Source organism: Pelodiscus sinensis, chromosome 4 (genome assembly GCF_049634645.1).
Source record: "Pelodiscus sinensis isolate JC-2024 chromosome 4, ASM4963464v1, whole genome shotgun sequence".
In the NCBI taxonomy this organism is placed as follows: Eukaryota; Metazoa; Chordata; order Testudines; family Trionychidae; genus Pelodiscus; species Pelodiscus sinensis.
The window spans coordinates 89,164,866-89,236,954 of NC_134714.1; positions in this window are offsets into that span (position 1 = coordinate 89,164,866).

Sequence of the window (72,089 nt, forward strand, 5' to 3'; positions counted from 1 at the left end):
GTTATTTGTTTGTTGTCATGGTCATGAGGGATGGCCAGCAGCCTGGGGACTAAGGGTATGTCTACACTACAGCACTAATTCAAACTAACTTAATTTGAATTAGCTAATTCGAATTAGTGCATCTAGACCTAAAAACTAATTCAAATTAGTGTTTTCCTTATTTGAAATAGCATGTCCACATTGAGTGGACCCTGAACCGAAGTTAAGGCTGGTCGGAACAGGGCATCAGGTTAGGACTTAGAGCAGTGGTCCCCAACCTTTCGAGGTTGTCGGGCGCCAGGGGGCGTGGCCGTTCGCCCGCCGGGCGCCAGGGGGAGTGGCCGTTCGCCCACCGGGTGCCAGGGGGCGGGGACATTTGCGCCCCGGGGGCGGCCCCCCCATAGCTGCATGCCCGGGGTGGCCCCCCCCATAGCTGCATGCCCGGGGCTGGCGCTCTCCCCACCATGCGCCGCGCGCCCGGGGCCGGCGCTCCCCCCGCCCAGCGCCACGCGCCCGGGGCCGGCGCTCCCCCCACGGACTTAGAGTGTGGAGCTGCTGCCTCAGGCTAGCCGAGGGCTGTGCTTAAAGGGACCTGACCCCCACCCCGGAAAGACGGTTCTCAGGGTTCCCCGCTTGCTTGTCTAACTCGATGAGGGACAGCAAAGCAGTCCTGTCTTGGAGTGCCCTGAGTGCCCACACTCGGCCATCAGCTTGGCTGCACTTGCCGCAGGCTGCTAACCGAGGGGGTCAATCGAGGGGCTGTCAGGATCCAGGAGGCCCTGCAGGAGAACTTCCACCCCGAGGAGTCCACAGAGCCACCCCAGTCCTCCCCATCGGGGGCTCGTGCCCCATTCCTCCCTCACCTCCTTCCACTTACCCCTCACTAGCCCCCCTTCCTGATGTACAAAATAAAGGACATGTGTGTTAAAAAATGGAAACTCTCTTTATTTAACAAAACTGGGGGGGTGGAATAACCTCTGGGGAGACTGGGAAAAGGAGATGGGAGAGGGGAAGAGAGAGGGTGGGAAAACCTGGGAGGAAGGAGCTGGAAGGGGGAAGCCAGGGGAAGAAGGAGGAAGGGAAGTATAAAACTATGGTATGCCCTATCTTCAGTACTGTGTACAGATGTGGTCGCCTCACCTCAAAAAAGATATTTTGGTCTTGGAGAGGGTTCAGAAAAGGGTAACTAAAATGATTAGGGGTTTGGAACAGGTCCCATATGAAGAGAGGCTAAAGAGACTGGGACTTTTCAGCTTAGAAAAGAGGAGACTGAGGGGGGATATGATATAGGTATATAAAATCATGAGTAGTGTGGAGAGGGTGAATAAAGAAAAGTTCTTCATTTGTTCCCATAATAGAAGGACTAGAGGACACCAAATGAAATTAATGGGTAGCAGGCTTAAGACTAATAAAAGAAAGTTCTTCTTCACACAGCTCATAATCAACCTGAAGTTCTTCTTCACACAGCTCATAATCAAAGGTTAGAACTATAACAGAATTTAAAGAGAAGTTAGATAAATTCATGGAAGTTGGGTCCATGGAGTGCTATTAGTCGGGGGTAGAAATGGTGTCTCTGGCCTCTGTTTGTGGAAGGCTGGAGATGGATGTCACAAGACAAATCACTTGGTCATTGTCTTTGGTCCATCCCCTCCGGGGTACCTGGTGTTGGCCGCTGTTGGCAGACAGGCTACTGAGCTAGATGGACCTTTCGTCTGACCCAGTACGGCCATTCTTATGTTCTTATGTTCTAAGCTCAGGGTCGGGGGTCTCACTGGACCAACTTGATTTTCATGCAGACCTGCTCCTGGGTTTGCATGTGGCCTTTGGTGGCCAGGCTGGCAGCTATCCTGCCCTGGACAGCCACGTTCCTGTGCCTAGTGCGGAGATCGTGGACATTGGAGGCATCCCCCCAAACCTCAATGAGGTCCACGATCTCCGCACTAGACCAGGCGGGCGCCCGCCTCTTGCGGCCCCTGGCAGCTGTCAGCCTGGTCCTGGAAAGAGGTGGAGGGCTGGGTGGCAGTGGGTGGCTGGCTCATGCCATGGCAGGTGCAGGGTCTGCTGGCTGGGCGCTGGCAGGCTTGCAACTGGCACAAGTACTATAACCAGACCATGCCCCATTAAGGGCTCCAGGGCTGGGAGGGGGGCAGAAGAGTTTCCCTGGTTTGGCCCAGAGTGGCCACCAGGGCAACCTGGGAAGGGCTAGCCTCAAACTAGTTCAAATTAAGTGGCTACACAGCCCTTAATTCGAACTCCTTAATTCAAACTAGGCGTTGCTCCTTGTAGAATAAGGTTTACCTTGTTCAAATTAAGCGCTCTGCTAGTTCGATTTAAATTCCAACTAGCAGTTTATATGTGTAGCCCCTATTAAAGTTAATTCGAACTAATGACTGTTAGTTCGAATTAACTTTGTAGTGTAGACATACCCTAAGGGAGTAACTGTACCTATGCCAGGTAGCAGTCAGTCAATAGAAATGCAGATAGGGATTTCAAACTGGGACAAAGAAATTTTTGGTTTTTCCCTCCTTTGTCCCTCAGCAGTTTCTCTCCAGATACTGAGGGAGAAAGACATGTCTTTCACGCCAAGGAAAGACTCTTCACTATCTGTAAGTAGGGTAAAGTTTAGATAAATCTGTTAGGTTTTACGGTTTGGGAATGGGAATCTGATGTCTGTATTTAAAAATGGGTTTTCTTCACCTTTGTAACTAAGCTTTTGGCCCATCTAGTCATTATGCTTGTAACAGAAGTATTGTGGTTATAATAAAAGTTATTTCTCTCTTTATTAACCTAGTATTGGTTAATTTTTGTGTGTCCTAGGTTTACTTTAGGGCTAAGATTTCCCAAGTGATCTCTTCCCTGGTTTTCTTACCATTACTTGGGTGGTGTCAGCAGATTTTTATCGCCAAAATCTAGGATTCTAAAGTTTTGGGGGGAAGCTTTATACCAAAGCCTGGAAAGATAAGGTTTTAGGGTACTTTTGTGGGCCCCCACTTCTGCATTCATTGTGCCACAGTGGGGATTTAGTCTTGACATTTGTATTTATCCTTTGGAACTTGGACCTATTTTCCACTTTTTGTAGGACTCGTTTTTGATTTTCAGATCATTCAAGATCTCTTGGTTAAGCCAACGTGGTCTTTTGCCATACTGCCTATGCTGTGGACTATTTCGTTGTGTCCCTAATAATGTGTCTCTGAAAAACTGTCCATTGCCTGGGATTTTTTTCCCTCTTAGACTTGATTCCCAGAGGGCCTACCAACTCCCTGAGTCTGCTAAAATCTGCCTGCTTAAACTTCATTGTCTTTATTTTGCTGCTCTCCCTCCTATCCCCTTAGAATCACGAGCCTTACCACTTCATGATCACTTTCACCTAAGCTGACTTCCACTTTCAAATTCTCAACCAGTTCCTCTCTATTTGTTAAGATCAAATCTACAAACAGCCTCTTCCTAGTAGGTTTCTCAACCTTCTGAAAATTAAAAAAAATGTATCCAATATACTCCAAGAACTTGGATAATCTGTGCCTTTCTGTGTTACTTTTCCAACAGATGTCTGGATTGTGGAAGTCCCCCATCACCACCCAAGTCCAGTACTTTGGATGATTTTGTTAGGTGTTGAAAAAATGCTTCATCCATCTCTTCTTCTTGGTTATGTGGTCTCTAGTAGATCCCTACCTTGGTTTTTTACCCATTTTATCATTATCCAAAGACTCTCATCAAGTCTGTCTTCTATGTCCATCTCAATCTCACTCCAAGTGTATTCATTTTTTACATACAAGGAAACACCTTTTCGTTTTTTTCCCTGCCTGTCCTTTGAGCAAGCTGTACCCTTCTATGCCAATATTCCAGTTTTGCATTATTATCCCACCAAGTCTCTGTGATGCCAGCTATGTCATAGTTGTGTTTGTTTACTAGCATTTCAAGTTCTTCCTACTTATTCACCCTACATCTCACATTAATAAACAGACAACTAAAATATTGCTTTGATTTAGCTCCCCATTTCTGCCTTCTCTCTCCTTTATCCCTGCTATTATAGCCCATGCCCTCCTCCTCCTCCACCCCCCTCCTCCCCGCAACAATTTATGATCCGTCTCCAAGGTCTCCGTGTTTATTACTTAACTTTGGGATATGGTCAGTTGCCCTTGTCAAACCTAGTTTAAAGCCTTTCCCCTTATTAAATTAGCCAGTCTATATATAGCCACGTTGGTCAACATGTGGCTTGCTAGCCCCTTGCAGTTCTTTAACTGCTAAAATGTGGCTCATGGAGCCTCTCTCCATCCTATACCTGTCAGACTGGAGGAGGGGAGCTTGGGACCTCTGCCTTGCAGTGCAGTGATACGGTAGTGGCTTCTGCCCCACACCTCTGCTGAGGGTTGAGGCTTCAGCAAGAGCAAGGATGAACCCCCATACCTCAGCTTGGAATGTAAGTAAATTTGGCCACCCCTGATATAGAGGCATAGACTTGCCATATGAACTAAACATTTACTATTAACTAGGTTATGTAATACAAACATCATAGGCTGTGTCCAGACTCAGGGGTTTTTTCGGGAAAAGTAGCCTTTTTCCGAAAAAACTTCCCCTGCGTCCAGACTCAAGCCGCGTTCTTTCGAAATTAAATCGAAAGAACGCGGCTTTTCTTTCGATGGCGGTAAACCTCATTTCACGAGGAAGAACGCCTTCTTTCAAAAGTTCCTCTTTCGAAAGAAGGTGTTCTTCAATGTAAATAGAGCTTCTTCGAAAGAGAGCATCCAGACTCACTGGATGCTTTCTTTCGAAAAAGCAAGCCGCTTTTTCGAAAGTTCAATGTGCAGTCTAGACGCTCTCTTTTGAAAGAGGCTTGCAGTCTAGACATAGCCATAGAGACAGAAGTCCCATAGGAAAAAACAAGTGCAAAAATTATCTTGACAAAGACAAGAACATTTCCTTAGTTCTTAATTCTGATATGGCCAAGAAGTTTCTTTATGAACCAGATAAAACTCACAATCAAATATCCTGTGCGCCAGTAGAGTTCACATTAAATATTTGTGCATGACTGGATTTTATTCTGCTATATCAAGCTACATGAACATGAATCATCCATTCATAAGATTTTATTCTTTGAAAAGGCAAGAGTGTGATTGGTAGATAATTTCCAGGAACAGAATGTTAATTCTACTTTTATGAATTAAGTGTCACATTGTTTGATATTGCTACCCAAGTGTTCAGGGTGTTAACCACAACAAACTTATTGTAGTCATTCCAAAGCTATAAAAGAAAGCAAACATGTACAGTTTTAGTGGAGGAATGTAGCAAAGAGTTATTGCTGGGTGACCTGAACCAAAACTAAAAATATGGATAACTCAAAGCACTTGCCAAACAACTTTTAAAACTGATTTTTAAAGTCAAACAAAACACATCAGAAGCTTTGAACTAGAGGAAGCAGATGCCTTTACTGCTGCGACATGCATTTCCACCCAGTAGGTAGAGAGGCTGAAATCCGGCCTGATCAGGTCACTAATGAGGATTCAGTGCTAACAGCAGATTGGAAGAAGCCAGTAATAACAACATTTTTACATATAATTTCCTGATACATAGAATTTAGATATTTCCACTATTTCATCTTTTATTTTTCTTAAAATGAACTGCTGAAAGTTAAATTGCTAATAGAATGCATGCAAATGCACTATCAATTCTGATATGCATCCGTTGAATAAACTGTCCTATGAGGGAAAAACTCTGCCCTCAGATTTGTACATGTTATTGCCACTGAGTTAAATGGGAATTGTACGTAAGTATGGAAGGACAGAATTTGACCTCATTTGTCATTTTGTCTCCTTGGTTTTATTACAAAGTCTCTTCGTTGTCCATTGAAAACTATTGTTGCACGTAACTTAGTTTGCACATGCTTGATTTAATATTGCTATCCTATATATTTTAAGAGGGCCAAACCTTTAAAGTCTTTCCCAGTACAACTTCTTCCCAAGTTACAAATGAGTTACGGACCAAACACTTGGCCATAACTCGATCTATTTATAACTCGGAGCCCATTGAGTTAAATAGCAACTGCGCTGTTCATAAGCGCGGGTCACGTTCGTAACTCGGGGACTGCCTTTACGACCGCTCCATGGGAGCTTTGGTCGTAAATGTGAATGGTTGTAACTCGACCGTTTGCAATTCGGGGACCGGCTGTATTTACTTAGTGTGACCCAAGTAACCCTCTGAAAAGACTTGAATATTTAGCCCATATAAATTAAACTGAAAATATCTTTCTAGACCAGGGCTACTGAAGCCCTGGGAGCCACAATGATACTCACTGCACACAGGAGCGGCCCGAGGCTGGCTGCAGCAGCTGGCACCCTAGGCGGGGTGGCGCAATCAGCGCCCCTGCCTGCACAGCCATCAATGGCCATGACGTCATCACGGGGCACCCCGTGACGTCATCATCAGGCGCCCGGGCCAGCAGTGCCCTAGGCAGCTGCCTAGCTTGCCTAGGCTCAAGGGCCACCCCTGACTGAACATACTGAGGGCCGCAACTTAAATGTGGTTGCATATACATGCAAATATATATGCAAATAGCTTCTTTCACACAATGCCCTGGCACTTCCTCCTGGGGGTTTAGAAATGCCAACACTCTGTACCCATCTGTTCCAGCCAGCCCATTCACTTGCATCTTTCAATGCTCACCTCACCTGGGAGATGCCTTGCCATTGTGGAGCATGTTTCCAGTGGAGGCAATGTTCAAAGAATCCCACCTGTGGGCCGCATGTTAAGCCCTGTGTAAATCCAAACCACACCACGGGCCACAAACAAACATACTGAGGACAGCATGTGCGTGTTGAGTAGCCCTGTTCTAGATCATCTATGATAAAGGCATTTGGCTTCTTGAAAGGAATTACCTTTACTGGGAAAACTCTGCTGGAGGGTGGGGAATCATATTTTCTGTTTGTTTTTCCAAGAAACTGTTGATGCCTCTCTCCATTTTCATTTCTCCCCCCCAAGGTCCCTGATGTGAACAGTAAGCTGATCCTAGTCAGTTTCCTGAGGGAAAAGGTTGTGTGACATTCATAGCTAGAAAGGCATAGATTGGAAACAGGAGGAAAATACACTGAATACAGAGGTGTATTACTTATGGTAATGAGATAGCCTATAGTAATTTTCCCTGTTAGCTATTCTCACCTTCTTATCACTGTTGGAAGTGGGCCACATCCACCCTGACTAAATTAGCCTCATTAGCCTTGATGTAATACTCCCATCTCTGTGTTTATGTATAAATCCCTGCCATCTGAATCTTTCATTTCACGCATCTGACAAAGTGAGCTGAAGCCCATGAAAATGTATGCCTTAATAAAGGTTTTAGTCTTTAAGGTGCCTTGTTATTTTTGCTGAAGCACACATCTGGACTGGGTATAAATACATTTTTGGGCACAATTTCCTTTGGAGACATTCGGATCTGGGACAGAATTTTGTGGCTAACACTCATTTCTAAAACCAACTGACACTTGAGCGGTTAATGGCTGATCATTTTTGCTTTTACTCTTCTATTTGCCTCTTAGCTGCACATGGATCTCTTTCACTAGAGGCTCAACTAATCATTAGAACATATTGTTTCATCTCAGATCTATGATTCTTCTTGGGTCACCTTTCCTGCTCATGGATAAAGCCTGGTTCTTATAGATTATGAACACTGGGGACTGGACTTGATGACCTCTCAAGGTCCCTTCCAGTCCTAGTATTCTATGATTCTAATACCCAGATGAAGTCTGAAGGACAGCTACTTATTACTTCTAAATAAAATTCAGAGCCTTATTGTTCTTCATAGAAATATTTTAGAAGTTAGACAAATCCTCTTCTTGCTTCCAGATTTCAACAGTGAAATAAACGCCTCTACTTTTGATGTCTTTATTTACCTAATATATATAAAAGGTCCATTATTTTAAGTCTAAAGCTAAGTTTTGGAGAATCTTTTGTAAAACTCAGCAAACTGTGGTCCTGCATTAAAGAAGTATTAAAAAGGAAATTAAAAGTATATTCAGTCAAGTTTCATTAAAGCACATGTTATTTAATTTGCACATGAACACTGAACTCATGAACAAAAACCACAGCAGGCAAGTTCACCACAGATCATTTCTATTTTTCTTCAAAATTAGATGGATAAAGATAGCAGACAAGGTGTAATTGATAACTGCTCAAAGGTCTTAAATTCGAAGCAATAATAAACTGACCTGCTGGATATAATCTCCCTAAAATTAATCTGCCTAAATCCAAACATCTTCAGCACTGGTCTTTTTAAAAGAACTTTTCAGTCTTTATTTGCCTTTTATCAGTATTGCTCATTCACGTAAGACTTAATGAATAAGAAACCAAGTGTATTCCATGCTTTTGCTATAGCTCAATTGCACAGGCAGGATGAAAGTGACTTGATTCAAAAGTTACAAGACAGCTAAGTCATGGGTCAGGGTTTAGGCCACTACAATGATGTCCACAAAAATTCAAATAATATGTTCTCATTGCAATTCATGGGAAGTTATATTTATTGCATTGCCACACAACATTCCTTACAGTTCCCAAAGGTGTCATTAAAGAAGTAATATGAATAGCAAGCTATGTGGGTACCAAGAATTTCTTACCCCCAGCAAAGATTGCTGAGACTTGTTAACCAAAGAAATAGCAGTTGCACCACAATGTTGAGCACAGGACTGTCCACACTCAAATTGCATAGTAGAACGACTTTTCTAATCTGATGTTTTAGAAGCACTTTGGGGGTGTATATGTACTTGCACAATATATCTGTGTGAGGTGTGGCAGTCTTCAGTTGATATCTACTCATGATGCCTTCAACAGTAAAAGCAGCTATCTGCAGGTGTTGGTGGGGAAAATATTTTGTATGTAATTCACATAATGCTTTCTATCCTCTAGAAAACTTCAGTGGGTATTAAAAGCATCAGTGCTCCAAAGCATAAAAAATTGAAAGTGTTTGATCGTACATAGCATTTGCTACAAAATTCTTGATAGCCAAATGAAATTCATCAGTGCAAAAAGCAGTAGAGAAATACCAGAAGATGCCATCATGTCCAGAACCACAAGCATTTCCTTGTGTTCAGTATTCCCATTGCTAGACAGGGAGGTTCCTCCACCCAGCGTGGTTGTAACTTCCCTTCCAGAAATACCAAGCACAAAGTAAAACAGCTGATACTGTCTGTGGTTTGCAATGCTGATGATTCAGTTTAGAAATGACAGAAATAGCTAGGTTCCTTGATTCCTCATTTTGCATTTGCAAATAGCAGCCGGAGATTCTGGGACATCCCTTGCAATTGTTAAATAAATGGAAAGATCCTCATTCATAAACTCCAGTCTTGAGCCATTACTCAGATGTTTGTCTTCTCTCCTGAAGTGAGTCCCACTCTGATTTTGCAGATTCAGTTTGCAGCTGAATATGAGATTGTTTTGGCTACAGTAAAACAGGAACAGTAACGGTAATGACACAGCTATCACTTCCTTTACACGTACCAGCTGCTGCCAGGTTTTTAAGGCAGATTTTGTCTTTCTGCAGAACAATTTACTGAAGAAAATATGATGGTGGTAAAACGTGATCTCAGTGTTCCTGAGGTGGAAGGCTCTCATTGGCCCATGTACAGTCAGTGCATCTATTTACCTAATGTTCAGTACCCTCTTATGTTATTACCTTAAAGTCTTTCTCTTTGCAGGACAGGGGGGTAAATTATACAGATGAGGCTCCATCCCCTTATTTACATGGATTACTACCTTATCCTACAAATAATCCTGTGGAAACTAATGAGACTATTTGAAGAGCAAAGTAATACAAGAGGAATAATTGTGTCAGAATCCTGACTATCCTAGTAATAATAAAATAATAGTGGAGATCATGGCCTAGATTGTGCATCAATACAAAAGAGTGAGGGGTAGCAGTGTAGGAAGGGAAGCACCCATTGCAAGGTTACTATAGTTGCTTTCCCTCGGGGTAAGTGGCAGGTGTGGACAGAGCCTTTGTTCCACACCCTCTCAGATACCAGTTTGCATCACTATGTCAGAATCTAGGGGAATGCATGCTGCACTAGGTATGTCTGGCAGAGGATGCCTCCCCCTGAGGAACAGGGGTAAATCAGGGCTGGCAGTCACAATATGCCTTCAGCTCTGCGGTTGGGCCACACAACACCTTGCCCTTAGCCAGAGGAAAAACCACTAATGAGCTAATAAAAACTGATAATTGCAGTTTATAATGCCTTTAATCCCAGGTACTTGAAAAGAGGTGATGAACCTCTGGAGCCCTTCTTAATTTGATGTGGCCCACAGCAAGTCTGTTCGGCTACCCCTGTTGGCAGGGCCATTCCTAGGGAGGCACGGCGCCAAGGGCAACTCCCATCACATATTAGGTGTATAGGTGATGCCCTATGTGGTCTAATTTAAGGGCCTACAATTATGAGAGTACGTAGAGTCCTAGATAGGGGAGTTGGTACTATGACTGTTGACAATTAACCACCAAAACACCAAAATCATGTCATTTATTATTTCATCTCTGACATGTTCTAAAATAAAAATGTAAATGCTTTTCTATATCACTGAGTGTTCAGTTCATCATTTTATTCCAGAGGAGTCCTATGAACGATCACCTTTCTATAGAATATTTAGACCAACATTTAGAGTTCATCAGCAGAGCCATTGCTTCCATTACATTCCAAAGGATGTTTTAAACGTTCTAGAAATAGAATGGATCATTCCATTCCAGGGATTTACGAGTTATTTCTATTAAATTTTATGGATATTCATCCCTTTTTTTTGCTATAGGTCTTTTCCACTATTGTGTACTTTAAAGTACTTGTCACCAAAATATCATGTGAATATAATGAATTCCCAGAAAAAAAGCCACACCCTGCTCTTTCTTTATTGAGTCAAAGACCATAAAAGATGGAAAATATCCAAATGGTACTGACTAAGTGATTTCATATCTCCATCATAAGGAACATTATAAATGGCAATTGTATGGAAAACTTAATCACAAATAGCAATGGAGACTGAATTACTCTCTCACTCATGAAAGTGGTCAAGGTTCAGGTGAAGATAGATATACAAGAGTGGAGAGGGGCTTTGGTGGAGTAACTTGCACTGCAGCTGGCTAAACTGTACCTACATTGAAAACATCACTCTTCCGTTTCCAGGGCTGTAACCTTTTACAAGCAGTAGCTACGCAGACACACAAAATTAAATTTAATTAAATTAAACATGCTAAAAGAAAACTGATATTCTGTTACATGCTAACATACTAAATATTAACAGTAATTGCTTCCTTTAACTATTTATGCACTAGCATTGTAAATATGGAAGGGTGTAACTCTTGAATAGGCTGTTATCAGTTAAGTGTAAAGAAACAAGAAACATTTGGTGAGATTTTAATATGTACTGACTCAGCAGCTTTTCTATTGGAGAAGCCTTGGCTACATTACGTGAAAGGACAACAAAAAATTATGTGCAGGCAGCTGGCTCACTTAAGCACTTTTATGCCAAATTTAAACATGGCAGTGGAAAAATTTCAATGAATTTGTTCCTCCTCATCCCCACAATAGCTCTCATATACAGTAGCAGCTTTCCTGATATCTAAATAGCAGATTTTTTGGCCAAAAGAATCTCAAACCCTCACTGCTTTATTATAGCACAAAACATAAAACATTCTATGGCTAATAACAGCAAATCAACTGCAATCTTAATTTTGCAAACACACACATGTATTTCCACTGAGTTCAGAGAAACTATTCATATGTTTGCAAGATTGGGCCTTAAGTTTTTCCATGCAAAGGTTAGCTAAGTACCTCAAATATGATTCAAATAGAGATTAATTAGCCTAGAAAATATGCAATATTTGGCCCTCAGATTCAGAGAAGAAGAAAAAAAGTAATAAGGATCCTTTCACTATTAGGAAAGAGATGCCTAACTGACTATTTCAGAAATCAGCAAATGCTCAAAGATATTGAAACTTTTAGAAAAATTACAGCTCTGCTCACTTACAACAACTACTATTTCCACAATGGCTATGTCCTTTCCAGGGTTTCCAGACTCCTGACCATTGAAAACGCACAAGATTACATTTATTATCAGCTAATGTTCCTGTCAGCCTCTAGAATAGATGAGCTGACTATTTTATTTTCTGGAAATCCCTTTGTTGGTATATAGGCATTCTATGTCCTTGGCGCCATCTTTACCTCTCTCCGTAGTGACATGTGATGATTTCTAGCAAATGAGTTTGCACTACACATAGCTACAAGAAATTTGTCATTTTTTTTCCAAAATGCAATTATGGGTTAACTGCCGTAAGAGGTTGCAATTTCTCTGAAGCCAATGAAGTTGCACTACACCACTATTTTGCTCAGACTTTTCCCTTGTATTTCATGCCTTCACCCTCCATCACCTTCTGGCTTTCCTATCTTGTTGTCTATCTTGACCATTTTTATTGATGTAGCCCATAATCTGTTTTAATTTGCACTTGAAAAACCTTCTTCTATACCCTCTCATCTTTCTATTTTCAACTCCCGCATTCACTTCATTTTGTGTAGTTTCCCATGCAAAAATCATGGAGAGGCCAAATTTCATTTGAAACCTGTCCCATGTTCAGCAAAAACTTCCAGAACTTTAATACAGCATTTTGCATGAACATTCAAGTCAAATTTTAAATTCACTTACACCTGAGCAAATACAGAGTAACTCTTTTGACTTATAATTACTATTTTTACTCCAGCACAGGATTGAAACTGAGCCCAAAAGATTTATAAGCATTTAAGTAAATTTGGCCTGAGCTCTGCATTTGCAATGGAACTTGAAATTATAGGCAAGTGTCATGCATTTTCAGGCAATTTTATGAAAGTTTTAAACATTTCCTCTCCATTGCAATAGTTAACAATGCTGAGACAAAGCTACAGGCATGAAAGTAAAAGGTAAAGAGGGAGATGGGAAAGAAGACAAGGAGGACAGGAAATGGAGAAATAAAAGCTTTACAAAGTATGAATGTTTGAAGTCTTGAATGATATTATCTAGGCATATGGAAAGAATCCACTGAGAAACTCTGACACTTGGATTAACAGTAGCACAGTTAGCAGCTACCAGCGTGGAATTATCTTTAAAATTAGTTTTGTAATTTGACTCAATTTTTTTACATCAAATAGATTTCAAACTCTACCTTAGCCAATAGATAAAGTCAGCCGACTACATCATCCCAATGTCCCTAGAGCCTTTGAAGCTGCACGCCTTTGATCTGAGCAAAGCGATAAATGCATTATGTTTTAATTGGGTTATTACATGTCCTGTTCAACTCAGGCAGGTTTGATCCGGTATGGTCTTGGTGTGACCATGATCTCAATGAAACAGCCAGACTAGTCAGTTCAGAGACAAGCATCTAAAAGTCACTAAATTAAAAAAAGTCTATAAAATGTCTATTTGCCAAATGAACCATTTTTAGTAATGGTTGATGTAATGTTTTAAGGAAAAAATTGGTTTAAATGTCACTGTTTTCATTTTTGGAAAAAATATCATTTTCCAATTAAAAAACACTTATCTTTGAAAAATGTTTACCAGATGTAACATTTACAACTACAGGTGCCAGGATAGTTAAACTGTGGCTGACAAATTACTCCAGATAGTAGTAAAAATCCTATGATCATGATTCTTACTACAGACCATTCTTAATGGAGCTAAACCAAAACCAGACCCTCTATTATGAATCCTTTTGAATCTGGGGAAAGGTATTGAATTCAACACTTGGAAACAGAACCCACCGCTATAGCATGGACTGTAGTTTCAATGTAAACCAGCTAGGAGCTTACACATTTTGACTTGAATTTGAATGTGCAAGATTTCTCTGGTCTCATGAGATTTCCACCACCATTATAGAACTCAGATGGCAGCACCACTAATTCTCAACCTGAATCCAAATTTTCACTCTCAGCCTCTCTTGAATCCAAACTCCAGTCTAAGTTTGATCTAGATTCCAATCTGGAACCAAACATAGCCTTACCTGAATTTCTTTCATTTTTAATACTGAAAAGTTTTACAGCTACCCTCAAACCTTGTTTTCCTTTTTATCCAGGTAAACAGGATTTTGCTTTTGTTTCTATTTGCAAAGAAAAGAATGTTATGACCATATCAAGATGAAGTTAAAGCATTCAGTTCTGCGCAATCCCTTTACCTTTTTACTTACTTTACTTACCAAGTTTTTTTAGAAGGTGATCATAACAATTTACTTTCTGTTTTCCTGCTATGGGTTCAGATTTTATGGCATATCCTAGTATCCTATATCCTAGTAAATATGACACTCCTCGTTTATCTCCTACACCTGCCACTATAAACTATTCTGAGCTATTGAGTCTCTCTGACCTGTTTCACAATATCAGAGTCTTGCTATGCCAAGTTCAGCTATAGGTTTCCCCACCTAAAAACTGACAAGCAGGCTGTAAAAGTGTGATAATAAAAGTGCATGAATATGAAATAATTGTCCACAATGACAGCCTAGTGGCATGTGTGTGTTGTTAAGTTACTAATGCTGTACAAACAGCCACTCAAACCGCAAAGCTACCAACGGGAAATAAGCAAACAAAACTCACTGATTACTGATAAGTCAATGAAAGATATCAACAGCAGTGAACTATGGGAATGTGAACCTTTGATAATGCAAGTATTTAGAGTACTTGGGCCACATGGCAATTAGCTTTGTTCAGCTAGTAAAATGGGTTTGGGCAGGAAACCCCTCAAACTTTTTATCCAAATATACAGGGACTCATCAAATCATACTTCTCATTGTTATCATAGTTTAGTTCACTGCAGAAAAGTTCAGCCACTACAAAAGAAAACTCCATAAGGGTCCCTGTGGGCATGTGCCTCCAAACGTTCCCATTGTTAGAGAACAGCAAAGTTCAATCCTTTGAAATTAGCAAAATCCTACATATCTGCCAAGCTGCCAACCTCATTGGTCAAACACACTTCTTCGGAGGGACTCAATTGGCCGGATTTATCTGTTTATTTCATTCATGCCTCTTGAATAGACTCAATGTCAACCAAAACGTGGTAGCTGAATGCAAGTATGGGAACAAATGAACTAACTGGGAAAGAACACAGGTTTATTAATATATTGATTGCAAACCAGTATCAGCTCTTTAAACCTTCCAGCAAAATGGACTTTATAATCAGTGCTATAAGTACAGGTTGTAACTTAATACAATAAATTCCATAAAATCTTTCCTATAGTATATTAAGGCCATTATGTGAAAAACAAAGTATAAACTGATATCTGTATATTGCCAACAATTTGCATCTAATTCTGTGTTTCGTTTGCAAAAGCTTGATGCTCAGCCTTAGGGAACTCATATGGTTCCCTCATAAGTTAATACAATTATTATAGAATGTGTAACATTCAATTTAAATCTTTGTTTCCCAAGGAAAGACATCTGTACAAATTAGGCCCCAGTCCTGCAACTAGCTGCATATGGGCCAGGTCCCAATGTCTCAGGCAGCAGACGAAGGTCAGTTGCAAGGTTGGGTTTATAATATTGATATTCTGAGTGCAATAGTGAAGGCCAGAGTTCTCAGATGGTGTTGTGCCAGTATTGATTTCACAGTAGTCTGTCCTACTCTGGACAGAATAAGCACAAAGAAGTCCAATGATTAAGCATTCCGGAACTCCACTAGGACTGAGTGAAATCTTCACTAACACATCACTAAGGCTGTGTCCAGACTCAGGGTTTTTTTCAAAAAAAGTAGCCTTTTTTCGAAAAAAACTTCACCTGCGTCTAGACTGCAGCCGCGTTCTTTCGAAATTAAATCGAAAGAACACGGCTTTTCTTTCGACGGCGGTAAACCTCATTTCACGAGGAAGAACGCCTTTTTTCGAAAGTGCTCTTTCGAAAAAAGGCGCTCTTGAATGCCAACAGGGCTTTTTAGAAAGAGAGCATCCAGACTCACTCGCTGCTTTCTTTCGAAAAAGCGGCTTGCTTTTTCGAAAGTTCCGCTTGCAGTCTAGACGCTCTTTTTCGAAAGAGGCTTTTTCGAAAGTATCTTTCGAAAAAGCCTCTTTCGAAAGAGGCTTGCAGTCTAGACATAGCCTAAGTGGCTAATGGGTTCAGGAAATAAAACAACTCCCCTTTTAGAATTAAAGGTGCTGATCAGTCAGGTGCAGAGTACCTTCTGAAAACGGCTGAGAACCCTTCACCTCCACTGGGCTGGTTTCATTTTATCTCAGTGACAGCTGAGCAGGCAGAGAGTAATAAGAATTTTTCACTCACAGCCTACAATCAGTGCAAAAAAAAATGAAGACTCAACATAATCAGTCCAATGGAGATTCCTCTGACATGTATATTGGCCCCAGTCGCCCTAATGGGCAGGCTAGGGTCGGGTGTTCAGGTGAGAGTGAGAAGAGCAAAAGCAAACAGGGTTGGGATAAGATCATACTGTACTTATACTAGTGGCCCCTTGTGAACTGTTGCAGTCCAATTAGATCATTCCCTGGGGCTCCTCTTGCTTGCACAGGAGATCAAACCATGTCACAACAGCTTAGATTCAGAGACGTGCAAAGATGGTATACAGGCCGTCCTCGCTATTAGTCCAAGATACATTCCAAAAAACTTGGACTTATAGCAAAACAATTTAAAGTGAGGGATTTTTTCTCGGTAGCTGACTTCCATTTGTGCAAATTAGGGTTTTTCTGTGTGACTTAAGAATGGGAAAAGGAAGGACTTATAACACATCAGTTCCTACATGTTTCAACAACTTTAGTGCGAAACGGGTGTATATCAGGGCAACTTATAGCAGGGATGCCCTGTAAAACTCCATTTACACCTGTCCTTCTCCCAGTTCTCAGAAGATAGTACCTTCTGAGAAGCAGCTTGCAAATAGACCATTTTCAGTTTGTCTGTACTTACAGTCTCATCACTGAGGAAGAGGCTCCTTCATTATTTGCAATGTGTGTATGTGCGCATTTCTACAGAATCCATCCCCTCGGCTAGATGCTATGCGTGTCATCAGCCTTTGGAGAATTACATAATAACAATCTCATCCAGCACCATTGAAAACTATGGCCAAATTCCTACTGACTTTTTGGTGGAAGAATAGCTTCTAAAGTAAGTGCTTCTTTCCCTGTTTGATACTTTACATTTGTACAATTTTATTCCATGCCTTCTGCAAACCTTGCATAGCTCAGCAATGACTAAATTTCCACGACTAGCAATTTGGACACTTATTACAGCCCTGTGATCAGCAATAATGCAACTGAACATTATGTATTAATTAGCTCAGCACAGTCATTATTTAACCTGAAGACAATGTATGGCAGCAAAGTTTAAATTTTCATCCTTGAAACGTTGACTAGCTTTGCTAACCAACCCCACGGAAGGGAGGCAAAGATCCATGAGGCTCTTTGAAGACTGAAACAACAGACTAAGTTAATCTTCTAACAGGAAAAAATTTCAATAAATCTGACCTTATTGTTGAAGCCACAAATAAGGAAAAATTCCAGGCTGTATCTTAAGTTATGGACAAGGACTACTTAGTGTAAGTCGGGAGGGAGGTTTCAAGTTTAAAACTAATTTAAATTCTCCCAGTACTGGTCAGCTGTGTGCCAGGCTGGAATCAGCTGAGATAAAACAGAAGACTGTCAGGACAATTGACTTTCTACTCTCCTAGTGAGCTGGGGTACCAGAGCAGTAAAGCTGCAGCATGTTGCCTTTAGAGAGAAGTCCCGAGAAGGCTCTCTCTGAAGCATGCAGTGGCAGTTTCACTGCTTCATTGTACAAGGTAGCTTCATTAAAGCTATCTTGCATATGTCCACTAGCCTTCTGTTTTCACAGAGCTGTGCAGCCCCTCCTTACTGGACATTCTGAAGTGCACAAATGAAACGAAGGGTCCAACTCACACTGACTTTGCTTTTGAAAATCTCCCCTGCTGACATTTCCATTGTACTCATTGCAGACAGTCACAAACAACTTTATGGGCAGAGATGTCATCATCTGGATGCATTTTATTGGAACATGTCTAAATGATGACACTAAGTTAAACTATGAGTTTGCCACTCTTAGCAGAGAGACTGTAACACATAACTGTATCCATGTGTTTGGATTCTAGTTTCTATATGAGGCCTATTTTAATTTCTAAATTTGTCCTCTTCAGTCTCTGTAAACCACATTCTTCTAAAGCAACAATAGGTTATTAACTTGGCTATTTGTAATTTACATGTTAACTGAAACTGATTCAAGAAAACCATGACCTATACCCATGCCACAAGCCAAAGGGAAGATTAATTGAAACAGTACAATAACTTTTGCATATTACCCATTTCAAGTGTGGTGACTGCCCCAAGTTCTCTGTAATCAGAGTAGATTGGACATTCCTCTTATAAGTGCAGATATAAGAACAGACTAGAGAAGAAAGCATTGCTAATCAAATGTCAATATATGTTTTGCAACAGAAAAGGAAGCAGTTATAATTATCTTCACTCCTAGCTGCAAAAGAATAGGATGCTTAATCAGACTACTAATATACACTTTAACCCACCACTAGATGATCTGACACCTGGCTTTAAATTTTTTTTTAATAATATTAGGCCTTGATCCTGCAGACACTTCTGCAACTGCTTGGCCTTACGCACATAGGTTATCAACCTTGACAAGACTATTAGACAAACAAGAAACACTGACGTGAGGAACTAGATTTATGAAAGAGTGATTCTGAAACTTAAATTTTTCAGGGGCCTCTTGTAATACCAATATAAGGTTTGGGTGGACTAACAATTCCTTTGCTTTCTATTGTCTTACTTTTCTGTAAATTAACTTTTGACTAATCTCTATCATTGAACAGGATATTGGCTATAATATCTAGGAGGAGGAAGTGCTTGTTCTTTGCAAGGAGATCAAACAGTGCCCTCCCGAAAGAGATACACACCTTCATAGTTCTGTACCAGTCAACAGCATGAAGATGGCGATTGCTCCTCCAAAGACTTGCCCCAGCATGGCAGAATTGATAAGTACCATCTGTGAACACAGGATAGCTGCGAGCACAAGACATATTTCACATGAGAGCAAAGACAGTGATTAAAGTTCCCAAATAAAATATGTACTTTAGGGAGGGGAGCAGAAGGTCTGTGTAGGAATGTACTCTATGAGTAAGTGTATGCCATATTTTAAATGTAGCATGGTTTAGTTATTAAAGTTATAGTTTTGTTCCATTCTTGGCTCAGTCAAACCTTTGGAAAATCATTTCAGCTCATTTGTGCCTCCTTTGCACATATGCAAGAAGCTGATATTAATACTTATAGCCTTACAAGGTTGCTATGAGGATTAATTCTGTAATGTTTGAAAAGCATCTTGTCATTCTCAGATTAATATTGTTGCAAATGTGCAAACTGTTGCTATTATTAAAGGACACAGAGATAAAAACTGAATAAAACTGTACTTAAAAATAACCCCAAATCAGGAACACCCATGAATATCCTGGGTTGAATAGACAGAGATTTATTTGTGTTCATATTCCAAAGTAGTTTCCTAATCTGCACTATAGTGGCATAACAAATACATGAACAATACCATTAAAATATAAATAATATAATCCTAAATATAGAATTAGATCATAGGACCACTAAATTCAATCTCCAAGACTGCACTTTGTGACCAGAAACTTTGAGTAGTTTGCAATGCTAGAAAGGGTGTTAATATCAGTTAATTCTCTCCTAAATATATTCTGCGTATTTTGGTTAGTCTGAGGGTACATCTACACAACAGGGCTAAAGTTGAATTAAACTACGCAACTTCAGCTACGTCAATTGTGTAGCTGAAATCGAAGAAACTTAACTCAGCTTCTGGAGCTATCTACACAGTAGGAAGTCAAAGGAAGAATACTCTTCCTCCAACTTCCCTTACTCCTCATGAAATTAAGGAGTCAGAGTAAGAAGTCTTCCAGCTCGACATTATTTCAGAATAAAGGTAGACATGCACTATGTTATTTCAGAATACAGGCAGTCCCCGGGTTACGTACAAGATAGGGACTGTAGGTTTGTTCTTAAGTTGAATCTGTATGTAAGTCGGAACTGGCGTCCAGATTCAGCCGCTGCTGAAACTGACCGCCAGTTCTGACTTACATACAGAATCAACTTAAGAACCCCAAGCGTTCCCAAGTCAGCTGCTGCTGAAACTGATCAGCAGCTGATTCCAGGAAGCCCGGGGCAGAGCAACTCTGCCTCGGGCTTCCTGTAGTCAGCACTGGTCAGTTTCAGCAGCGGCTAAATCAGGACGCCCGGGGCAGAGCAGCTGGGGTGCTGCTGGGTTGCTCCAGTAGCGCCGCTCCTCGGTGCTACTGGACCAACCCAGCAGAACCCCATCTGCTCTGTCCCAGGCGTCCTGATTCAGCCGCTGCTGAAACTGACCAGCAGCAGCTGAATCAGGACCAGAGCAGCTGGGGTGCTGCTGGGTTGGGCCAGTAATGCCCAGAGCGGCGCTGCGGGACCAACCGGCAGCACCCCAGCTGCTCTGCCACAGGCATCCGGAGAAAAGCCTAGTCTGCTGGGGGGGGGGGCGTACTAGCTGCGCCCCCCCACACCACAGCAGACCAGGAAGACGCGGGCGGCGCCGCCTGGGTCCCGCCGCCTGGGTCCTCCGCGGCTTTGCTCCCAGTCTCCCTGGTCTGCTGGAGCAAAGCCACTGAGGATGCCGGCAGCGGGACAGCCGCGGGGCGTCTGGGCTGTCCCGCTGCCGACTTCCCCCGCAGCTTTGCAAAGCCTCGGGGAAGCCGGCAGCAGAGCAGTCCAGGCGCGCCTGGGCTGCCTCGCTGCCTGAGCCCCCCCACAGCTTTGCAAAGCCTCGGGGAAGCCGGCAGCGGAGTAGTCCAGGCGCGCCTGGGCTGCCTCGCTGCCCGAGCCCCCCCGCGGCTTTGCAAAGCCGCGGCGAGGGGGGGGAGAGAGGCTCGGGCAGCCCAGGCGCCCCTGGGCTGCCCGAGCCCCTCCGCGGCTTTGCTCTGCGTCTTCCTGGTCTGCAGACCAGGGAGACGCAGAGAAAGCCCCAGAGTACAGGAGCGGCAGGACCGCGAGGTCCCGCAGTCCGTGTACTCTGGGGCAGCCCCGTTCGTAACTGCGGATCTGACATAAGTCAGATCCGCGTAAGTCGGGGACTGCTTGTAATGTCAGTTATTCCAAAATAACGCTACTTTGTAGACATACCCTGAGGTGCCACAGAATCACTCATTGTTTTTAAAGTTACAGACTAATATAACTATCCCTCTGAGATATACAACACAATATATTCTAGAACCCAAGTTACTTAAAGCATATTCATGTCATTTTGTGGACGGCTAATCTTCATTCCCCTTGAAATTACCTGACAGCTGGTAAAACTCAGACCCTACAGACACTTAGGCTGTGTCTACACTGCACCCCCTTTCTGGAAAAGGGATGCAGATTAGACAAGTCGGAATTGCAAATGCAGCGGGGATTTACATTTCCCCCGCTGCATTTGCATGAACATGGCTGCCGCTTTTTTCCGGCTCGGGGCTTTGCCAGAGAAAAGCGCCAGTCTAGACGGGATCTTTCAGAAAATAAAGCCTTTTCCGAAAGGTCCCTTATTCCTGATTTTAAGAGGAATAAGGGACCTTTCGGAAAAGGCTTTATTTTCCGAAAGATCCCGTCTAGACTGGCACTTTTCTCCAGCAAAGCCCCGAGCCGGAAAAAAGTGGCAGCCATGTTCATGCAAATGCAGCGGGGGAAATGTAAATCCCCGCTGCATTTGCAATTCCGACTTGTCTAATCTGCATCCCTTTTCCGGAAAAGGGGTGCAGTGTAGACACAGCCTTAGAGCACTGTGGATCATCACAGAAGATAATGCACAGAAGATAATGCACATCTTTCTTTGTGAATGGGGTGCCATGTGGATTCCAGACATGAATATAGGATTTTCTTTTAAATTTTCAGACCACTTTCAGCATTTACTGGCTAGTGCTTGCTGGTCACATTCCTTATGTGACTTGTACCCTTAATGTGCACACAGCGGCAGCCCGTGAGCCTAGGCAAACTAGACAGTTGCCTAGGGTGTCACCAGCCCAGGCGCCCAATGACAACGTCACAGGGTGCCGGGGCACCCCGTGATTATCTCACGGTCATTGACGGCCGTGCAGGCAGGGATGCCGATTGCGCCTTCTGCCTGAGGTGCCAGCTGCCACAGCCGGCCTCATGCCACTCCTGTGTGCACAGCGCTCCATTTAAGAGTTTATTTTCACCCCACATTGGCATTCTGTATACATAAAATGCAGAGAATCTCTCTTTGTTAAACAAACTCACTCTGATTACACTTTCAGTTTCCTTGCACAAAGCCGACTACAAAATATAAATAAGTTTAGGGTCTCAGAGCTGGCCTTGGAAGATTGTTCACAAAAACATGATTCATATCAGCTCCTGAACATTAACACTTTCCCTATGACTCATGCAGAAGGCTAAACAATAAAACAGAGTGCTTACTGAGGTTTTGTTTAATGTGCATGAAGAACCTATTAATAATATTTTTTTCATTTTAATTGTTTAACAATGTCACTCCTATTATTAGCTACAAAGAGGTGGTGTTTCCATTTCCATCCTGAAATGAATTCCTGCGCTTGATGACTGATATTAAGATTACTTAATAGCCAAAAAATAAAAAATGCACTATAGTCTGTATAAAGTATGTCTCAGATATGACTGATACGCTCATATGAATTCTCTGATAAAACAAGAGAGGCAGGGCAATTGCCTTCTTTAGAACATCATGTAAGACTCTTCATATAACAATATATCAGTCGACACCAGATCTCTTCTCAGACAGTTATTTTTCCCCCAAAGGGGTTACTAGAAAGATTCAGGCCTTGACCTTCTCCTACCTTATGAGCAGGCACCCCTTGAGAGAAAGCATGGTCTTCTGGAGGGGTTGTGGGATAGCTGAATTTAATTCCTGACTCTTCAACAGCACCAGATAAGGGACCATAGCTGGTACTAAGCAATCACTCCTAAAACGTATTCATTCCTGGAGATGCACACCAACTTAAGAAGACTCCAAAAAGACTAAACAGGAAGAGAAAACATAAGAGGAGCTTAGAATACTGACCAGCTGGAGAAGAGAACAACATAGCAAGCAACAGCAAGTTACAAAATGGCCACTTCAGAACTCAGCTGTTTGTCTCTGCCAAAATTAAAAAGCCAGAGCCCACCTTCAATGGCTCCTGGGGAAAAGTTACTATAAAAAGTCAGCCCGATAGTAGGGAGCCTAGGTACTTGCAAAGAAATATGTTGTTTCTGTACTGTACGGCTCACCACTTTATCACAGTAGGCATTAGTGTGCCTTCTTTTCCAAGAATTTGACAAACCCTGAAGTCCACACTTAGTCTAAAATTTCACTCAGCCCTTTGGGAGTTTGGCTCATCCTAATTAATTTCAAGAAGGAATTTTCCACCAGGTCACATAGGCAGAGACTGTTGAAGGTTTTCACCTTTCTGTGCAGCTCTTGCTCATTTGAACAGGAGTGAATGGTAGAGTCTCTGTAATTTGAAGTCTTTAAATCTTGATTGAGGACTTCAGTACCTCAGCCAGAGGCTAGGAGTCTATTATAGGAATGGCTGAGTGATGTTCTGTGCTCTGCAATGTGCAGAAGATCAGACTAGATGAACAGGATGGTCCCGTTAGACTTTAAAGTTTATGAGTGAGATTTATATGAGACTCCAAACCTTTAGTTTTGTCTCCCTTCCGAGCAGACACCCTCTTGAGAGGAAGCATGGTCTTGTGATTAAAGCAATGCAGGGTTATGTGGGCTAGCTGAGTTCAATTCCTAACTCTGCAATATACTTCCTGGGTGATCCTAGACAACTCATTTAATCTCTCTTTGTCTTAGTTCCTTCTCTGTAAAACATGAATAATACTTTCTTTTCCCCTCAGACTTTTCTCTTTAGGTTCTGATCCTACACCTGACAGCACACAGGCAGCCTATTATCCTCATGCAAAACCCCACTGACTCTAAAGTAGAATATAAAAAGGTATAATTGTGTATTAGTATCCATAAATATTTCAGTGACACCTTGAAGTCCTGAGATCAGACCTCCCCCATGGTGCTAGGAACTGTATCTAGCCTATACTCCGAAAAACTTAACGTTTAAGAACTTGTCTACATAAAGTCAACCTGGTTACTTAATTAAATTGATGCAAGATGCTTGTGTGGACCCTCTTACATCATCTTAAGAAAGCACCTGATAGCAATTCAGATTAAGTGAGGAACTGGTTTAGGATAAATCTATAGAAGGCAGTTACAAACTTATCTCAGCATGACCACAAAATAGAATGGCACCATTGTAACCAATTCTGTTAAATCAGTGCAATTGAATGCATAGACAAGAGCTTAGGTTCTGGTCCTGCCTATTAGGCATTCCGGGGGATAGACCATATATTACTGTGTGTTTGTGCGGTGGCCAGTACAGTGAGAGTATGATCTCACCCCATGGTGCTCCTGTATTAGAAATAATAATCAGGAATGATCAAAAGCAATCTATTTTTCCTCAGTTTTTTAGATTGCCTGAAAAATGTGAACCACCAGAATGTTTAATTCCCCAATTCTTATCTCAGCTACAGATGACAACAAAAAAAGATTGACGGAAAATGTGAGTAGGGGAAGCATTTCTTCATCTGCTGCTTGTTGCAAGGAATATTTCCTTAGCATCTCTATGAGCTCTCCAAGACAGCTTCATTGAAATGCTGCTTTTTGCCAGAGATTATAAACCAAAGCAAATGTCAGAAAAATAAGAGGAAGAAGAAACAATACTTGGAAAAGAAAAAATTTACCCCTATGATGAATATTTGCACTCATATAAATACTTCCCTTTCATAAATATTCATCTGTCAGTGGTTGGACACAAATATACAAAATGGAACAGCTCTCACTTATTTTCAGATCCATCTTTCTAGCATGAATGGCATATTTCTGTTTTGGTTCTTTGTTGGGTTATTTCATTGGTTGGTGGGTTTTTTGAAAAGAGGATGTTGTTACTTGTATTACATTAGCACTTAAAGGCTGTAATAACTTAAATTTGTTCACCTGTTAGGCACTGAACAAATACATAGAAGAAATCATTCCATACCCCAGGAAGCTTGCAATTTAAACAAAAAAACAAAACAAAAAACAGAGAAAGGAGGAGAGGAGAAACAAAGGGACAGAGAAATGAAATGACTTGCCTAGGGTTGTACATCAGGTAGGTAGAAGGGCCCAAGTTTCCTAATTTATACTCCCCTTTTCCTTCCCTTACGTTGTTCAGCTCTGATTGTGAAAGATGCTAGACTGATAACCAGGACAGAGGGCTACCCAAAATTCCGATCTGAAAGCTCAAGCTCCCTAAACTTCAGGGAGGATTGAATCTGAGCCAGGGGCGTCCCGTGCTTGGCAGCCGCCTAGGGTGCCAAGTTAAATGGGGCACCAAATTCCCTGCCACTTCCCCTTCCCATAACACCTGGTGTCGGCCTCGGAGGAGGAGCGCGGAAGCTTCTCTGCACCGCAGGAGGGGTGAGTCGGCCCCAGAGGAGGAGCGTGGGGAGTTAGCCCCGGGGAAGGCATGCGCCAGCTTCCCCTGCACCGCGGGGGGGGGGGGCAGTCGGCCCCGGAGGAGGAGCGTGGGGAGTTGGCCCCGGGGAAGGCATGCGCCAGCTTCCCCTGCACCATGGGAGTGGAGGTCGGCCCCGGGAGAGGTGTGCACCGGCTTCCCTGGAGGGGGGGAATCCTGGGAGGAGGCGGGTGCAGGGGACGCTCTCCCCCCACTGGCACCCTGTTCCCTCTCCCCACTTCCCACTCTCCTCTCCCCAGCCACAGAACTCCATCCCCAGCCCCCCTCTCCTCAGCGATGTGGTTTGTAATGACAGTTACAGCAGGATAGCGTAATGGACTATTTTGGATTTGTAATAGTAAACATTATAATTAATATTTGTAATGCATTTTTATTTGAAATCATATTGAAATATCATCTAGCTGTCATGTACAAATCTATTCTGAACATTTTGTGTCTCTATTTTAATCTGATCTCAGAAACATTGGTTGGATGGACAAACCGAATAATTACGCCTGTTTAAATAAATGTTCTTAAAAAACATTAAATGGAAAATAGGAGCAAAATGTTTCCCAATTTACCAAAAACCTCATCCTATATTTGGCCTTAGTGTTTGGGAGGAGGGAGGCGGAGGGGGCGCCGATTGCATGGTTTGCCTAGGGCGCCAGTTGCTGGCAGCTAGTCTAGGGCTCATGTCAACTGGGTGTTGAAGTTCTTTATTTATCCACAGAACAGGTACCGTGCTTCAGTCCTCCCTTACGAGGCCCTCCAGATAGAAAAAGATTGCTCATTTTCCATGCCCATTCAATCTACAGCCTCCCAGCCAGTAAAGGGGCAAGTGCCTATGGTAGAGAGGGCTGCAGGTGCTTTCTATAAAAATCCTTACCCATTAGAAACTGTTTTGCAATCACCAGACTCGCTTCATACAGGCCACTGAATGGTATCAACCTGGGCTAGCTGCAATCGGGCCTCATTAAAGAGCATCGGCTACTTTCCCTATTACTAACCCTCCAAATCACCCAGTCTTTCCTACCTGCTGGCTGATTCAGGCTCTTACACAGTGCCCTACAAATTTTCAAACAGTGCCTAACAGCATTTCTCATAACAGACAAAGGTTTCTTAAGTGGCTTTCCTCAATTTCTTTGTATTGTTTTACAAGCCATCTGTTTTTAGCCCAGAGCTCTTTTTCTCATGAATAAAAAGAGAGAACAAGGCTTTGTTTGAATGCAAATACTGTGTCCAGCAGCTTGCTGATATTTGCATACAGAGGTTCACTTTGAAGTTTTATATATCAGTTTTTATACTGCAGGGGAAAGTTTGGATTATTTCATCTGAACAGCCTTGAACAACTCTATATCAGAAATAGCCAGAAAAACCAGAAATATTTCTATATGCAGGCACAGGAGATGTCGGGATTTTGTTCTTTTCTTTTTTTAACCAGGGAACTTGAACACTCCGGAAAAGTGTATGACTGATAAGCACTGGGTGAACCCGAGTGTAAAAGTCAACAGGTGCAGTTGTGCAGGCTTCCCCACATACCTGAACCATGCACAGGTATGACCTCTGCTATTCTAGCACTCCGTCTTTCTAGGGCAGAAACTGATCATTCATGCCACACTGAGTGTCACCTTTTCAGGGAGCACTAAGACCCACTAGAAACTATTCCCATTAGCATATCAAGTTGTCACCCAATCAAGCCAGGTTTGCTCCAGAGCCTTCTGACAAAAAAAGAACAGAGCATTAATCCATGACGCCATCTAGCTCCCATGAAAGGAATATGTTGTAAAATTATCTGCTCCCACAGTATTATAACATTACATATGGTATTGTTTGCTTAGAAAACACAGAAAAGGATGATGATTGATGATGATGGATGGAGATGAATGAGACTCACGAATATGTTCTTCTCTGCCCCCAGAAAAACTGATCATTGGAATTATCCCAGCCTGCTCCTAATGCATACATTCAGCTAGTGCTCCAAAGGAAAGGGGGAAAATGCTCAAGACGCCTGCCGGTATGCCTGGGGGGCAATTCTTTCTCTCTCCTGGCCCTTACTGACAATCAGCATCACACTTGAGAGCAAGAAATATTAAAGATAACTAGGCCTCATGTTCCATGAAATTCTTGGTGCAAGGAACCTTATATAATGCAGCTATGGGATAACCTGTCCCTATGGGAAGTTATCTTTCTAATCCTCAAGAGCTGGAGGTTGGCTTACGCCCCAAAGCTGGAGAGTTTCTATAGAAAATGGTCAAAAAATTGTATCCTTATTCCATTGTCACCTTAATTTCCCCACCACTTTCCTCCTTTGCCTGACTACTACTGCTGCTTGAATCTCTCTAGTCTGGCACCCTAGAGACCTGACTGGTGCTAAACCAGAGAATTTGCCAGACCACGGGATGTCAATATTGTCTAGCAGCATTACCAATACTTCCACTGCATACTGGGCATTTAAGGGTAAATTTGAACTAACAGCACAGACCACTGAGAGCCAGGACTGGTGGCTGTAAACAAACTTTATGGGAAAGATGAAACTTATCCACACCCATGAAACGTGGGCATCCAGCTAAGAGACTAGAGAGATTCAACCGGTTGGGCTTCCCTCCTGGTTATCAGCAAGGTTCTGCTTCTGGTCCTGGCCACTGGACTCCTGGGCCAGACTCCCAGACAGCCCCTGCTCCCTGCTGGCCGGTCTCTCTGGTCTAGCAGTTCTCTGGTCCTGCCAAACCAGACAGCTTTACATTGTAATTGGATGGGTAAGTAACTCAAACTATCTCCAACCTTCTCAAGTCCTCAAGAATGTGGTTTTACAACAGATCTAAGAAGTAAAACTGGATCAGAGACAGAAGGTGTGGCTCTTCATCCAGATCCAAACGTCTACAGGAGCTGCAAGGTATCTGGCATTCTGGGTCTACTCGTCTAGCCCAAATCCACTGCAAATACTTGGTTTTATTGAGACACCAGAGCACCAACAGGAAAAGTTTGAAATGTCCTGAAATGAGGTTCCTTTCCCCCTTATTTACTGCAGCTGCATTCTAAACTGGTATTTGTTAACATTCAGATTCAACTGCTTGAAGAAGAACAAACACACACATACATACCACATGAATATTTCTCCTGGTTTCAGGGGGTCAGTCATATATTGACTGAAAAAAGTGACCATTGCTGTGGAATACAGGAAATGTGAATGAGAGGGGAGGTATTTTCACTGCAGCCACTTGAAAGCGGAACTTCTGTGGAAATAAAACATCCCCAAATGCCCTCTTCTTGCTGACTTTGTTGAGCCAATAGAAAAATTGCAAGTCAGCCATTTTTAAGCAGCAACAATACTGTATTCACTGTCAGTAGTTGCTGTAATATGCATTGCAACACCACATTTCCCTGAATGTTGTGCTTAGAAGTTTGATAAGATACAGAAGGACCCTTTAGCTGAAACTTCGGATTTACTACAAATAGCAAAAGTGTAACACATACATATATTGGGATAGATGTTTGAGTTCAGCCAAACTCTTTCAGGAGTAGGAGGGGGTACTAATACCATAGGTAGTTCGAACTAGCGGGGTAATGTAGGCATACCGCACTTGCAAATGAAGCCCGGGATTTGAATTTCCCGGGCTTCATTTGCATAAACTGGGCGCCGCCATTTTTAAATCCCTGCTCGTTCGAACCCCGTGCCGCGCGGCTACACGTGGCACGAACTAGGTAGTTTGGACTAGGCTTGAGGAGTGGAATGAGGAGTAACGGTAGTTCGGACTAGGAAGCCTAGTCCGAACTACCTAGTTTGTGCCGCGTGTAGCTGCGCGGCATGGGGTTCGAACGAGCAGGGATTTAAAAATGGCGGCGCCCAGTTTATGCAAATGAAGCCCGGGAAATTCAAATCCCGGGCTTCATTTGCAAGTGCGGTATGCCTACATTACCCTCCTAGTTCGAACTAGGATGGTAGTGTAGACATACCCATATTGATTATTTATATATTACATTACATTATAACGTAAAAGTTTAATAACAAATGAATAATAGATGTCATACGCCTGTTACCGAAAGAAGTAGCATATTATAGATGGTTATGTGAAACACTCCTGAAAGATGGTAGAGATTATTATACACTCAATTATAAGTAAACTATTGAAGTAAATGACAATTGATTAGCCATTTCTTAAAATATCTACTAAGCATTCATTAACCCTTTAAAATAGTTTATAAAGAGACCTATAACTGTAAAGTGTGACCATGAAAATTCTGCAAAGTATAACAGGAAAGTTTCCAACTTTCCAATTTTCAAGTGTATTTCACCTTTGATAATGAGATCAACATGGTGGGCATGAATAATTTATTGAAAAATCAGAGTTTCATCACAGGGATTTGGATTTCATTATCATGAATCAAAATTCTCTTATCAAACAATGTTACTTTGACTGCAAGCAGAAGTGTGGGATAGTGGACATCTTCAAAATGAGCCTTAAAGGTTCATGGCTTGTTTGGAAAGGACAGGATAGATGATGGAAATAGAAGGACAGAGAAATATACAAGCTATATACACACGTGTAGTGAGAGAATGCAAGAGCGATAAATGAGGAGGGGGACCCAGGCCGTCCGTCTCCACCAGGTTCCAATCCAGGGCCCTCTCAGTGGTGGGCATGTCCCACCATTAGCTCACCAGGGAGTCCACCCAAAAGACACTGAGCTCACGGGGTACTCCAGTTCCTCACCCAGGGCTTCTTCCTACCTTGTTCCAGATCATCAGCATCTTCCCCACCTGCATCCTCTGGGCTTTGTGCTTTCCTAGTCAGTCTTTGCTGGCTGGCCTCTGCTGCAGTATTTGTCAGTTGCTCCTCCTCTGGACAGGAAGTCTCCCCGGCCAGTCTCTGCTGGGCTCTGCTGCACCATCCAACTGCTGCTCCTTCTCCAGAGGGAGCAGCAGCTCCCTCCCCAGCAGTGGTCAGCCCTGACTGAGCTGCTCCACTGGCCTTTATACAGGTCCTCCAACTGGAGCATGCCCAGCAGGGCTCTGGGAGCAGGGTCCTCTCAGCCAGGTAGGCCTGGTTAACCCCTCTAGGCTCAGTGCAGGGTTGGGTTCATGACCACCAAACCCTTCTATTTAATACAGTGTCATTTGTAGGAGCAGCAGTAAAAGCTACCATTTAACTAGAGCATGGGCATTTTTGATACTGTACTTACTAGCCTAACTTGAGGTGTCTGAACTTCGGCTTCCCCACTGCTACCACCACTGGCCTCTTTGGCCATGATTTTCAAAAATGCTTAAACTCTAAGGTACCTCACTTTTTTGATGCCCATCTAAAGACATCTCCCAAGAAAGTGCTGAGTTGCTGCCTTTTGAAAATTGAGCCTCTCTAATGTGTCACAAGATGAACATCCAGAACAGAAAAATCTCAAAATCATATTCCCTTTTAAAATGCTGGCCCTTACTTGATGTTCCGCTTGTTTGTATTTGGTTGACATTTTCCTGATTTTTTACCTGTGCCTTGCAGCCTCAAACCCCATTATTGCCCATCAATTCACTGAGGCTACTTATTGCAATACTTCCTTTGGGTAACTTGTGTCATATGCTAGACACCTTCTGCGTTAACAGTTATGTTTAAAATTGTTTTAAGCTCCCAATTCTCCTAATATTTCAGTCACATCCTTAAATGCTCTTTCCTATAATTCCAAGTTATTGCAAATCTACCAGTATTACCTAGAACAGAGTTTGATCATACAAAGTCTCAAGAAACATACTGAGTCATCTGAGATTGAGTTGGGTGGCTTCTTTGTCTTATTGATAGGCCACATCCATTCTTTTGACAAGAGTAACAAAACCTTGTTCAACACTTTCCAGAATCCAAACAGGATAGTATTAGGCTGGAAGAGTATGTCTCTGCATGTTGCTAATACTCCTTATGAACATGTCCTGAAGTAGTGGGCTACTTTGAACAACCTCAGATCACAAGGAATTATGTCACTAGAACTGGATGAATGCTGAAAAAAGTCTCAGAGTATAATTATTTTTATTGGTTTTACTAGATTAGCACGTCTTGTCTTCATTTATTATGCACATCACTATGAACTAGCAAATGGCAGGAATTTGCACTGAAACCATTAACTTTAAGAAGCCTGACTCTTATTTATACTGAGGCCACTTTGCACCATTCTGGCAGTGTAAAGAGGCCATAAAATGAATGCTATTCTCATTTAAACAGTCACTCTTATTGTAAATGAGAATAAGGCCTAAGTGAATATTGTGGAATACTTATGTAGTCTTCTTCAAATTAGTATTTGTGAACATTCTCACTGGATACTGGACTCTAATAATTATGCTTCTTCCTTAAGGGCTCAAAAACATACCATGTATCAAATCACAACAGACTATGTACACTGAAATGTTGTAATACTCTATTCATGAACAATTGACAGGTTAGTTACACTACCAACCACATGAAAGCACACTGCAATGAGTGCCTCTTCTTTATTTATTAATTATTATTATTATTATTATTTAGGTCTAGGAACAAGCATATTAAAACCTATTGTGGTAAAAACAGCAGAGTACCCCACACTGCTAGATCTTGCACGGGCATGATTTTGTCTCGAAACCCTGAAAGACCTGAAAATAAAGGCTGATACAGATATTTATCCATTTAAGTGACATCCAGACCACTACAATACTTACATCAATCAGAAGAATGTAATTTCATATCCAAGGAGGCAAAATCACGAGTGGCAAATAGCTGTAAGCTATCATAGTGAAAATGAAGAGAAAAACCATCGCAACACATCTTAGATTTCCTCTAATTTCATGTAACAGATTGAGATCACACAACCTTTTCTTTTTAGTATTTCTTTACTGCACAATAGGTACTTTAGTCTGGTGTTCATAGTGTGGCACAATTTTATCCAGGTTTTTGTCCCCTTAAATAGGCCAGATGCAGTTATCTTTTGATAATAATGGGTTATGTGTATTTTACATAGATCACAGCCTTAAGCTTACAAGCTCATTTTCATAGGCAAAATAAGAAACCTGGTCACTTGCATTTTGCTTTGTTTCTTCACAGACTAATTTACTTAGCTGGAGACACTGCAGCCACCCTGATGTGGTACCTACATGAATAGAAAGAATATAATGAATTCATTCCTGTGGTCTGGATTAGTCAATAAGTCCTTCTGGTGATTGTGGTTTACCCACTTAACAATATGCAGTCTGTCCTTCACCATTGTATGCCTTATGCTGCCTAAGTCTTACATAAACTCAATTCTGTTTCTCAAAGGTATATATAAATACTATAGTTAATTTGGAAAGCTATCAAGAAGGTGAGATTCACAGAAAAATTCATTTAATCAAAACATGATGTGCTGTGTCTAGAATATTTAGCCTTAGTATTATAAATGGACCATAATTTTGCAGTTATGAGGCACAATTATTTCTGAAAATGCTTGTGAACAATACTCACCTCTGTAACTTTCTTCAGTTCCTCTGTGAATGAAACTCCCAGAAACACTTGATCAGGTAATGTTTTTCAGGGGTCAGTAATCTCAGAAAACTGCACAAGGATATGGAAATACCCAGAAAAAGGAGTTTATATATTTGCATTTCACATACTAGAAACAACTGTACTTGCATAATGCAGTAGTCAAACATTCCGTGACATTCTTGGGTCCTTTTCTCTGGTTGTTTCATAAGAATGATTGTCCAATTATTTTTGCTGTGGTTATTTCTTTCTGGTTGTTTTGAGTTTTACTCAAAATGATAGCTGAACACATGTGCTTGCTGCTTCACATCTAGTCATGTCAGCCAATGATCAAAGATGAGACCACAAAGCTATAAACAGACGGTCTATGAATCAAAAGAGTTTTAAACAAATTTACATCTTGCATAATGCAGTAAATGATCTTGTCTGGCCATCAAGACTAGCGTTAAAATACTTTCCTCATCTAGACGCAGTTTTGCACAAGAAAGCCCCAATCGCCATTTTTGCCATCGGGGCTTTTTTGCGCAAAACAGTTTTTACCTGTCTACACTGGCCCTCTTGCGCAAAAGCATTTGCGCAAGAGGGCTTATCCCTGAGCGGGAGCATCATAGTATTTGCGCAAGAACACTGACAATCTTACATTAGATCGTCAGTGTTCTTGCGCAAATTCAAGCGGCCAGTGTAGACAGCTGGCATAGTTATTTTTGAAGTTCTTCCCTCTGGTTGCAATGGAGATAGCACCATCACATGCTACTGAGAGTGACTGATTTCTGCTGATTAGCTAGGAAAGCTAATCATAATTTTCTCATATTTAAACCCAAACAAAAAGATTAAAGTTAGATTTTCAGTGTAAATGCCCGACAGAGATCGCAAAGGCCAAGTGAACATAGAATAAAAGCATGAAAGTACCAGGTATGCTGAGATATGCTGAGAAAACAGAGAGGTTGGAGATCATAAACCATCAATCATTTGGCCTTAATGGAAGATCATCAAAGGAAAAGTAGGAGATTCAATGGAAAAGAGTTTGGAAATAAAGGGCAAGAAGGACTGTTTGGAAATAGAGGCAAAAAAACAAATATTGTGATAAGGAAATTGGTGAAATCAGCATTGTAAGGAGATGATACAGCAGCATTCTGGGATGCAGTGGAGAGAGAATTATTGGCAGCATATGAACTCTCTGCCACACAAAGGTTTATAGACTTTCAGAGGTCTGGAGCTTTAGTGCCCATAAAAGACAAGAAGCTGATGCCCTTACTCATGCTGAATCATACTCAATTGCCTAAGTCTCACTGATCTTATTTTATCAGAACATATACACTCAGAATTTTAATTCAGTCCACAACAAGGTTTCATCCCACTCATTACACTCATTACAAATCTCAAACATTCCAAATTCAGGGTCCAGTTTGTCTAAAGCACTCAAAATGTGAATGATGATCCAAACTTCTTGATAACAAATCACGCCAAACACCCCTTTGGCAAATCATCAATTCAATTTTTTTTGTAAACCTCTCTTTCTAAGGTGTAAGAGGACTCATGTTATTGTGGTGAAATGACAGGTGAAAAAGGATCTGTTCTAGCATGAGACAATAGTATGAGTATCCAAATCTCTTTACCATACAATACTTGTCCAGGCCTTGGTCCCTCGAGACGTTGAGTGTTGTTCGGCAGTGGGACAAAGTCAGTTATATTCTAGCTCAGGCACGGTCGGATTAAGACCTTTAGAGGCCCTAATCACTGAAAAGATTATGGTGCTCCCCAATATGTAATTCAAAATAAAAAAAATACTATACCGTAAAATAAAATTTTATTTTTCGAAATGACACAAAACTTACTTTCTAGATTTTCTAATTGCAAAATTCTGGATAAGTTCATCGAAGCTGACTCGACAAAGCATGTCTGTTTCCATACGCAATAGGGAAAGTGAATCAAGTTTGTCCTGATAGATTGTTGTTCTCTGAGGGCTTTTTATTCTTTTCAGCTGAGAAAAAGAGCATTCTGCAGAGCAGTTAGTAATCATCAATGTTAGAAAAATACTTAGTACAATTTCTACATTTGGAAATACACATTGTATTCCATCTTTCAATATTGTGTCATGAAGATCAATGTAACTGAATTTCATTTTTCCTGTTTCATTAAACTTTGCGCGCATATAACAGTGGAACTGCTGTACTTCTCCACAGAGATTCATGTTCAAGTCAACAGGGTATGAGTCATGTTGTTCAATTAAAAGAGTATTACCAGTCACTAAATCCATCTGCAGCAAACCGGGATGTTGAAGGTTTATATGCAAAAAGTTTGCAAACAAAACAGTACACAGACCCTGTTGATGATGAATACAGTAGCCATTCTCGAGTGTATTTCTCACCATTTGCTTTTGCTTTCATGCCGAAAAATATTTTTTGTGGACAATATCTTGTTTCTTTGCCATTGGTAAAAGTCTGACGTGATTTCTCAAATGGCCCAGTGTGGTGTTGACAGTCATTTGGTCCAGGATCTATCCAGTAAGCTACATCATTGGTACTGAAATCAACCCACATACCAGGATCTTTTTTCCTATTATTTACAGCAGGAGCAGGTTCAGTCTCTGACACATCCACACCTTCTAGAACAGTGCCTGTTTTACCACCAGGAGTAGGATGATCAGTTACAGTCTCTGACACATCCACATGTTCTGGAATGGTGTTTGTTTCACCAATAGAAGAAGGGTCAGTCTCTGAAACACCTAGGCTGTGTCTACAATGGCGCAATCTTGCGCCAAAGAGGCCTCTCTTGCACAAAAACTTGCTGCCTGTCTACACTGGCCATGTGTTCTTGCGCAAGTAAACTGAAGTTCTACTGTATAAAATCAGGGCTTCTTGTGCAAGAACTATGATCTCCCGCTCAGGAATAAGCCCTCTTGTGCAACTGTTCTTGCGCAAGAGGCCAGTGTAGACAGGCAACATGAATATCTTGCGCAAGAAAGCCCTATGGTTAAAATGCCCATCAGAGCCTTCTTGCGCAAGAGAGTGTCTACACTCGGGCTATGTCTACACTGGCGGGTTATTGCGCAAGTATGGCCATTCTTGTGCAAGAATCTGCAGAGCATCACACTGCCCGCCTGCTCTTGTGCAAGGAAATTGACAGTACGGCGTGGTAAGAGAGGGCTCCTTGCGCAAAGTTATGCTCTTTCTTATAAGGTGTAAGCCCTCTTGCGCAAGAGGGCAGTGTGGACACTCGGCAGGGATTTCTTATGCAAGAGAGCCCTATGGCTAAAATGGCCATCAGTGCTTTCTTGCACAAGAAAGTGTCCACACTGCCATGGGAGCTCCTGCACAAAAGCACAGCACGCACATGGCAGTGTGGACGTTTTCTTGTGCAAGACTTCTTGCACGAGAACCCTTGCGCAAGATGTTCTTGCGCAAGAAGCTGCCAGTGTAGACATAGCCTGGCATGGATGCTCTTGCGTAAAAGCACATGCCAGTGTAGATGCTCTCTTCTGGAAGAGTTTTTGCACAAGAACTCTTCCGCAAAAGAGTTTTTGCGCAAGATCATGCCAGGGTAGACATAGCACTACAGGTTTTGGAACGATGTCTGTGCTACTAAGAGAAGATGTTGCTTCTGATGGATTTGCTTTGAAAAATGATGTCAGCTTTGGAAGATTTTGGAAAATTTCACTAGTTTTTTGTTTCTTTTCTTCTGTCAGTTTATGTTTCTGTGCTCCACTCAGTTGGTTACATTTCATCCTGCCCCTTATCTCAGTTATCTGAACTTAAAAAAAAACCAATTATACAACGTATACTATTTTTATGTGTGTATATATATATATATATATAAGAAAGACAAAAAACTAATCAAGTACGTATAACTCAGAAGAATATATCAATCATAAAACATAAATTTATTGCAATACATGACAGGATCTGATTTCCTCGCATTATTTCGATCTACATTAGTAGGACGCCCTCCTGGTTTAGGAAGGTTTAAGTAATAAAAAGAGAACAGAAAAACGGGGGAAGAGTGTGTAGTGGAGTGTAAGGAAGTCTAACAAAGTTCTGATTTTTCCCATGATGACTACTTCAATGTTTTTTTTTGAAATATCAAATATCTATTTTTTTCCAAAAAAAAATCTCTTTTTTTTTGGTGCCCCTGCTTTTCTGGTGCTCTAAGCACTTGCTTAGTCTGCCTATTGGGTAATCTAGCCCTGATCTCAGGTACAAGTGGCGGTAATACGCAGGAACAAGATTTAGTACTAGGAACTCCATACTGAGTAGTAATAAATCTCAAGCCCATTGCACATCTCTTCCATATCCTAAAGGGAGCAAAACTGTAAGCTGGGCAGCAGCTCTCTTAGTAAACCAGAATAGGGTTAAGTATCAGAGGGGTAGCCGTGTTAGTCTGAATCTGTAAAAGCGGCGAGGAGTCCTGTGGCACCTTATAGACTAACTGAAGTGTAGGAGCATAAGCTTTCGTGGGCAAAGACCAACTTCGTCAGATGCATGCAGGTCTTTGCCCACGAAAGCTTATTCTCCTACACTTCAGTTAGTCTATAAGGTGCCACAGGACTCCTCGCCGCTTTTGCAGAATAGGGTTGACATGCAATTCCCGTTCTACTCATCTCACTTGCCCTTTTGCTCATATACATAACATTCTGTATGTGTCCTCAAGAGAATTCATGTCCTCAGATGAGTTGCTGTTCCCAGATAGTGTCAAGAGCATAAAAATATTATCAGAACTGACTATAATGCATGCAACCTGGTGGGCAGCCTCAAATAAGAAGTCTACAAAACAAAGAGCATGAAAACTGGACTAGTCTTCAATGAGGAAAGTTTGTTCCTCTCAGCTGGGGTTAAGACACATTTGCTGGGCAGTATGGGGAAGCCACGCTGCCTTTGTTGTACTTATTGTGCAGGCAAAGGATTTCATTCTGTTGATCTCAGAGGCATAGCCATGTTAGTCTGTAACTTTAAAAACGAGAGGTCCTCCGGCACCTTAGAGACTAACACTATATATAGAACCATGAGCTTTTGTGGGCAAAACCCACTTCATCAGATGAATTCCATTAGAGCTACCAATCTAGCCTTTTTCAGAAGTGTAAAACATATAGGAAAAGGGAAATATTTCTGAAACCTGTCCTACATATAAAACTTTTACTAGCTGAGTATCAGTCAGGAGTGTGATTTTTTTTGCTGACATAGATTTGTTGGCTAAAGCACTCAGGGAGATGCAGTTACCAGCAAACAATGCTTTTGCTAATAGGCCTAATGCCTTCCTTCGCTCAACAAAATGGCATAAACCATGCTAGCAAAACCATTTTTACACAGCTGCATCTACACCACAGGCTCTTTTTGTTATAGTTATACTAGCAAAACTATTAAGTGTGGACCTAACCTGAAGTAAAATCCATTTTTTCTGGTAAACAAAACATGACATTCAATTATTCATGGGCCTAACAAAGGGAAAATTAGCTGCTTTTCTCTCTCTCCCTGTCCTGCTCTCCACCCCATCTTAGCTTTCTCTTGCGGTTCTGAGGCCTCATTAGTCAGAAGCAATGGCTCACACAAATTGTTTATTGTGGATCTCCTTTTGAAGCGTTATACAACAATACCATCCTGCATTTCCTTAGGGCGGATTTCTTATCTCCATGATAGAGAACAATCACATAGTTTGTGAGTTCAAACAAGACCGCGCACAATTACAGGAAGTAGAATGTTTGTTAAATGAGGGCAGTTTATAGAAAATCGTTTTTATAACTGCGTATATATATTTCATGACAGCTTTCAAGAGCAAAGTTTCATAATGCTGCAATATCTCTACTGTGGGTGACACATACAGTACTTTTCACTGATAATTAGCCAATGCAGTATGAATCAAGGTGACATGGACTGTGTAAAGCAGTCTGCTATACCTTTTTGGTGGAATGAGGTGAAAATTATCCCTTGCGTCTGCAACTCCAGGAGTAACAGTTTGGGATCCATTAAGGAAGAGTTACTTTAAAGCCTACTGGCAGAAAGCTGGGAGGTCCCTTCTGTGTCTCTCCCAAACAGCTGTTAAGCTCTGGTGGTTGTAACCTCCCTCATAGAACAAGAGTTGTTGTGGGCAGCTCACTGTGTTGTCCAAGCAGACTCTCAACTACAGAGAGCTGGATTGTATGACTGTAGGTATGCAATAGACACTGAAGGCTAAAGGACTCAGGGATCAGATTCAAGCCAGGGAGCAACTCTGTCTTGGAAGAGTTTTACCTATCTGAAAGTTAGTGAAGGGGTCCTTTTTTATATGTTGGAAAAACTTACATAGTGTGTCACGCCAACATTGAATTGAATGTGTATGGCAGAACCCAAGGGATAGATCCAGCCCATGATCTGCTTGTTTCCATTAGATTTTTTTTCTAATTAAAGCACAGAAGTAGGAGACAGGAAATTTGGGCTCTATTCCAAGCACTGTCACAAATTTCCTTTATGACTTTTAACAAGTATTTTAACCACTTTGTCCCTCAGTCCCACCCTTTAGGAAAGACCTACACAGATTAATGAGGTAAAACCAACTACTTCTATAGAAGTATATAGTCTTCTATAGAAATTCCTCTAAAATTACAGAATTTCATACAGAATGTGATCCTTTCTCTATCTCTATGGATGATTTCAAGAAAGTTTTTCTATTAAATTGTATAGGAATTTTCAGTAGGGGATCCCCGTTTTTAAAACTGGAGTATTATCTATTATATATTTCATTGGTGTGTTGTGAGGCTTAATTCATTAATATTTGCAACATACTGCAAGATCCTTGGATTGAAGATGATATAGAAGTGAAAAGCAAGATTACTTATATATTCTTGTTCATTCATCAAAAGATTAATATAAAAGTCAGAATCATGCTATTCTATATAGCCTGCTAAAATCTTCATGGGAAACCATGTTGCTTATAAGATTGATTCTCCATTGCTCGTGCAGTTATATACAACTGTGCAAAGTGCTTGAAAAACACGCACATTTCAGACTGGTATCATTTTATCCACGTTTTGCACTGCTGTAAATGACTAGAGAGGGTGCAAGACAATGGAAAAACAGACCTTATAACAGGAATTGAAAAGTCATGATGTGACCCTTAGGTAAGTCACACGCTCTCTGAGCTTCATTTTATCCACCTGTGATATCAGTTTAATAATATTTAACCACCTCAAAGGAGTGTTATGAGACGTTGTTAATTAATGTTGATAAGTTTGGAGACTGCCAAATGAAAGGCACCACGAATATACAAGTCTTTCTAACCAGAAGTTCAATAAAAATAGATTCTTTGAATCACTTTTCTGCTGAATAGATTATCTCTGATTATGCACAATATAAGTAGTCCCTGTAGTCAATTCATGAATATCATACAGAAAAATCCCACATAGGAGGGTTACCCATAGTAACTCCTCACTTAAGGGACCCACAGGCTAGAGAAGAATTTTCATTAAAACTTAGTCCAAATGAAAACAGACTGCACAAATTCATCGGGCAGAGAATAATGCCATAATTAGAATATATAAAATAAGGGAGGTAGCCCGGCAAGCCTATTCAAGAGGCTGCCTGTGATGCTGCAGCAACTCTAAAACCATTTTCCAGGAATTAGAAGTGATTATAGCTTCATCCATATCTTTCATGTGCTACACTTGTATGGAATACTCCACATTATTGTTATCAAAATTATTCTTGTTTGAGATTTCAAAGGAAGAATCAAATGATTTCTTCATTAGACTAAAAAGGACTTTTCTTGCTGGCTCGCAGCAAGGGCTCATCTACGCAGCAGTGCTAAAGCCAAAACAAGCAACACAGCTTGAGCTATGTCAATTGCGTAGCTTAAGTTGAAATAACTTATTTTGGCTTTTGTCGCTGTCTACACAGCAGGAAATCCAAGTTAGAGCACTCTTCCTCCTACTTCCCTTACTCCTCATAAAATGAGGGTTATAGGTGTCAAAGTCAGAAGTCCTCCAGCTTGCCGTTATTTTGACATTGTGTCAAAATAACTACTTGTAGTGTAGACTCGGACTATGTCATTTCAGAATAACATCGGTTATTCTGAAATAATGCTGCTGTATAGAATCCCTTTTTTCTGCAAGATCGGTATACCCTGTTTTTGCGCTAGGGTTTTTGTGCAAAAACAAGCAGTGTGGACGTTTTCTTTGTGTGCAAAAATCCCTTTTTTCTGCAAGATCCTTATGCCCCCAAAAAGGAGGTATACCGATCTTACAGGAAAAGGGCGTTTTGCGCAAAAAGAAAACGTCCACACTGCTTGTTTTTGCACAAAAACTCTAGCGCAAAAACAGATCTGCAGAAAATACTCAATTAAGACCACAACTCATGTAAATGAGTCCTCATTAGCATATTTTTTGCCAAGAAAACTCATAGTGTAGACATATCTTCTAAGAGCTCAGTAAGCAGTGGAAGTGTTGGTAATGTGCTAAACAATGTTGACCTCTTGTGATCTAGAAATTTCTCTGGTTCAGAACCAGTCAGGTCCTGAAGGTGCCGGACTAAAGAGGTTCAACCTGTACTTGCTTTTAAAAGCATGTCCTTAATTGATGTAGTTACATTGATACAAAAACTATACACAGGCTTGGCCTTAGTTCAGCATGTACCTCTTTCTACAGTATAATGACATTTACCCCCTTAATGTAACAATATTCATTTTTTTTTGCAATTCCCCTTAACTTACATGATATAGGGTGTGTGTTTTATGAAATAAGTATTTGGATCTATTCTGCACCATATTGTTCTTCCAGCAATCCAGATGATTTGGGTATTTATAAGCACTGACCTTTTCATATTTGAAAGCTAAGGAAGGGCAGAGAGTACTTCAGATAAGATGTTCGACAAAGGCTCTGGCCACCTGATCCATGAAAACCTCCTGCTGTGGTACTTTTCCTGGCATGTCCATCTCTCTTGTGTAAGTATCATATTGTATTATATCATGGCAAGTAGTGCATGGACTCCTAATTCCAAAGCCTTTACAGATGTATTTTAAAGTTAAGCATGAGTATAAGTGTCTGCAGGATTGGGGCCATGAAGAACTAGCACACAAATCAGAGCTCCTTAAACTTTTTTTCTCTCAGATGCAGTGCAAAAGTGGCTTGTGTGGAAATATAGCTCTTGGGTTTAATTTTTTCTTACCAAAGTTGATAGTGACACATCCTTTGACTTCTAGGGTGCAAGATCAGAGCCCTTAATTCACAAGAAGAGCTAAAAAACAAAGATTACTGTTATATTTTAATGGAAGAATATTAATCTTTTTAAAGCCGCTCACAAAGTACTATCTGAAACAGAGACCTTTTGTTCTTTGATAATGTAAACAGTGTAGCTCGAAAAATAGTGCATACAAATATAATTTTTCTTCCTCTACACTTGTATTTACATTTCCAATCTGTATGTATGGCTCTAAATCATATTTTCATTACCAACTCTTAAAAGTTAAATATTTACTTTTGGTTTCCTGTAAATATGAAAGTTGCTGTTGCTTTTCGCATAAAGGATAAAGATCTCTCTTTTGTTATGCAACACGAGCCAGGTCCTCCCATCCATCTAATATAGAATCCAGTCAGGAATAATTACACAGAGATGGGAACAGAGTCCAACTCTTCTGTCTCCCAAACCAATACTTTCACTTTGAGATAATATTTGCCCAAGTGTTTCCTTTGTAACTCATCCCTTGCTTACACAAAGCTTCCATCATCAGGAGCTGCTGCACTCAGGAGGCAGAAGGAATTCAGAAACAGTCAGAGTGATCCGGAGAACACTAAGTAAAAGTGAAACCAGAATGGAAAGACATAAAAGAGATTATGATCACATCGTAAAAAGTGCAGAATTATCTGTAAAGGAGCTGCGAGCTAGAGTAATATATACTAATTACCTAGTAGATCACTGAGAGCATAAAAGTAATTGCTTAGAAGATTCTTACATTACTGATATACTATACCTATCAGGATTTCATTTGATTAGTTTCTTAGAAGCAACTGACAGTATCCTTATGCCAGGATACCCCAATGAAAGTAAGTGCAAAGTTATATAGAAATGCTGGGAAACTTCCAAGGGGCTTTAGGCTCAGTTCATGAAAAGAAAACAAAGTTTGTGCCGCTAAAGTAAGTAGAGTTTTACTATAAACTTCAATGGGAGCAGGACCTGGTCAGTATTCCACGTCACTGAAATATTAAAATTTGACTTATGCATAAACTTGAATCAGTGACTGTGCAGGCTTTTGGGAATGTAGGGAAAAGCATCTGCAACCTTCTATCTGGTGGGGCACTGGCACAGAACCAAAAGTGGGCAATCCTGCAGCAGACAGACCATGCCCCACCTATTCAGTGAATATGCTGAATCAACGCTAAGCCTCAACAATGTCCATTGACAGGGCTTAAATGGTGTCCCTACAAGAACAGCAGCTATACCACCCTCCGTCATTTCTCAGACTTTTCTGGAGGAAGGGAAATACAACTTATAACAACTAGCCAGAGTGAATCTGGCCTAGTACAAAATAATTTTAACTGTTATATAATATAATGAATAGGGTAATAGTCAAACATGTGAAAAAATAATACATCTTATCTCTGGCTTTTTTCAAGACCCAGAAAGATCGTGTTCATGAATATCATCCTTCTCCAAATAAAGAATGTAGGTATAATTTGTCATTTGTCGTGGCAGAGATAAATACAGTGCATACTCAATCAGTGAAAATGGAAGCATTGTATTTATCTCTGAAAATGGTTAACAAGGATAACTTGAAATAAAATGAACAATTCGTATTAAGTGAAAAGTTCACCAATCATTGTCCTGTTAAGTTACGAAGCACAAGGCTGGATTTCTAGTGTACCAGGCAATTATCTCTAAGGCTATGTCTACAATACAGACCTTGCAGTGGGAGAGCTCTACCGCTCCAGCTGTAAGATCTCCTGTCACTGTGTAGCCACAGTCTACGCCAGCAGGAGACACTCTTCTGCTAACATAGCACTGTCCACACTGCACTTTTGTCAGTGAAACTTATGTTGGTCTGGGAAGTGGTTTTTCCACACCCCATCTGAGATAAGTGCTTATGAAAACAAAGCTTTGGTTACCACCACTACTGATCAATTACTGCACATATCTTTGAATATTTTGGCACATTCAACTATGACTGTTTTCTTGCACCTTGAGGCTGTGTCTACACTGGGTCACTTATTCCGGAAAATCAGCCGCTTTTCCAAAATAAGCTGCGAGCTGTCTACACTGGCCCTTGAATTTCCGGAAAAGCAACGATGCTCTACTGTACAAAATCAGCCACTATTCCGGAAAAAATATTCTGCTCCCGCTCAGGCATAAGTCCTTATTCCGGAACACTGTTCCGGAAAAGGGCCAGTGTAGACAGCCCAGTAGTCTTTTCCGGAAAAAAGCCCCTTTCGCGAAAATGGCGATCGGGGCTCTTTTCCGGAAAAGCGCGTCTACATTGGCCACAGATGCTTTTCCGGAAAAAGAGCTTTTCTGGAAAAGCAGCCTGCCAATGTAGACACTCCTTTTCCGGAAAAACTGAAAACGGAATAGTATTCCATTTTAAGCATTTCCAGAAATTCATGCCAGTGTAGACACAGCCTGAGTGTTTGATTTCAATCCATATTCGAGTACAGGTGGAACCTCTCTTAACTCGGACTCTCTGGTCGGGCAAAATCTCTGGTCTGGAAGGACCAGGGATGTTCCAGGACCAGAGTCCCATGGAGAGCTGGAGGCTGGGAGCCCTGCAGAGGGGCTAAAGCCCAGTAACAGGGCTGCCCGGTGGCAGTGAAACTGGAAGCCCAGCAGCAGGGCTGCCTCCCAATGGTGACGACACTGGGTAAGCAAGGCAAGAGGGAGGCAACCAGGCTGCCCAGTGAGCTAGAGCCCAGCAGCAGGGGTGAAACTGCCCAGAGAGACTAGGAAGCAGAGGGGTTTTCTGGCAGCACAATCAGGAACCTAGACTAGGAGGCAGCAGAGCTGCCACAGTGGGGCCAGTAGCTCTGTGCTGAGGAGCTGGTGGCAGGGGGAAGTTGGTGGGGAGCAAAGCCATGGTTGGGGGGGCCAGTGGCAGGGGGGACCCAGAAATGACTTTCCCTGGTCCTGCAAAATCCTTCAGCCAGGACGGGTCAGGTCCCAAGGGTGCCGGACCGGGGAGGTCCAACCTGTAGTAAGAATATTCACAAAAACAGCTTATTTTAAAGACTTTCAGAATATTTGAGGAAAGCAAATTAAGAGTATGTAACCATTAGGGGGCAGCACCCACTGCTCGCTACGCTCGCCACCCCTCCTCTCAGCTGGAGAGGGCCCAGGGCTGTGGGTCTTCTCAGCCAGGGAGGGCCCGGCCTTGGCTTTTCCCCACCCCAGCCCCAGTCCCGTTCCTGGTCCCAGCTCTTCCTCTCCTGCATCCCAGCTGCTTGGAAGGGCCTATCCTCAGCTTCAGCCTCTGCCCAGCCCGAGCTCTTCTCTCCTACCCCCTGGCCAATCCCAGCTCTTCTCCCCCCCCAGCTCTCCCCCCACCCCACTACTGACCCTGGCTCTTGCCCTCTCCCGACCAACCCCAGCTCTTGCCCCACCCTGGCATGCCCTGGATCTTCCCCCCGACTGGCTATTTCCCCCCCAGTTGGCCCTAGCTCTTCTTCCCCCACCTGCTAACCCTGGCCTGTGCCCCCCAGCCAGTCCCAGCCCTTGCCCTTTCCCGGCCAGCCCCGGCTCTTCCCCCACCTCCTGGCTAGCCTTGGCTCTCTCGCCCCCCCCACCTCACACCACTGAGCAGGGGGGCTGGGCCAAGGCCACACCAGTCCCAGCTCTCTCCGTGGCCATCAGTTGGGCTCAGATGGTGGAGGGGACCCAGACCCAGCGGTACAGTTGGAGCAGCCACAGAACAACTGGTCCCAGCAAGCAGCTTGGGTGTCCTGCAGGGAAAAAAGTTGTATACATTGAGACATGAGTATTCAAACTCTAAACATTCCTCTCATCTGATCAGGCTACAGAAACAGATTGTGAAACCTACATCTGCAACCAAACTTACCCAATAGAGCTCAAATTGTATATATCAAATACTTCCTATGAACTGCTCACAAACAAGCTAGAGTTTAAAAAAAATCACAACAATTATTCTACATAGAATCTTGTTACAAAAATATTCAAAAAATTGCAAAACAAACAAAAAAAATCCAGACAATTCACCAATGGAAAAAAGAGAAATTTTATTTGATAAATTAGTTTTTCTTAAGTCTTTACCTAGCCCTACTTATTTTTTCTTGTAACCTTGTATTTTTTTTAGTATATATTTACACATGATAATCAAACCATAGACTTTTCATAATATATTAACCATTTGCTACTTAATCTTAGCTATACTTAATTATATATTTTATACACACATACACAAATCGATACATTAAGATAACAAATAAAAGCAAAGTTCAAAGAGGAGGATAGAAATGGGAATGAAAGGAATTAAATGGAGAAGAGGGAGAAGGCTCAGAAAAAATGGTCTGAAGTAAATTGAATGAAATTCAATATGGACAAATGGGAGTCAACAGCCGCCACCTTCTGCAAGTCCCTGGGCAAAATTTCTGGGGGCCCCTTGGTCAGAAAGGACATGGCCTAGGGAAGCTAGCCCTCACCGCAGCACTCCAGTGATGATTTAGTGCCCGCCATGTCCCCTCTCATCCGCCGGCCTGAAGACAATCACAAAGTACTCCACAAGGAACAATCATTTGCATACGTACAAAATGTGAAATGACTGCCTAGGAAGGAATACTCTGGAAAGTTAAATATGAGTCAACAGTGTAACACTGCTACAAAAAAGCAAACACCATTCTGGGATGCATGAATAGGAGTGTTGTAAACAAGACCTAAGAAGTACTGCTTCTACTCTACTCTGCACTGATTAGGCCTCAACTGGAGCACTGTGTCTAGTTGTGGGCACCACATTTCAAGAAAGACATGGACAAAATGGAAAAAAATCCAGAGAAGAGCAGCAAAAAGAAGACTGAGAGAAATGGGTTTGTTTAGACTGGAGAAGAGAAGACAAAGGCTACGTCTAGATGGCAAGCTTCTTTTAGAAGAAGCTTTTCTGGAAGAGATCTTCGGAAAAAACTTCTTCCAAAAGAGAGCGTTGAAATAGCAATCTGCTCTTTTGAAGACACTATCTCACATTTAAGCTGTGATTACTATGCATGGAGTGGCCACTAGGGCACCTGTGCTTTTTCCTCTTTTTTCTTCTTTCAAAAGAACTCCTTCTTCCCAGGCCACACACACCTTTTTCCAAAAGAGCTCTTTTGGAAAAAGGCTTCTTCCTCGTAGAAAGAGGTTTTCCAATGTCAGAAAAACCCCTCTGTTCTTTCGATTTTTTTCAAAAGAATGCAATTGCAGTGTGGACGTAAGTGAAGTTCTTTTCAGAAAAAAAGCCGACATAGCCTAAGAGATGACATGATAATAGCTTTCAAGTTCCTAAAATATTTGTTACAAGGAGAAGGGAGAAAAAATATTCTCCTTAACCTCTGATAATAGGATAAGAAGCAATGGGATTAAATGCAGCAAAGGAGGTTTAGGTTGGACATTAGGAAAAGCTTCCTGTCAGAGTGGTTAAACACTGGAATAAATTGCCTAGTGAGATTGTGGAATCTGCATCATTGGAGATTTTTAAGTACAAGTTAAATAAACACCTGTCAGGAATGGTCTAGATGGTGCTTGGTCCTGCAGGGGACTGGACATGATTACCTCTTGAGATTTCTTCCAGTTTTATGATTCTATGATTTAAAAGGCTCATTCAGGAGAAACTTCTCACAACGCAGAAATTTTTTCCAGGGTGTTTCTATTACTGTATATACTATTCTTTCCATGGTGGCCAAGCTTACAATATGAATGTTTCAGTCTTCAGTTCTCGCTAGTTTTTGTATTACTAGTACTAGTTTTTAGCAACATTTAATGCTCTTCTTAGGCAAGGTTTTCAGATTTACTCAGTTTTAACATCTATTAGGTTTAAAAGTACATCTTGTAACACAATTGTATTTGACAGGAAAAAAATTAATTCTCCAGTTAAGTTTTGCACAAACATATGGATGTAGGGGCATTCTCAGTGCATAAGGGTTAATTTAGCACCTGATCAATCACTGCGCCAATATTTGTCTGATTTAGTGACACGTGTTTTGAACAATCATATTCAATGTGATTTAATGGTGAATTAATCTTAAATGGCGATTCAAGGAACAGTTCAGAGCACTGACCTAGTTCTACTCATAAACAGAAGTATATCACAGGTGGAGATACAGTAAAAGGAGAAATTTCTTAATGCATCTTTATCTCTGTTGGGCTCATAGTTCTATCCCAATTAACTTTGACCAAAAATGTTGAAGTTTTGTTATTTTTCAGTGGTATGTTGAAAAATTCAAACCCCTTTTAATCACAGCATGGCTAGCAGCAATGAGCAACTCTGAGTTCAGCCTGAGACCTTGTAGAACATTTTTTGCTAGAGCGGGCAACAACTGGTACGTAAGTCCCCAATTTCAGGGGGGAAAGCCTCATTTAGCCACAAAAGATCTGTGGCATTCAAAGAAAAGAAAAAGAAAAAGAAAAAGAAAAAGAAAAAGAAAAAGAAAAAGAAAAAGAAAAAGAAAAAGAAAAAGAAAAAGAAAAAGAAAAAGAAAAAGAAAAACTCTGCCACATCGAGTGAAAGTGTCTGCTCTTCCAAAAAAATTTTCTGCAGAGCAGACACGCTTTTTCGGCATCCCCGTAAACCTCGTTTTACAAGGAAGAAGGGGTGTTCTGAAAAAAGGTTTTTTTTTCTGACATTCGGCCCAGTGTAGAAAATGTTGAAAAAAGAAGTGGAAAAAGCTATGCAAATTGTGGTTCGCAATTTGCTTAGATTTTTCTGGAAGACATGGATGGATGGATGGAAGGAAGGAAGGAAGGAAGGAAGGAAATCTTTTTGCAATTGTTCAAACTGAAAAATAACATTTGTTTCAGTAACCGTGGTCTCTTCTTGAGTTTACTTTCTGAGCACATCTAAGTTACCAGGATTCTCTACAAACCAGAGCTTGAGAGTAAAGCAAATGATAAGCTTGAATGCTCAGGGAGCAGAAGACAGGAAACCACTTCATATGACAGTGGACATGACTGGCTAAATTTCTCTCCACATTCCTAGTATTCAGGCAATTAAATGAGACAGAAAAAGATCTCCCAGAATCCATTATACCTCAGGGTACATCTAGACTATGGAAACGATTCCAGCATAACGACATTGCCATAGCTAGCCAGCATAACCCCATGGTGTACACACAGCCTGCATTGACAAAGGGGTTTATCCATTGGTATAGGAGCACCCCCTTCCCGAGCAATTACTCTGTGTGAATGCAAAGAGAGAATATTACACTTAAGCTATGCAAGCTGCTAATAAATCTTCAAGAGATCTAATACTTCTAGCAAAGATGCCTCAGGCAAACCGGGGGAGTAAGAAGAATACTCATCACGAATTCTCGAGAGCTTCATGGGCTAATAGCTTCCTATTGAGACCTATCTGACACCAGTGTAATTCCACTCACTTGGGTTATGTCCCTTCTGGTTTAGTGGACAGGAGTGGAATATTAGTTCCATAGATTAACTATGACCATCAGGTGTAGATGGCAAGCTGTTTAGGGATAATAAAATACCTACTTCACCTCAGCCATAACAAGAATGTATGGTGGTTCTCAGCTAAAATCTCAGCTCGTCCTTAACTATCACCCAAAGAAAACAGAAATATCAGTACTTTACTGTATACCAACAGTTTATTCAGCCCAACTGCATTTGCTAGTTCTTCCGGGACTTGCATTTCTGATCTTTGTAATCATTCTTCTTCATCTACTGAAGGAGAAGACTATATGTTTTACATGCTGTGCTTTTTCTAAGTGATGGGTAATTGTGCAAATCAGTTACTATGGGTACTGCCCTCTCAAAATTCCTCAGAAAAGTATGAGTCATCACATCATCTATCACAAGGCAGAATTGAATGACTGCTTATTACTGCCAACTAATTTTACTTGGAAACTTATGACTCATCACATCACTGATCATAGGCAGTGTTAAATGATTTGTTATTAGTGCCAGTTTTCAGGAAGGTATTTTTTTTCTTTGTTTTTGTTTTTAAAAATGTGCTTGACTCTGATTTTTCCCAAAAGTAAGAAGATATGTAGCTCATTTTAACTTCATATCTTATATATTCCATGATGTGTAATCAGTACATGCATGTGCTATCACAAAGCCTTTTAAAAAGACTAGATACATAACATTAAAAAAAATTGGAGCTATAAACAGTGCTTGCTCTAAGTGCTCTGGGAAAATATCACTGAGCCCTTTTGTTATAATGAGCCAAACAAAATCCCAAATCTGGGCGCCTCATATATTTGGGAAAATTTAGAGTGAGGTCTGAACTTCATAGCTAGGCACCATTTCTTGTAGATATTTCAGGAAATTTTATTTTAAATGGTAAATATGTACATTTTCATTGAAATTGACAAATAATCATTTGGTTTGGTCTGGAAAATTTTCCAATGTGATGTTTGTCCAAAACTGAGCTAGAAATCCTACAAAAAAAAGGCTTCTTGATATACTCCTCATTTTGATAAATGTAAAGAGAACCTTTCTTGCAATGAAAACAACAAATGGTCTGGTAGCACTTTATAGACTAACAAAACATGTAGATGGTATCATGAGCATTTGTGTTTTGATGACCAGAGTTTTGAGTTTAGGTGCAGACCCAAAATAAATAGGAGAGAAGAGGGGGCGGAGGAAAAAAATGCGGGAGGTGAGAGATAGGAAGCTAGAGGGAATCAGTAAGTATCTGAAGATTGGGTAATTAAAACAAAGCAGATAAGAATCAAAGTCAACTGATAGTATCCTTCCTGACATAGGAGTCTACACAGAGTTGTTTGCACCTTCAAGGAGTGTTAAGTTGATAGTGCCCCAACCACCCTTCATCACGATTGAGTCCATTACCATGTAAATTGAATTTGCAGATGAACTCTAAGTCCAATGTTTCTTTATTGCAATAGTTCACCATGACTAGTTCTGGTTTTCAGTTAGGACCAGGGATTGTAGAGTAAGGATAAGAAAGAATATAAACACACAAACCAATTAAGCAATTTAAAAAATACACACAACATTTAATTTGTGATATTTGAAAAAGTATGTTAAAGGTTTTTCTTTCCCTGAGTAAGTTTCATTTTTGTGCCTTTCCCGATTCTGCTGGGAGAGCTGCAGTTTTGAATCAGGTCCCATATTTCACAATATAATATTGTCACAAATATGTTCAAAGACAAAGGCTAAATAAATAGTCCATAACTAGAAATATATTATTCCTTATGTGTATGACAGTAGTACCTAAAGGCCCTAATTGAGACTGAATCCCCATTGTGTGAGGCACATACAAATACACGGTATAGATCCTATCCTCAAGTAGTTTTAAATCTAAACAAGGAGGTCCTGTGAAATCTGATGAGGAAAATAAGCTACATTTCTCCTATATTTAATCATTGTCTCAGTGAACATGGAGGAAACATTTGGTAAATAAAGCATATACTCAGTTAATGGACTTGATCCTGTCCCATACAAATGAAAGGATATTTCACTGCTGATTTTAGGATGCAAGAGCAAGATGAGGCATAAATACATTAAGTCCTCTATTCTGAGGACTGTGGCATCTATAAAAAAGCTACAGCTTCAATTACAACAAGAATTTTGTAAATTTCAGTCAAAAAACCTGAACAATTCACTATCTGGAAGTGTGCATGAGTAGGGTTGCCAGCCTTCCAGGACTGGCCTGGAATCTCCAAGAATTAAAGTTAAATAATTTAATTTAAAATGATGTTATGTGATGAAACCTGCAGGAATATCTCCAATCAAAATTGACAACCCTATTAATGGGGCATAATTCAGAGTTAGGGTTTTTACGGTAAAAATGAGCCACTTCACATTAACACAGGCCACAAGGCCACAGATGGCCTCCAAACTCTCTCTCTCTCTCTCTCTTTTAATTGTTATTGAAAGACAAGATTCCATTTGCACTCAAATGGTAGGCCCCTAGTCATGAAAAACATATTGGGCCCCCCCCACAGGGCTCAGGTTAAGTTCATTCAATCTATTTTATACAGCTACAGTAAGGATCAAACTCAGTTTTTCTTTTTTCCTAACAGGTTTGTTTCTGGTTATAAATTTTCAAACAGTGGGCAAGATAGGTTGCACAATTTAGTAAATGGTGTATTTAAAACATGCTTAAAGTCAAAAGAGAAAAGATCTGACAATGGAACATTGTCCTCTTTTGCAGAATCGAGGAGCACCTTCTTTGATTCAGTAACCTTGCTGCACTTTGGTATGAAATTGCCCCTTTTTTGTCCATAAAACTTGCATTTAAAGTGCTTCATTAGCATCTCTCACCAAATCAATAACGTTTCTGCAATCTTAACACTTGTTTCAGCAAAGCCATTGTGTTTCTTCTCTCTGTTTAACATCTAAAACTCCTTGACAAAGTTCCTTTTAAAATTTACTCCTTTTGTTTTTCCTTGTTTTTTCTGTAAAGATCTTCAAACTTCGATGTACTCCAAGATGACTTCTGAACAAAAATCATGTCTAACCCAGCTAGTAAATCTAACCTCCATTCAATGGGATTAAATAAGTGCTTCACGGCTATTGTAGGAAGCTCTAAAAAGGATCCTGCATCTTTAAGAATTTCCTATAATAAATTAAACACATCTCACCCATTGTAAAAGAAGAAAAGTGACTCAGTCCAGCATAGGAGAACCAGTGTAGACCCACAGTGATGCAACACTCTAATTCCAAAACACACCCACAGATAAGAGAGCCTAAACTAATAGTATTCAGTGGGAGCAGAAGTTTATTTCCTTTGGAATTCAGCCTTGGACTTCATGTCAACAAAACATATCAAGTGAAGAAGAAGACGACGACGACGACGACAATATAGGACCTCAAAAATCTAAGCACATGCTTAGGCTTTTGAAAAAAGTGGTAACATTTTAATTGCATTATATATAGCAGTGAATAAATTTCTCTGTCTTTTCCAAGGTTTCAGACTCTCACATTCTGACTACAATTTCGTAAGTTACTTGAGCACATGCCTAAATTCAAGTTGAAGCCAATGGGATACCTCTGTGCAGAAAGTCAGGCACAATGTTTAGATACCTTGATAAACAATGGCCAGTTGAGAAAGCCCATAGATCTCATGCATTCTTCTGAGTTAGAAAAGAAATAAAGCACTGCAACTGATTTTGATTCTATTTTAATGCAAAAATCAGTAAATACGGAGAAATGTGTGCAGACAGCTACAGGCCATCCTCGCTATAAATTCTAATCCTGCCATGTCCAGCACAGGACTGAAGAGGAGTCAGCAAGTGCAGAAATAGGCTAGCAAAGTACCTCTGATGCTGAAACCAGTCCCTGAGGTGGCTTTGCATGGTGGACCAGGTCCCAAAGCCCCCTACTGGAGCCTTGTGGACTTGACAAATTTTGTCTCAGCAAACCATAGAGGAGTCTTCCAGGAAGCTAGACTAGCTGCAGGAGGAACTAGCTGATCAAGGGCCACCATGGCATATAAGAAGAAGCTGCAGGGCCAGAATCAGCTCGATGCCACTGGAGATCTCAAATAGAGAAGACCACAGTGATTGGCTGGTTGAGGGAGCAGCAGCACCACGGAGAGCTCTATGTGGGGCATAATTGTGGACATTATGATGAACTATGATAGATCCCTGCGGTAAAGGTGAGGACACTGTCACCAGGAGGGCAAGCAGGCACCACTCTCTGAGGGTATGTCTACACTATAGCACTAATTCGAACTAAGCTAATTCAAACTAGTGCATCTAGACCTAAAAACTAGTTCGAATTAGCGTTTTGCTAATTCGAACTAGCATGTCCACATTGAGTGGACCCTGAACCGAGGTTAAGGATGGCCGGAAGCAGTGCCGGCAGGGCATCAGGTTAGGACTTAGAGCGTGGAGCTGCTGCCTCAGGCTAGCCGAGGGCTGTGCTTAAAGGGACCCGACCCCCACCCCGGACAGACAGTTCTCAGGGGTTCCTCGCTTGCAAAGCAGTCCTGGCTTGGAGTGCCCTGAGTGCCCACACTCGGCACATCACAGCACTCGGCCATCAGCCCGGCTACACTTGCCGAAGGCTGCTATCCTGAGGGGGGGTCAATCAAGGGGCTTCAGGAGAGTTTCCATCCCGAGGAGCCAGCAGAGCCAGCCCAGTCCTCCCCATCAGAGGCTCGTACCCCAGTCCTCCCTCACCTCCTTCCACTTACCCCTCCCTAGTCCCCCTTTCTGATGTACAAAATAAAGGACACATGTTCAAAAATAGAAACGCTCTTTATTTCACAAAACTGGGGGGGGAAATAAAACTGTGGGGAGACGGGGGAGAGGAGGTGGGAAAGGGCAGGAGAGATTGTGGGAGAGGGGAGGGGGAAAACTGGAAGGAGGGAGCTGGAAGGGGGAGGCAAGGGAAGGGAGGGGGAGGGGAAACTCAGGGTTTGGGGTGGAGGGTCTCACCAGGCCAACCGCCTCCCAGCATGGCGAGGGAGGGGGCCTCGGCATCCCTGGGGGGATGGGGTGGAGGGTGCGGAGGTTGAGGTGGGGGGTGTCGACATTGCGGAAGAGGGTGTGGGGGTTGAGGAGGAAGAGGTGGGAGGGGGGCAGGAGTGGGAGGAGGGATACTAGTTGGGGGGGCAGCAGGTGCAGGACCAGCACGGGGCACCATGCTCTGCAGCAGGGCCTGCAGGTTTAAGGTCAGCCCTCGGACCTCAGCCACCTGCTCTTGGCGGAGCTGGAGGTCTGCCCGCATCCAGGCCTCGACTGTGCGATGCAGGGCTCGCAAGGATCCCAGGTGCTGGTCCCAGTACTCCTGCTCCGTGGTGGGGGTCCAGAGCAGGCCGCGGGTGCAGGAGCACGTCCCGGGCAGGGTGGTGCGCCGTGCACGAGCAGCTGGTGCAGCTGTAGAGAAAGAAGAGAAGTGGTCAGTTCTCCCTGGGGATGCAGCGGATGATGCCCAGCCCCCTTCCCATCCCCCCTGCGACGTGAGGGCGACCATGCCCTGCACCGTCAGAGCCGCTGTGCTTGTACAGAGGCCATGGTCACGATGTCTGGTTCTCCCCGGGACTGGGAGCTGCCCCAAGACCGCACCCATGTCCCTGTGCCATATATAGTGTGGCCGGGGTGGCGGGGGGGGGGGGAGGGAAATGTCCCCTGTCTCCGTGTAGAGGGGACACGTGAAGGGAAAGCATCCTGCTGTGTCCCGCCCCGGGGTCGGGAGCATGTCAGGTCTCTTCACACATGCATGTGCCTATTGCGCCATGGCTCCTGGGTGTCACGCAGCTGGAGCCACCTGCCTAAGGGTGGCATGGCACGTGCTCGCACGTGCACAGGTGTCTGCGTGATCCTTGGAAGGCATGGCCCACACGCGCGGTCTCTGGTCTCCCTCCCGCCTCCCCCCCCCCCCCCCGAACTACTTAATTCAAACTACTTACCTGGTACAGTCTCCCTGGACGACCCTGCCGACTCCAGTGCTGGAATACTTGGCCGTGGCCCCTCGGGTGTGCCCGGATCAGGGCCCTCCGGTCCCGGCTCGCTGTCCCCCGGGCTGGCACGGACCGCTCTGCTCCCCAAGAGTCAGTCAAGGGCAGGGAAGTAGGGGCAGGTGGCAGCCCCTCCTGCGGCGCCGCCCCTGGTGGCCCTGGCGTACGCCTGCCGCAGCTGCTTAACTTTCAGGAGCACCTGCTTCTGGGTGCACCTGTGTCCCTTTCGGGCCATGGCGGCCACTATGCGCCAGTAGACAGCTGCGTTCCTCCACCTAGTGCGGAGATCATGGACGTTGGGGGCCTGCCCCCAAACCTCAATGAGGTCCATGACCTCCGCACTAGTCCAGGAGAGTGCACGCTGTCTACAGCCCCTGGCTGGGCCCTGGGTGCTGGGGGACTGGCAGGGGACGGCTCGCTGGCACTGGCTCCCTGGCTCATCCTGGGGCCACTGGTTCGGGCCAGAGACTGCTGGCAGGGCTGGCTGAGTGAAGTGCCGTCTGGCCACAGTCTACCCCTTTAAGGGCCTGGGGCTGGGGGAGAGGAGAGGAGTTTTCCTGTTTGTGCCCAGAGTGGCCACCAGGGGAACCTGGGAAGGGCTAGCCTCCCACTATTTCGAATTAAGTGGCTACACAGCCTTTAATTCGAACTAGCTAATTCGAACTAGGCGTTACTCCTCGTAAAATGAGGTTTATCTAGTTCGAATTAAGCGCTCCGCTAGTTCGAATTAAGTTCGAACTAGCGGAGTGCTAGTGTAGCGCCTATCAAAGTTAATTCAAACTAACATCTGTTAGTTCGAATTTACTTTGTAGTGTAGACATACCCTGAGTGGGGAATAGACTAAGAGACCATACAGAGGGCACTGAGATGGGCCCTGGTAAACATGTACCCTGGAAAGGGTTTTGAGTGACTCCTACAGGATTGTGATTTGGCCAGAGGACTGAGTAGCTGCAAAGGCTTATTAAAAACAGAGGCAATGCTGACCCATGCACTCAGCCAGATGGGGGTGCTCGTGGGAGGTGAGTGCCACCCCATTGCAAGCTGCATCAGAACTTCTTGGATCATTATTCAGAGCAACTTTTGGAGGCCTGTGCAGTTAGCAGCCCACTGCAAAACCAGCAACAGAAGAAACAGAAGTCAACCCACAGCATGCTGAGTTTCTGGCATTATGTTTGGTTTTTTTAAAGAACTGGGAGGAACTTCTGCTTTATGAACCAATGAAACACTTGTGACAAGCTGTGAGAAGCAGCACATCTCTATTTGGCACCTTGGCATTCCCACCAGCACCACCTAGAATTCAAAAGTGGACATTGGGAAGTGCAAACATTGATCCAGCCTATTGAAACTGAAATTTTACCAGCAACGTGCTAAGATGTTTTGGGATGTTCAACAGAACCACCTTATATTGCCTTTCCTGTTAGTACTCCATTCTGTATTCTCCCAATGGTGTAATAATTGCTTGTAAACAGTAAATTAAACATGGGGGGGAGGGGTTTGAAATGTAGTCCATTTACAGAGGTTGTCCATTTAAGCTAAGCATAGTCCAGAGGTGATGAATCCTTTGTCCAAAATAGGTCCGGGAGTGGGGGTTAGGGGAGGAGAAGGATGTTTGTAGTTCAGAAATGTGCCATGGTGGGGTTGCTTATGGTGTTCTTTCAAATCCGTGTTGCCATATGTAGTCATAAAAGGCTGTATCAGAAGTCATGGAGGGGCAGTCGTCCATGAGGATGCTAATGTAACATTCTGTAGATTCTCCTCATGAATTTGGCCCAATCCCACATGCAAACTTTTCCCACAGGAGGAGTTTCAGGTAGGTAGCCACATTTCAGGATATGTCTTATTTTCCACATCCTCCATGGTAGCTGACTAGACCACTCAACTCTCAGATGTACTGTTCAATCATGTCAATGCTTTGGTGGCAGGAGTGGTATCCTTGACACCAGAAGTTTAAATAAAATCTCTTTGCCATTTAGAAACCACACAAATTGTTCTGCCCTCCAAAATGCAGCATGCCTGACATGCCAGAGAAGGCTTATGTAATATACTGTGGTCACCCTCCTCCCCCAAAGCCTAAGGTGATTTGCAGTTTTTCAACTGTGATTTTTTTAAATGTACTGTTCTCAGAGAAACTCTGTTCACTGTGGTTAATCTGGTTGTGTCCATGGAGCCTCTGGAATCTGAAATATTCCTCTCACAATACTTTGTTTTTAAAAATCTCTTTTTTTTCCCTTTGGCCTTCAGATTCCACAAGGACTTTTCCTGAACTCATGCACTGAACCATTTGTGAATCAGAGACAGTAATTTTCTGTTGTATGTCTGCTTACAGGCACCTCTGCCTCAAGTGGCGATTGTTCCTTTGCAGCTAATATATCCTTCAGCAGAAGCCTGGTTCACCATACCATCACCAACTGGTCCAAGAGGAAACATTTCCCTGTGAACTTTAAGGTTTACACTGTAGACACGGCCAACAATCTGGTGCAATACCAAAAGAGAGAAGCAGATGCTTGTATCACAGTACTCAGAACAGAAACAGTGTTTGAGAGAGGAAACTTGAGCAAAGCAGAAAAACCTGTTTGAGCAGCTGCTTTCACTAATAGCCCAAAAATGTCCAGGCTCCTTCACCATGGCCTGAGCCTCCTCCATGGTGCCACAGATACCGTACATACCAGGAATACCGTGGACAATTCCACTGTTAGGTGACCAAATCAACTGTGTCTTAGCAAGTGAACAGGACAAGTGTCCTCTCAGAAAACTTCCACCTCCATGCTGATCCCCTCCCCACTGAAAGCATTCACCCCTGTGCAGACCCTCTCCTTCTTTCAGTCCACCATTTCCTGCAGACCTCCCCATCCAGGCAGCAGCAGCAGAAAGTGAGCACTAAATCCACAAAAAAGGACAAGGAGACCATGAAGGGGACACATGACATTAGGGAATTTTTTTTTCTGATAGCACTGCTTATGTTGTTCACTGTTTGGTTTAAGCACTTGGTTTTATTACTTGGTGTGGTTGTTTATTACAGTTGTAGTTCTGTTCAATTGGCAGCTGGCCTGCCTGCTGATGCTTTAGTATTGTTATTTTTGTAATGCAAACTTTTATTTTATGAGGAAAGTTTATTGCCGTCATGGCTTATAAGATGGATTTCAACTACTACCAATAAACACACAGTAAGGCACAACAGGCAAGGAGTATCAAAACACAAAACTGTGTACACTGACTCATAACGTAAACCCCAACTCTCCCCCAGACATTGTCATGTCATCAGTCATACAGCCTACTAACCATCAACCTCCATTCACTGCACACGATGACAGCGTCCACCCATTTCCTCAGATGCTGTGACAATGCCTCACTTACTACGAACATTACACATTCATAAATGTACTTTTCTCCTCTTCCTCATGTAAGTCCATAATGTGGGAGTACAGGGCATCTCTGATTCCCATTGCTCGGGTGCCTTCTCCAGCTATGGTGTTTGCACTCTCTGGCTGAGTTCTGCTCGTTCAGCAGTCCGTTAGTGTCATAACTCCAATCAGGACAAATGGCTCACCTTTGTCTTCCTAACAATTGTGCAGAGCGTAGCAAGCCACAATTATGCAGACACCGCTCATGACATGGAAATCCAAATAAGTCTGTGGAGAGCACCAGCAGGATTTCAGTCAGCCAAACACATATTCAACTATCATTCTACACCTGTCACCTGTCACTAAACCTTTTTTACCAGGATCTCGGAGACAATAAGCCAAGACAAAAGGGAGTACACTTATAAAGGTGGAGACCATAATGCCATTCATGACACTATTAATTGGTGGGACTAGTGTCCAGCCTGTCCATGAATGCAGATTCCTGATTGACAGAAATCTCTGGTAGCGTGAACTTTTCCAGTGCAGTCCACATTGGTGTCCGTAAGTCAGCACCTGTCATCCACAATGCCTATATAATAATGGAGTAGTACCCTTTGGGGTTTATGTACTCATTTGCTACCTGAGGAGGGAAAACAATGATCATGAGTCGCATCAATGTTCCAGCACAGTTTAGAAACACCCTTCTCTCAAAACCAGTAATTACTCCAGAAATATTGTTTGTGATCTTTGGGTAAATAATAAAAACACAATAATGGCCTTATTGGGTAAGACCAAAGGTCCATCTAGCCCAGAATCCTGTCTACCAACAGTGGCCAATGTCCAAGGCCCCAGAGGGGGAGTGAACAGAACAGTCAATCATCACGTGATCCTTTCCTGTCATCCATTTTCAGCCTCTGACACACAGAGGCTAGGGACACCATTCCTACCCATCCTGGCTACTAGCCATTCATGGACCTAACCTGCAGGAATGTATCTAGGTTTTTTTTTAATCCTGTGGGTGTGTCTAGACTACTAAAAACTTCACCTGCATCTAAACTGCCATCACGTTCTTTCAAAATTAAATCAAAAGAAAGTGTCTTTTTTTTGAAATTGGTAAACCTACTTTTCCCAGGAAGAACACCTTTCTTTGAAAGACCTCTTTCAAAAACAGGTGTTCTTGAATGCAAACAGGCCTTTTTTTGAAAGAAAGTGTCCAGATTGCCTGGGTGCTCTCTTTTGAAAAAGCGAATTGCTTTTTCGAAACCTTGTGGCTGTCTAGACAATCTCTTTCAAAAGAGGCTTTTTTGAAAGAGCTCTTTCTAAAAAGCTTCTTTCGAAAGAGGTTTATAGTCTAGATGTACCCTAGATGTCTACACCACAGAGTTTTTTCGGAAAAATGGCCATTTTTCCAAAAAAAGCTTCAATTACATCCACACTGCAATCGTGTTCTTTTGAAAGAAAATTAAAAGAACAGAGGGGTTTTTCCATCATTGGTAATCCTTTTTCTATGAGGAAGAAACCTTTTTCTGAAAGAGTTCTTTTGGAAAAAAGGCATGTGTGGACGAGAAAGAGGGAGTTCTTTCGGAAGAAGAGGAAAGAGGAAAACGAACAGGTGCCCTGGTGGCCACTCCATCCATAGTAATCACAGCTGAATGGGAGATAGTGTCCATTCAGTGTAGACACTATCTTTCAAAAAAGCATATTGTTTTTTTGATGTGCTTTAGCAATGTAGACGTGCTCTCTCGAAAAAAGTTTTTTTGGAAGATCTCTTCCGGAAGAGCTTCTTCCAAAGGAAGCCTGCAGCCTAGACGTAGCCCTAGTCTTCACAACATCCTCTGGCAAGGCGTTCCACAGGTGGACTGTGTGCTTGGTGAAGAAAAACTTCCTTTTGTTTGTTTTAAACCCGCTACCTATTAATTTTATTTGATGATTCCTAGTTCTTATGTTATGGGAACAAGTAAATAATTTTTCCTTGTTCACTTTTTACACACTAGTCATGATTTGATAGACCTCTATTATATCCCCCCTTTAGTCTCCTCTTTTCTAAGATGAAAAGTCCAAGTCTTTTTAATCTCTCTTCATATGGGACCCATCACAAACCCCTAACCATTTTTGTTGCCCTTTTCTGAACTTTTTCCAATGCCAATATATCTTTTTTGAAATGAGGCTTCCATATCTGTACACAGTATTCAAGATGTGAGTGTATCAAGGTTATATATAGAGAGTCAATAAAATATTCTCGGTCTTATTCTCTATACCTTTTTTATTGATTCCTAACATTCTGTTTGCTTTTTTGACTGCCGCTGCACACTGAGTGGATGTTTTCAGAGAATTATCCACAATGACTCCAAGATCTCTCTCTTGAGTAGTTATAGCTAAATTAGTCCTCATCACATGCCTGACTGCATCAAAAACCTCTGCTGCCACTCCATTTACAGCAGAGAAATATAGAGAAAATTGAAGTTATGCAGGTAGGGATGGTGAAAAAAGAGCGATTGATTGAAGTTTTAGTTGAGAAGCTGAATCAGAAAAATGAACCTGTGTACTTGGGAAGTGTCTGTAAGGCCATTGGAGACAGACCTGGAGAACCAAAAAGAATAACTTACTGTAAATAAGCAGCAATGGAAAAGATGGCAAGACTACTGTGGAACCATCAACCAAGGAACAAACTTACGTTTGTCCCTTCCTCCATGGTTTGGAAACTGTGGGTCTTATGAACATGAAAGAAAAGAAGATACAAGTACAGGTTGAACGTCTCAAGTCCGGAACTCTCCAGTCTAGAAACATCCGTCATCCAGAATGATTTTAGTTAGCCAGATGTCCTCTTATCACGGGGGTGGCCAAGTTTCCCGCAGTCCCATAAAGTTTGTTTACAGCCACCAGTCCTGTCTCTCTGTCTTCTGTGCTGTTATTTACCTCTAATTTACCCCTACATATTCTCCAACAGCACAATAAGAAGTATAAGTGTTGGTAATGCTGCTAGACAATATTGACCTCCTGTCATCTGGATAATTCTCTCGTTCGGAACTGGTTGGGTCCTGAGGATGTCAGATTAGAGAGGTTCAATCTGTAGTAGAAAATAATGTACTACAGACAATGGTAGCCAAGCAGAGGACAGATAGAGTGTACATGGAAGAACTTGGGTCTCTCAGTGACAGACATGTGATAAGAATGGCAAAAGAATAACCAGCAAAGACAGCATGGGGTGAAGAGACCAGAAAGAAAGAAGAACCAGGATCAAAGCAATTAATTTGTTGCCTCTATAAATTACTTTTCAATATCAAACACATTGCAACAATGGCAGAATGGAATTCATGTTCAGGTTGTGAGAAACCACCATTACAAAACTAGAGTGGTTTGGGGTTTTATTACAAATTTCAAGCCCAAAAGAGATTCATTGAAAAATTTGTGAGTTTTTGAATTTTTCTATCAAAAATGTGTAAATGTGGATCAATTTATGACTAGTGGTCTCAAGACGCAGTTAAACTTGACAGTGTTGTTGAATATCACGTTGACTTTTTATTTCTCATCTCAAGAGCCTTATTACTATGAAAATCAAAAGAAATATTTGCATTTTTTTCTGAACTGAAATTGTCAGGATTTTCGGAGCTTTAGTTAATTTAAAGGAAGCCTCAGTTGCACTTGAAATGAGACTCATTTGAAACTAATGCTAACAGAAAGTATGTATAACAGAGTAACCCTGCTTTTGACTAATTTGATCTTTTTAACGAGTCTCCACCATAACAGCAACTGAATAATTTATCAGCACATGGACAGAATAGAAGAAGTAGAAATCACTATCCCCAATTTTATGTTTAAATTGCCTTCTCTGTTTAACATCCAGGCTATTTCCATAGTATTAGTTACTCACAAATCTTATTGTGTGGGTCAAACATATGAAAGAAGATTGTTTTGACTGGTGGAGGAGAAACTGATCTTCCTGCACTGATACGTACTGCTCTTTCCGGAAGCAGAGTAGGGGTGAACATATGCAGATAAGCCACCAATTCTAGGAATTTCAAGCAGTCTCTTGCTGCCTGGGAGAAAAGATTTCTGGTTAGAAATGGAAAACATTGTGCTTTTGGATTTGTCCAGACTAGGCAGCAACAAACATTTTTTCCACTCCTTGATGGCTCTAAAATATCACTGTCACAGGCCAGCTGGCCCCTGTATGTAGAACTGGACCTTTGTGTCAAAGCAGGTGACCCCTGAATCCAGCCAGGAGTCTGGGCTAGCCATGGGTCTATAAAGGCCTGCCAGAAGGCTGGAAATAGGAGGTGGAAAGCAGCAACTAGAACAGGCTGTAGCTGGGAAAAGAAAGCCATGCTAAACTGAAGCTAAGTCCTGTGATGTGTTCCTGGGAAAGGGGCCAAATGCTCAAGGAAGCATCCTCAGGGCTATGGCTCCTAGCAGGGGAAAACAGCTGATAGAACTGGAAACTTCCAGCAGCAGTATTGCCAGATACCCCTTGGAGAGAGTCATATCTGGGAGATAGGCAGTCTTGCCTAGTGAGCAAAATGGGAGTTGGCTGTCACACCAGGGCTGTGTCCAGACTCAGGGTTTTTTTCGGGAAAAGTAGCCTTTTCCCGAAAAAACTTCCCCTGCGTCCAGACTCAAGCCGCGTTCTTTCGAAATAATTTCGAAAGAACGCGGCTTTTCTTTCGATGGCGGTAAACCTCATTTCACGAGGAAGAACGCCTTCTTTCGAAAGCCCTCTTTCGAAAGAAGGCGTTCTTCAATGTAAATAGGGCTTCCTCAAAAGAGAGCATCCAGACTCGCTGGGTGCTCTCTTTCGAAAAAGCGGATTGCTCTTTCGAAAGATCCGCCTGCAGTCTAGACGCGATCTTTTGAAAGAGGCTCTTTCGAAAGATGCTTTCGAAAGAGCCTCTTTCGAAAGAAGCCTGCAGTCTAGACATAGCCCAGGTAAGCTAGTAAGGAGTGCAGAGTCTGAGCTATGCTGGGGGGCTCAATGAGGGTGAAATAATGTCAGGTTACCAAGAGATCAGAGTCAGGCTATAGGAGCAGTTACCTCAAGGGAAGGAGTCAACATCTACAGGGCTTGGTTTAAATAGAAGCAGGGAACTCATTGGGGGGACCCCCCCCCCCCAATTGCCACCAATCTGATCCCAGAAATGGTTTGAGCTTCTAGTTCTGTCAACTTACTGACTCCTAAGCATCCCAGTAGATGAGGGCTCAAGTTCCATGGTCTCTGACAGAGATTAGCTCTGAACCCTGAGAGAAAAGAAGTGAGTTAAAAGAGTATGTTTGTGGCTTTATATACTTGTATTAAGAGAAAATTCCTGAAAGACATTCCAATTCTGCTAAAGGTCACATCCATCCTGCAGCTGAATTACAGAAGCAATGAAATGAAAACATCCAAACCCAAAAGCAATTGGCTTACTGTTTCAAGTCCCCTGAAAACAGTAAGAACAAGATGGACATTTTATAAAGACAGCTTCTAGGAAGTAATTATTTAATTCCACAATACTTTGTTCCAGTCTAAGGGTAAAAAGATTAGATCATGAGTTAGGGCAAACACATGAAGTGCGTTTCAGTCCATCACTGATCAGCTTTGGAATAGGATATGCCATAGACTAGTAAGCCTGACACACCCAGGCCCGAGAATTACCCCCCTTATTTGAGCGCAATGGCCAGAACGTGTGGCAGAATTAGGCCTCCACTGTGCATACAGTGACCCTTCTCTTCCTCAGCTCAGCACAGCTCAGGCTCTCTGGGCCTTATTTCTATTGCCTTACAATTTATATATTTGCACAAAGAGTGTGCGATGTGAGCATAAAATGCTGGTCTTAGTGTGCAGCTTGAGCAGAGCTAGCACACCACGGCCCGCCTGCATTGGGAAGACTCTTCCCAGCTGCAGTGCAGATAAAACGTAAGCGTATCTATCACGGGTTCAGTATCCTCAGATTTATTATAAAATAATTGATTGTTTACTTAACTCAACTTTCAGTGTGGTAACATAATTGGTTTTAAAAATCATAGTAATCCTTAGGACATGTAATGTACTGTATTTTTCACGCATTGGTCAGAGAGCACTTTACATGGAGATAAGCACCAATTTCTCCCCACAAACCAGGGGGAAGGATAGCTCAGTGGTTTGAGCACTAGCCTGCTAAAATCAATGTTGAGAGCTCAATCTGTGAGGGGGCCATTTAGGGATCTAGAGCAAATCTGTCAGAGATGGTACTCAATCCTGTGGGGAGGGGACTCAATGACTTCTCAAGGTCCCTTCCAGCTCTATGAGATAGATATATATAGCAATTTTCTTTTCTGCACAAAACAGTGAAATGACTCATTCAAAACCACTATGTATCAGAAGCAGAACCTGGAACAGAATCCAGTTCCATATAGGATTGCTAACTTTCACAAAACCAAACACCTTTGTTCCACCCCTTCTCTCGCTTATTAAGTTTGCAGATGATACCAAGCTGGGAAGAGTTGCAAGTGCTTTGGAGGATAGGATCATAATTCAAAATAATCTGGAAAAACTGGAGAAATGGTCTGAGGTAAATAAGATGAAGTTTAATAAGGATATATGCAAAGTAATCCATTTAGAAAGGACAATCCATTTCACGCACACAGAATTGGAAGTTATTGTCTAGGAAGGAGTACTGCAGAAAGGAATCTAGGGGTCGTATCTAGCAAGCTAAATATGAGTTAACAGTGTGACTCTGTTGCAAAAAAAGCAAACATGATTCTGGGATGCATTAACAGGAGTGTTGTGAGCAAGACACAAGAAGTCATTCTTCCACTCTGCTCTGCGCTGATTAGGCCTCATTTGGAGTATTGTGTCCAGTTCCGGGTGCCGCATTTCAGAAAAAGAGGTGGAGAAATTGGAGAAGGCCCAGAGAAGATCAACAAAAATGAGTAAAGGTCTAGAGAACATGAGCTATGAAGGAAGGCTGAAGGAATTGGGCTTGTTTAGTTTGGAAAAAAGAAGACTGAGAGGGGCCATGATAGCAGTTTTTAGGTATTTAAGAAGGTTCTATAGGGAGGGGAGATGGTTCTCTTGGACCTCTGAGGATAGGACAAGCAGCAAGGGAGGTTTAGGTTGGACATTAGGAAAAACTTCCTAACTGTCAGGGTGGTGAAACACTGGAATAAATTGCCTAGGCAGGTTGTGGAATCTCCATTACTGGTGATATTTAAGAGCAGGTTAGACAGACATCTATCAGGAAGAGTCTAGATGGTGCTTGGTCCTGCTCTGAGGGTAAGGGAAAGGACATGATGACCTCTTGAGGTCCATTCCAGTTCTATGATTCTCTGCCCCTTTCCTAGGCCTCACCCCCACTCCACCCTTTCCCCAAGGATCTGGCCCACTCCCCTCACTCCATCTCCCACCCATCCCTCACTTTCACCAGGTTTGAGCAGGGGTTTGGGATGCAGGGTGTGTGTGAAGGCTCTGTCTGGGCCTTCAGACTCTGGAGTGGGGCTGTAAATGAGGGGTTTCAAGTGTAGGGGGGTGAGAGCTCTGGGTTGGGACAGAGATTTGGGGTGCAGGGAATTAAGGACCCCAGCTCAGGGAGCAAGCTCTGGGCTGGGGCTGGGGATAAGGGGTTCAGGGTGTGGGAAGAGGGTTGAGACAGGGGGACTGGGACAGAGGGTTGGGGTACAGGAGGAAGTGTAGGGTTTGGGCAGTACTTACCTAAGGCATATTCCATGAATCAGCTGGCAGGTCGTTGCAGCTCCCAGGTCAATGGTCAAGAAGGCTCTGTGTGCTACCCACCCCTGCAACTCCCACGAGGACCTGCCAGCCACTTTTCAGGAGCCACACAGAGCCAACTGGACTTTTAATGGCCTGGTTGGCAATAATAACTGGTGCCACTGGGATCCCTTTTTGACGGAGGTGTTCCAGTCGAAAACCAGACATCTGGCCTCTCTAGTTCCATACTGTAGGCCACTGCACCTCTTTTAAAGAACACTTCCATTTCTCCATCCTCCTTGGCTCTCTCAGCCACAGCACTCACCCTCTTTCAATGCAAACCTTAAATATTCTTCTGCAGCTAACCCTCTTCATGAGGCTCACTGCCATAAGTCATGTTCTTGCTGCTTAATTCTTCAGGAAGTAACAACCATTTTCTTACATATGGCAGGACACTAGTTTACAATGCTGAGCTCTGCTCGGCCACTGCCCCTTTTGGCAACTGTTTTCAGCAGCTACCAACAAAACAAAGTCAGAGGAAATCGTTTTCTTTTTTTTTTCCCCTCCCCACTGGGTTTGTCAAGGACAAACTTTCATGCTCTTGCCTTTTTATAGCTGATAAGCATGCTGGATATAGATCCCACAATGGGAGGAGGAAATGTAAGTAAGTTTGCCAAGAGAAAGCACGGATGGGATAAAACATGTAAAAGAAACAAAATGAAGGGGATAGATGGAATACAAGAAAAGATGACAGCAAGTTAATGACACTGGAAAATCCTCATTCTTTCCACAGTTTTCCTGGTTCTCATTCTGGACATTAGAGGACAAATCCTGCCCACTTTAGAAAATAATTTGTTCTGAGACCTGCTAATGGAAATTAGAAATGGACCAATGAAGCGGGGTTGCGAAAGCTTGCTTCATTTTGGCTTTGCAAACTAAAAGGCAAGGTGTTTCAGATCGTTGTTTCAAATCTTCTGAACTACCCAGCCTTCTGATTTTATCTAATCTCTTCCTGAAAATGTTACCCTGTTGCCAGCGCTCATTAACTTCAAGAAGGGGCTTGAATCAAAAAATATGCCAACCATTTGGAGAAGCCAGTCCATTCAAAAAGCTGAGCCTTCATGATGCATTTGTTACCTCTTCAAAATAAAGTGTGTGCACACACAGACATGCATGCATATGTGCACACAAAAGAATAGCCCACTGTTCTACAATCTCCTGAGCTTCTCCCCTTCCTTTCTATCGTGGATTGAAGTAGCTTTTATCTGTTCATCTCCTTTCATTTCATGCTTAGAGATGCAAATTCATCAAAATTCTCAAGCAGGTACCCAACTTTTGCAGGAGCTGGGACACCAAGAGCTAATGCACATACTCATGTACTAGAAGATAGGCACATGCTTAAGTAATTTGCTGAATTTGGTGCCAGCTTGTCCCTCCAATTCTGGTCCAGCAAGCCACTACTTTTTTCTCATTCTAATCAATCCTTAAGACTCTGTTTTCTTTCAATAAAATAAGTCAACAAAATGTATTATTATTGTCGGAAATTTCTTTAATTGAACCCCCAAGATGTATATGCCTGAATTTAGTAGTCATGTGATAGTATTGCTATAAAGACTGTCTTTCCACTTCATCCCTTCCCACTCCCTCTTGCAGCATCATGTTTAAAATTGTATTGTAAGATCTTGAGAGCAAAAATCTTTGCCTTTATATTATCTCTGGAAAGCAGGACTACATAGATGAGCACTATAAAAAGTAGTAATAATTCCATGTGTGCACCTTTACAAACAATACACAGAATTAAAATGAAGTCACTGCTGGGATGCAGCCATCTCTGAGGTAGAACACTGAAACTTTTAATGGAGAACCAATAGTTTGGGACCAAAAGCAAGGAAGAAACCCTTTGGCTGCGTCTTGACTGGCAAGATTTTATGCAAAAACAGCCACTTTTGCGCAAAAACTTGCCAGCTGTCTACACTGGCCGTTTGAATTTGCGCAAGAGCACTGACTTTGTAATGTACAAAATCAGTGCTTCTTGTGCAAAAACTTTCATGCTCCCACTCAGGGATAAGCCCTCTTGCACAAGAATACTTGCGCAAGAGGGCCAGTTTAGACAGGCACCTTAATTTTTTGCGCAAGAAAGCCCGATGGCTAAAACAGCCATCGAAGCTTTCTTGTGCAAAAGTGTGTCTAGATTGGCATGGATGCTTTTGTGCAAAAGCACTTTTAGCGCAAAAGCATCCTTCCCAATCTAGACGCTCTTTTGCGAAAATACTTTTAATGGAAAAACTTTTCCGTTAAAAGTATTTCCGCAAAATCATGCCAGTCTAGACGTAGCCTTTGAGTGAAGCGTCAGAAATAATTTTTGGTAAACAGAATTTAGCTACTGATGCTGATTTGGCTGGGCCACCCCAACTCTTGTCCCCCTCCCCCAAAGTGTCGTAGGCTCTTAAATGCACATCAACAGCCTGGGTCTCAGTTTTATGACTCTTAAAATGAAAACAACCATGGTTGAAAGTGAAAACAAAAATTTTAAAAACCGAACAGATAAGATGTACTGTTCCTATCTTCTCATGTGTAACATAATTAAGTCAGCTAACAAACTAACTAACGGAACTGTGTAAAAAATATTCATTTTGATCTTAACTCAGCTGTGTATTATTCTTGAGGGAGACATCAGTTACACATATTCATTCAGAAAGAAATACAAAGTACAGTAAATCTCAAACATAAAGAAGATTTCTATAGGGAGGACAGCTGAAAACTGGAGCCACATATAAAAAGAGGCACAGTGGTACTGTCTGAAAGTTATACTGTGTCATTTAATTACCTGGCCAAAAAATATTATCTAGGTAGCTTCTGTATCCCCACAAGAAATACGTTGGGAATGAGATATTCTAGGTCACCAATTTGAATGAGCACCAACCAGATTGCTAGTGATCAACTGTTGGTCCCATCTGACAGCTCTTTGCTAGTCTACATGAAATGAAGTGGAAGGCTCTGTTTTGTTCCTAATGGACAGGTGTTCACAATACACAAAAACATCATTACATTTGGCACAAACTGGAGGCCTTACTGGCAGTCTAAAGGAAGACAATGGGTGGAATAGTTATTGAAACTGAAAAACTCTCTCATCCCTACAGATGGTCACAAGTCACGAGTGAGACAGATTTATGTGACAAAATAAAAGCTTGCACAAATTTTGGGCTGGAACTGTTTTGTATCTCTGAAAACACAACAAATATGAGAAAAAATAATCTAATACAGATTTATTCACTTGGAGGTAGATCCTTTGAGTGCAATAAGGTCCAACAGATTAAGCATAAGTTAGCAATGTGTTAAGGTATGGAGAGAAAAAGGACAACAGTTTGACTGTCACACACAGCAAGGGGTAGACAGGGAAGAGAAGGTGTCCCATGCCATGCTGTAGAATGGAAATGGTCCATCAGTATTTGGCTTTAAAGCAAAAAACCTTGCAATTATGCATTTATGATTGATCGATGCATCGCCAACAAGATTATGTTATTTTAGAAGTTGTTCAGAAAAGAACAAAAAATATCAGAAATCTGGAATAATTAACATTAAAAAAATAGCTAAATTTGCATAGCTTGATTCAGTAGCTACCTAATTATTGAAATAACTAAAATAATAATAGCATTTACAGATGTTTGAAGATTATAAACAGCATGGAGGAAAAGGACTATTTTAGGATAGTATGGATGGTGTATAACTAGGAATAACAGGATGAAATCAAGAAAGAGAAAAATTAGACTGAATTTTTTTTAGAAAATAACGTAACAATGGGATCTATTAAGCTGTGATATAATAGTTGGAAATAGGCATTTGTTTGTTCATTTGTTCGTTTGTTTAAAATATTTTTACCCCACCTCTCTATGTAAAATATTCAAGGCAGCTTACAAAATTTTTAAAACACAAATATGCATATTTGTGTTTTAAAAACGTTGTAAGCCACCTTGCATATATATAAATAATATATATAAAAGAATAAAATTCAAGATCCCAAGAAATAAAGCCTGCTAAGACACCTCAGGAGGAGGGACACACACACACACACACACACACACACACACACACACACACACACACAAACACCAATAAAAGCACAGGTAAAAAGGGTGGCTTTAGCCTGGCACCAAATCAGTGCCAGTGCTGTCACTAGGCGAATGTCCCAGGGAGAGAATTCCATAGCTTGGGGGCAAAACTGAAAAAGGCCCTGCTCTGTGTAGATGTCAACCATATCTCCATAAGTGGTGGAACATAGAGCAGAGCTTTTCCAGATGACCTCAATCCCTGGGTAGGTTCAGTCAGGAGGAGACGGTCCTTCAATCCCAGTCCCAACCCATATAGGGCTTTATAAATCATAACCAAGACCTTGAATTGTGCCTGGAAACACACTGGAAGCCAGTACAGCTGCCGGAGCACCAGCATAATGTGCTCCAAAAATACGAGTTTTAGTTAAAACTCGAGCAGACGCATTCTGGGCCAGTTGAAGCTTCTGAAGACTCTTCAAAAGCAGCCCCACATAGAGCACATTGCAGTAGTCCAGTCAGGATGTGATAAGAGCATGAATCACCATAACCAAGAGTTGCAGCTGGCAGATCAGCCAAAGCTGCCCAAAAGCACTCCTGCCATAAAGGAAATCTGGTTCTCAAATGTTAAAAAAGGGTCTAGAAGGACTCTCACACTGCGAATCTGCTCTTTCAGGAAAGCATGACCCCATCCAGAACAGGTAACACACCACATTCCTGGACAGATGGCTTTCTGATCCACAGGACCATGGTCATATCTGGATTCAGATTCAGGTTATTCAACTTCATTGAGTCCATCACCACCTCCAGACACTGGTTCAGATTGGTCGCTGCCACACCTGGATCTAATGTCACAGAGAAAGAGTTGGGTATCACCTGCACATTGCGGGCACTGTCCTTGAAATCTCCTTATGACCTTTCCCAGCAGTTTCATGTAGATGTTAAACAGCACAAGGGACAAGATGGAACCTTGAGGGATCCCATAGCACAGTCACCATGGGGTCGAGCAGCAGCCCCCTAGCTCCACCTTCTGAAAGCATCCTGACAGGTAAGACCAGAACCACCTGGACCGGGTCGGGCTTAGGCACACCTGAGGGTGTCCGCTCAGGGTGAATTGCTCAAACTCGGGGCTCCTTACAGCCCTTATCTGGAGGCCCTTTCCAAATAGGCCACAAACCAGTTGCATAGAGCGCGTCAGCTGCCAACATGGCCAGCAAGAAGCCTCACGAGCAAAACCCCTCTGACACCCCAGCTCTCCCTGTGTCCCAATAAGCCCCAGGCCTGCACACAGGTGAGGGGTTATATAATCCAATTTCACCTACCCCAAACAGGTTCTTCCAGCCACAGGTCCCGATCAATTTACACTCTGGATCTTACCCACGAGATCACGCCGAGCCAATCCCTTAGAATCTATAATCTAAAGGTTTATTACTAAAAGAAAGAAAAGCATGAGAGTAAGGTTGTTAAAGGATAATACATTACGTGCATCAAATCACCCAGTTCTCGACACAGATTTGTA